The 54,302-nt window shown below is 40.3% G+C and overlaps 1 protein-coding gene across 1 annotated transcript; it reads right to left on the bottom strand.

Moving 5' to 3' along the window:
- Nucleotides 1–218: 218 nt before the first annotated feature.
- LOC121313158 (EMILIN-2-like) lies at nt 219–53,968 on the bottom strand. Its single transcript, XM_041245387.1, has 9 exons — nt 53,652–53,968; nt 52,710–52,787; nt 41,728–41,903; nt 34,387–36,285; nt 4,363–4,671; nt 3,579–3,623; nt 3,440–3,487; nt 2,914–3,048; nt 219–1,191 (listed from the first exon to the last, which is right to left on the bottom strand). Exons 1-9 carry the CDS (start codon nt 53,834–53,836, stop codon nt 854–856), a joined length of 3,213 nt encoding a protein of 1,070 aa, XP_041101321.1. The 5' UTR covers nt 53,837–53,968; the 3' UTR covers nt 219–853.
- Nucleotides 53,969–54,302: the final 334 nt, after the last annotated feature.

The following is a 54,302-nucleotide window of genomic DNA, read 5'->3' as shown; positions in this document are numbered from 1 at the left end:
ATATATATATATATGATATATATATCACATATATATCTATTATATATAATATATCTATATATATATATGCTGTAATACTATATTAGTGACATGATTTTCACTATAATTTATAATGCTTGTAGGGATACAAACCTCCCCCCCCCCCCCCCCCCCCCCCCACAATACATCAACCAAATTTGGAAAACAAAAAGGGGGGGTTTATGTAGTTTTGGAAATACATCAAACAATACTGACATGTATAATTTACAATAAATATCAAATATGGCTGCCCCTTTGGAAATAGCTATTGATTTTTTTATTAAAATCGATTTTATAGTACATTTGTAACAGAGTGAAACATTGGCAGCTTGCATTTATGCATTTCTTTGAAATCAGGATAGTCAATACATTTCTTTGAACATTCCTTGTAAGAAACATACATGTCTTTATTTTGAAGTGATACACATGCTGCTTCAGCTCACAAGAGTTGTCCCTTCCATGGAAAGCCCTTGATTTTAAACAGTCAACACTCTGCAATTTAGAAGCTGCTGCTTTGCATCCAAGTGGTCTCATCCAAATGCAGTATGTATGACATTCAAAACAAGTATACAGCATTTAAGTAGTACAGCAGTTTTTGGAAACTATGTGGTTGCTTACAATCCATTGTCATTAACATGGCAACAAAACTTTTCAGCTAATTTTTAACATGTAAACAATCTGTGTGCTTTGGCAAAACAGGAGCAAGTGGTAAAGAGAAAGACACATACAGATATAGGTTATATAGAAATATATTATGACTCTGAAAAACATTCTTAGCATTTTTTTTTTTTTTTTTAAAACTAAAAGCTTTAGTCCAGAGTTTTCTGCTTAAGGGTTATTTGCTGGAGGGAGGTGGATAGAGAAACACTCCACTGAAAGTGGAGATGATTTCATTTGACTGTGTGTAGGCTAGTTTGCCTGCTGTTACTACAATACTCACTTCATCCCCCTGTTTCAGACTGAGAATCACATTGAACATGCCGGTGCCGCCACAGGTCTGCTGCCCTAGACTGGGCTTGTTGTATTCAAGCAGTTCCTTTCTGTAGCCAGATGTGTCCAGATGAATAACACTCTCGTGTGAAACGGACAGTACAGCTTCTACACGTTCATCCCGCTCTGGTACTAGAACTGCACTGATCAGGTACCGACCCCTATAGGGGGCAGTGAGGATACCTGCAATAAACAAGAGTTTGTATCTTAATTGTAACAATCCTAAGCAAGTACAGTGGTAGCCAAAAGCAGCTATAAAAATGGCAAAATAGGGGCGAAAAATATAAGCTTTTGCTGAAGAGATGGATAAATACAGCATGCCACAGCCCAAATGAAAACAGTTATGGTGATATTATATAAATTAACCATAGAGGTTGAGTCGGTGCATGGAAAAAATACATGAGGAGAATCTGCCAGGAATTCTAACATAAATTGACAACAATCAGCTAAAACGTTGCCTAATAGTAAAAACAAATGTGTATGCACACCAACAGTAAGCCCTGCAAATAAATAAACATCCCACTTCTCATTTGATGTTTCATTTTTTGTGTGTATTTATTCAACCGAGAAGTAATAAATTGATTTCTTAACAATGCATTTCCCAAAGTTGACAAAAGTCGACAGTGTACAGCAATAATTAAAATTCAGGACTACGAGTGATTGCAGTAATCAATTATGTTATGTATTATTTTATATTGTATGAGAATTAATTTGCTGGTGACACACACCATTAAAAAAAGTATTAAATGTATTGTTCCTAGAATTATTTTTGTAGCGTACTGAAGTGGGTGTTGCATGACTTGTGACAAGCAAACTGGTGTATCGCATTTTTTCTTTTTTTTTTGTTACATGATGGTTCAACAATCTGCACATAACAATTTACTTGCACAAAAAAAAGATTCAGCAAAATAATAATTCTCAATTGTGGATATGCAAAGTAAAACAACACAGTGATTATGATCAACTTCAAAAAAAGCAAACCATGGCAGCTAGCTATTATCTGTACATTTTGGATAAACATGTGCTCTGTGTTTAGTATTTCCCTTGAAAAATTGTTCACATACATACATTCTGCACTATAGTAAGTTTGAGCCTAAAAGAAAGTTAGATATGCCTTGCATTTTTTTTGTATTAGAAGGGTTACATTTTTTATTATTATTATTATTATTATTATTATTATTATAAAAACATACACAATTAAACATCCTGGAGTTAAAAGCTACCATGGGTTCAAACAAAGTAAGTTAAGTGCAATCGATCAGAGAATCTTAACGGGAAAAGTCAAGCTCAACAGATAAATATTCAGTTATATAATTTAACATATCAGAAAATAGCAATAACCAGCAGTGTTTCCTTTCTTATTAGAAAACTGATCTTATTAACTGAAGCTCTTTCTTGATTTCAGTGTAATACTTGATTTGATAATGGAATGGCAACTGTAGTGTAAAAGTGTTCCTTCTGATACATTGTTTCAACTGCCTGTGCTTCCATGACCATAGGATGTTTATATCTAAAGCCTCTTGCAGGACATCTTGATAGGTAAACATCACTCCACAAGTTTTCACTCTCTTAGAGAAGTTATATTAGCTCTTTTGAGAACATGTGTGAAACAAACAAGTGTCATCTTTGTCATAGTTTGTTCTAAATCAAGCACACCAATGGTACCTAAAACAACTATACATCTCCAGCATTTTCTCCAACCTTAAACTACTATTTTAACTTTAAATAGGCTGAGAAATAAATCCTGTCCTATTCAAAGTAAGCAGTCAACACAGTCCTATGAGTGATGTACTTCAACCTTCACACTGTTAGCTTAGCAAAGACAACTGGAAACTTCACATACAGCCTTCATTCCACATGTGTTTTTCACTGTTACAATGAACCCCTTTTCTCTTCAGCTGTTACCTGTTTGTGGGTTGTAATGGCCTCCATCATTCACAAGGACCTTGTTGAAGCGGATCACTCCCACGTCCCCAGGGAACGGCTTCCGAGTGAGACCCGCAGAAAAGGAGAAAGGCTCTGCTATGTCAAAGCTGCTGACTGCAAATGGAGAGAGCATGTTCATTCAAGAGACATCCAATACACTGCAGTGCATGTTCTTCAATGAATAGAACATAAATACATATCGAGTAGTTGTAAATGTCTTTTTTTTTTTTTAGCATTGTTTAATTATCTTTCTTAACCCCTGCAGTTCTGTTATGTCAGGACCTTGCCTGATTCTGCTGAAGGCACAGCATTATAATAACTCAGGCTTAACTTTTTTTTCTATCTGGGAGATTCTGCCCCAGGGTCCTTTTTTTATAACCTGCAGCTTTGTTTATTTTTTAATTAAGGTAGGGGTATCTGCTTTAGTAATACATATCAAACTACAGTGCAGTGCTTCAACAGTTTAGTAGGACAGCAGCAGAGGTAAAAACACTTCAGACTTTACCTGGAATTACATTAGGGTTAAAAGATGACGGCTTAAGAGGAGGACGGCCTATGAAAAAATAAAGAATTTATCAAAGTTATTAACCATTATGAATCAAGGGGAAATGCTGAATCAAATGAACTAGAAAATACAAATTTACCTGGAACAATATTAGGCTTATAAGACGTGGGAGTAAGAAGATAACCTATGGGGGAAAAAAGAGAGTTGATTAAACTTATAATAATATGAAGAAAGAAATAAGAAAGCCATACCACTGCTGTGTATTCAAATGTGGTGCAAGCCTAGCAATGTTTTTCAAAAGCAGAGACATGAGGATCTTGCATTATAGCTGAACACCCTTAAGTGTGCTGTAGAATTTCAAATAGGGGGCCTGGTCCCATACCAGCTCTCAAAATGATTTGCTTGTCATGTGAACTGGTACTGAAAGGTCCAAGCCATGCTGGTTTGGTGACTTATTTGCACAGGTTGGACCAATGAGATTGATTTATCTTTAGTAGTTAGTTATATAAAACAGTATATTAAGAACGGTCAAGGAAAACCTTTCTTTCACTAATTGAAATACTGAGGCCAAGTCAAGAAACCAGTGCTTTACAACTTTATACCACATGAGGGAATACACATTTTTAGTGTTCTTATGCTTAGTTGGTTTGAATGTGTGTGGAGCTTTAATATGCAGTAGTGGTCCTATTTTGTGGCAAAAAAAGGCTTTTTTCCTGAGAGGAATAAACCAATTTTAACAATATATAACTGAATAAACTACAATACTCATAACAATAAACACACTTATCCTATCTGCACCTAGAGTAAGTTATTTCATGTGTTTTTATTGTTAAAGTGTGTACTTTTTCTTTGGAGTCTTATTAAATAATGCTAGCACACTTTATCAACATTGAACCAAAATGTAGCTCAATTTTTCCACTTACCTGGTGCTCCTGCAAACCCTTTGAAGTCTGGCATGAATCCACCAGTGCCTTCAGGGAGAACGGCCACTTTCTTTAGAACTGTCCCTGGAGGGCCTGCTTCCCCAGTCTCCATCACCACCTCATGCTGTCTTGGAACTATGGGCACACGTGGCTTTGAGGTGATTGGCACACGTGGCCTTGTGGTCACTAGAACAGGTGGCCTGGAGATGACCGGCACACGTTGTCTGGGAGGGACTGGCTCATGTAGTTTGGGAGGGACAGGATGAACTGGTGCTCTTGGCATTGTTGGGAAGCCTGTATCCCCCTTTTCTGCAGGTGGTGAAAAAAAGAAGAAAAGGTAAGAATGGTGTAGTATAGACATTATTGTTTTACAACAAGTCTTGGATTTTGTTCAGAAAAAAAGCCTTTTTAAATTTAGATTTGGATGTGTCATGCCATTCCAAACAATTTGCTACTCCACTTTCATTTCTTTTTCAGTTAATTTATTTTTGTACAGGCTACTTATTGGGCTTTACAAATTAAAATATAATACATTTCCCAACTTTGTTTTGTGTAATCTTATACATAGACTTAGCTCCAAGGTGTTTAGTGTTGGTGATGGGTTTACATCTAAATCTGCTTTTATAGAAATTAGATGCCCTAGTTCCTGCACTAACCAAGATATAAACAGATAACTAGGAGTGGAACACAAAACTGGCCAAGATGCAGACCACAAAAAAAGCAACTCTAACAGCTCTCGTCATGTAAGCCTGTAGGCCTAGGAAGGACTTCAGACTTTGAATTGTGGGGCTACCCTGTAATGAACCTGGCAGAAATGAAAGACAAATGGCAGCTGCTTTGACACAGAACGCAAACACAGGAAGTTTCCAGTTATCTCCTTCAAACCAAGGAAGAGCTGGGTGGCATGGTTGCCTGCTGGCTGTTAAGCAATAAAGAAAATACATTAAGAACCATGGGTATTAATCCACTGCACTGAGGACTGCCCCATTAATCAAGGATCACAACCACCACACCAGAGACTCTTAAAGCAAAGAGAAAAAAGAACAACACAAAGCATGTAACCACAAGCCTGGTGGGAAACCATCTTAGATTTAAGCTACAGGAAAATATAACACTTACAGAAAGACCTGGATAAGCTCTGATGTAGGACTACCTAGTGTTACCTTTGGTAAGGTCCTAAATTAGTGCTAATCGTGATCTGTGAAACCAGCTTAGGGTATGCTGTATGCTATTAAAGTACCAAACAATAAAAATGTTTACTGCTGTATAGCATGCTTAAAGCATAGCAATGTGTTGTAAAGCAAAGATTTCCATTGTAAAAAAAAAAAAAAGTAGTATGGTAAAGCATGACAAAGAACATGTTGAAGGATGGTTAATTCATAGTGTCAATCTAGTAAACTACCTTACATAGAGCTTTACTGATTTCAGAAGTAATTTAATAAGACACCCTCTTCTCTTGTGGCTCAACTATTTTTCACCAAGTTCGCCACGGTGGCAAAGGCTTTGAAAAATGTACTAGTGTAAGACTGCCAGCATGATTCCTTTCAGCGTGTGCTGGTAGATGAACCAATACAGGCTGTTTAGCTTGATTTCATTTCGCCCAATGAAAGCCCTTTAGCTTGACCACAAACATTGTGTTTGGCAGGAGGACAGAGGTTGTAATTATTAAAAAAAAAACAAAAAAAAACACAACATCCAAATGGAATTTTTTGTTTTGTTTTGTTTTAAAAAAATAAATAAAGAAATAAATAGTACGGACAAATTATTAGAATCATGTAGCCCAAGGAATACCAGTCACCCAATATTACTGTGATAGTCAAAGGGGGGGTGAAGCAGTCGCGGTTTCAAACATACCCTCTGGTCCCGAAAGAACATTTTCACAGACGGCAAGCTAAACATGCAGCTTCGAAAGATCATAGCTAAGTTTTGTCTTTTTTCCCACTGTTTGCTATCTCTTTAAATATGCTGAAATATATTTTGTAAATAGTAATAGTGGATTCCAAAGAGGAACAACTGAATAAAATAATAATTACATTTATTATTTTATAAGAAGGATTCATTTATTGAGTTTTAATGTCAGAATTGGTGCAATATTACTGTCAGTAGTCCTAAGTGAAAGAACACTGTAAAAAAGTTTTTTTTTTTTTTTTAAACACAATCGTGGCTGTACAATCCTACTATATTAGTACATGCCTGTGTAACTAGACCTGCGGTTAGTCAGGGAGGCATTAATATTAACATACACTAATAGCACTGTCTACTGACACAATTTCTCTTTACCATTTTGTAGTGGAAAGAAAAAAAAATAAGCAAAGGATTATGCAGTATATGAATATCTCTGCAAACCTAATCAGAATTTAGGAAATCTGTAATGATGTTTCACATGGGACTAAGTTTGGCATTTATTTATTTATTATTGTTTTACTCCCCAATTTGAAATGTCCAATTATTTTTATTTCAACCCGGCTCACTGCTGCTTACTTGGGAGTGGTGAAGACGAACACACGCTCTCCTCCAAAACGTGCTGTCAGCTGTCTGTTTCTTTTCACTCTGTGGGCCGGCCACCTCAATTGGCCAGTCTACAGGGGTCACTGGTGAGCCGAGGACATCCTGCCCGACCTAGGTCCTCCTACAGGTGGCGCTTGAGCAATTGTGCGCCACCCCCTGGGAACTCCTGTCCACAGTCAGCAGTGGAATAGCCTTGATTCAAACTGGTGACCTCCAGGCTATAGGCCGCATCCTGCACTCCATCCTGCATGCCTTTGCTGGATGTGCCACTCGGGAGCCCCAGTTTGGTATTGATTAAACTGGAATCAGAGTTATAGTGCACTTTAAATATACTGTTTGTGTGTATTGTAAAGGGTAGGGTCTGGCATTGAAATAACTACTTGTTATAAAATAAAGTACACGTGTTTCTGCCTTGCTGAAACAGTATGTTTATAACCTGTTTATAGTATTGTTAAGTTTTTCTAGTGTTGCTAAAAATGTTAACTAACTTTAGCCACAGTGGCTAACTAAATGAGTGTCTTAGTAGAGGGAACGTAGCCTGGATTCACTGGGCAATCCTTTTGGCTTATAAAAACCCATTGATCATATGGATCTGATTTAATGGCTCAGCACGAAGACAGGCCCTCCTGGCAGTCTCTGAGGATTGGGGCCCACTGCAACCTTACACCATGGGACATATGCTCACTTTGAGTCTACAGTATATATCGCTTTTCTTTTAAACGTATCATGCAGATAACTATCATCCCACTCAGATATTTGTGGTTAGCATTGTTTTCAGTTAAACATTTGTAATTTAAAAATTCTTGGCTAAAAGGTTATATAATTGATAGTAACCAATGTTTATTTTAAAAAAGCAAGTCATTACTATGTATTCAGTAGATACAGAGTTAATGACCTTTATAAAACCAGAAATACAAATAAAAACCATTATATGCATTCCCAACTTTAGCAGTAGTTATGGTTAGACAGCTAGTGAATGTGTATGCTAATCATATAATTCTACTTTATACATTTTATGCAGCAGGTCACTTCATAAATCCAAAAGAATAATAAAGATCTTAAATAAAATAAACGATATACAGCTACAAATCCTGACAAGAATGTGCTTAGAAATCTAAGACATGATTGCTTTATTTTAGTGCTGAGACAAACATGGATTTTCATGTTCAGATATTCGCTCATAATTTAAACATCCACTCAGTTTTTCAAAAAGTAATAAAAGCCATTATATTGCTCTGAACATAGGCAGAGACAGCATAGCAGCAGTGGCAGGGGGTGTGGCTGTGGCCTGCGTGTGTGCGTTTATTTTACAGCAAGGCTGTACAATATGTAACACATAAAATAGAAAAATATCCCAGGAGTAAAGAATAAGTTGTGTAGGACTTACTTGACCCCAGTGCATTAACTACAAAACAAAGGATGCCCAATACAATTTCAAGGTAAACGTTGTTTTGTTTATTCCCGAAATAAATAGTACATAAAGTTGACGCAGCATTTTATTTATTTTCTTCATTCCTTGCCATTTCTGTTTCTTCACTGTAAACAGTGGCCAGACGCGTTTTCATAAAGTAATAACATGAGGTTTTCTTGTGCGTTTTTGTAGCTGAACAAGCAAACGAAAACTGAAATTTAATTTTAAACACTTAAAATAAAACAAACGTGGAAATGGTCTTGTAAAGTGAAGAGGAAAAAACTCACCGTTTTGGTTCTCGTTTATTACATTCCACATAACAGAAAGTCACAACAAAAAATATATAATAGCACACAGCTTTTTAGAACCTGCCACACTATCATTGAATCCTGCATTGTATGACCTTATAAATCATAAGGTTACAACCACAACCAAGCTGTTTTGAAAATAAAAGCTAATTCCACCACGGTACCGCTACAGTTAAAAGACTAATTCAACGTGTTACTCTAACTGGTTTGTTCATAAATATGTATGCTTGCACCCTGGCTTTTCACTGCATTCTTATGAATTTTGAAGAAATTAACTAAGAAGTAATAACAGGATAAGGGATATCAACCAACAAGTTAAAAAAAAAAAATTAAAATTAAATCCACTGGGTTCGTTTTATTAAACAGTGACATTAGTTAGCCCTGTGTGTGTGTGTGTGTGTGTGTGTGTGTGTGTGTGTGTGTGTGTGTGTATGTGGTATATATATATATATATATATATATATATATATATATATATATATATATATTGATCTCACATATAACAAGCTCTTTTTCATTCACCATTTTTTAAAACTGTTGCGCAAATTTTGGTTAGACAGTAAATAAGTGCAAGGTATTTTGGTCATTTGTAGTGATTATGGACATCTGATTTTTGTATCTGAATCCATGTAAAAAAATATTAGTTTGAATATTCGGATATTTGTCCCAGCAGTAATTTATTAATTAATTAATACAGGATCTTTTTTTACGTGCCAGCATCTGTAAAGTTAGCATCTGCTTGTTTAGAGACTGGAAACAGTCCTGCAGTTGACAATCACTGGCAATGTCATGTAGGTGGGGGTGTTTTCATTCCCCAGCTGAGCTGAACTAAACTCAATTGTAATGCGAGGCACTCCAGCGAATTGAGTGAACATTGCATGGCTATGGTTTAGCATGACCTAGAATATTAGGATTTAACATATAACATAATGCATATCTTTTATATAACACCATGTAATCAAAGAAGCTACAAAATGATATCGCAAAAGTCTTCCAGAAGCCATAATAGTACTAGTATTTCATGTTAGATTTTGAAATGTCACATTTTTCCATTTTTGTCAGTTTTCCATTTAGTTTATGGCAAACTACAAAGTGGTATGCAATGCAATATGTTAACACAACATTATTCAGCAGGTTTTATTCGACTTTATGAACCAAAATGAGTTAATTACATATGGTGATGCTCAACCTTTGGCCATTGCTGCATAGCAGCACATCTGCTAAGATAGACTGCTTTCAGGGCTTATGGTAGAAGAAGTGAGGGGAGCTTCCTAATTTAACTCTATAATCCTTGACAAAAAAAACAGAGGTATAATTATAACTTCCTCCTTCGACACAACAGTTTCCTTTGGAAATTTACTCCACACTGCACAGAGCGACGTGTGCAAAGTCTTTGAATGTCAATTTTCAACAAAATTATTTTATTGTTATACATTTGCATATACAACTTACTGCAATCTCAATCGTTTCTTTATAAATTCCTTATTTGACCCTTTTTTGCTTAAGAACTTTTTAAGTATTTTGAAGTGCAACATTATTATTATTGTTATTATTATTATTACATTGTTGTTGTTGTTGGCAAGCACTAGATAATCACTACCTTTATTATTATTATTATTATTATTATTATTATTATTATTATTATTATTATTATTATTATTTACACCGTGTAACAATTTTTTAATTTTTTTTTTTTTGTTCCTGGGTAGTAAGTGTTATTTACAGTATAATCGTAAATCTCCAAAAACTACTCACTTCTAAATCTTTTGTAGTCATTTTTGTATTACTTCAGTATAAATACATGTTAATTTGGATTCATATGTTGTTTTTTTTCTGACTTTATGTGAACGAAAAGACACACATTTGCTCGTTTTCCCATTGGAAATAGTGATATTTGGAAATATCACAGTCCCGGTCACAAAAGCAAAGTTTGTGGGGAATAATAGCCATTTTCTATACTTTTGAGGCATAAGCAATTAGGAAATAACACTTACTACCCAGGAACAAAAATTGTGTTACATAGTGTTATATTATTATTATTATTATTATTATTATTATTATTATTATTATTATTATTATTATCTGTGTTATTATGCACAGGTCACCACTTACCTTGTATTATTTACTTTTATTTAGTTTTTACTTTTAAAAACAGTCCGGTGAACTTGACAGAAAATGCTTTATAAACATGGCTCATAATCTTCAAAACTATGTATGAGCTTGGTAATGTTGGGATGTGACACATAGAATACAAATGTGTTGCTGGATTTGTTTTACAATGTATAGAATAGCAGGACCTCAATAATATTTTTGTTTATTTGGTGAATCTCCACTTCATGCATATATAAAGACGTTCCTACCACCTATTTGTGCCACGGAACAATTTATCATAAAAACAAACCAACCAAAAAAAAAAAAACTGCTTAAAATGAGGTCACATGTTCAGTTTTACTGGACCTTTTTTGTGTCATTTTTAAAAGCCAGCATTCATTTAAATGCTGGCTATGTAGACTGTATGTATATTTTTGCTTATTAATAAACGTATTTTTATGTAACTTGCATAAGCGGAAAGAAAATGTCTCAGTGCTGCTCAATGCACCACCTGCAAGCACTGCTGCACCTCGTAAATTAACTTTTCTCTTTTGAGAGGTGACTTCTTTTGAGGCGTGTGTTTGATGTGTGTCAAGGGTGTTAACCTTGCTTCTGATTGGTCAGTTTCATTCCAGTCGCGCAACAAAAAAAAAAAAAAAAAGAAAAAGAAACGGCAGTGACTTTTAAATTATTCACTCGCGTTCAGTGTGGATGCAGCTTCAGGTTAGTTATTCTGCAGTTAAACCCCATTGTCATGTGTGCTTGAGTTCATCCCTTGTTTTCGAACAGATAGCTTTTAATATGTTGAAGCTCGAAGTCTGATATCACATATTACAGAAAATTATCAAATTTTACCAAACTACTTTTGACAATTGTGTGTTGAACTTTTGAGCAGCTGCATGTTATCACTTTGTTGAATGTTGACCTTGTTTCATTGCATTAAAATCCTTTTTGAACTGTTGTGGTGATGCTGAGGACACCTTGGTCGACAATAAGCTTCTCCTAAATGTCTTGGGTTTTAATACATACGCAATCTACTTTAGATTCAATATTAATGGGGTGTATAAATTAGTTATGACTATTAGTGATGCCTCTAGCCATTACGAATCATACGAGTATGATTTATATGACTCGGTCTATAATGACTTTGCTTCGACATGACTTAATATAGTCAGACCTCTTCAGGAACAAAAAATACTTACAGTACTGTAAATGAGGCCTAACAAGTGTGTATGTTTGACCAATTATGCACACTGAGTTCAACATTAACCACGTCACTAAGGGGCTCTCTATACTGACAATGAAATCTATAGAAGATAAAGCCTGGTTTCAATTAAGCCAACACCAGCCTTGTACGCAACAGCCTTAAACCCTATTATATACTTTTTCCAAGCATGTGATGCTTTAACTTTATCCACTCTGTTGAAATAGTAGTGCCCCTCAGCCACCCTTCATGTATGCTTCCTTCCTAGTTTATTAGCCGGAAGATAGTTAAATATTGTATTACCCTTCAAGTCGAATAAATGTGACCTGTAGAAAGAGGTCACTGTCATAAAATTGGGTAGGTTTGTTTTCAATTTACACACAAACACATAGTCACACAGTACGCGTCTTTGTTCGCCAGGAGAATCACATCAGCAGTATTAAGAAAAACTATAAAAGAGTGTACAAAAGTGCTAATTTATTTGAACAAGACATTTTTTCTGAATACAACAGAAAAAAACAGCTGTGAGTTAGTTCAGCATTGGTAGTCCAGCACAGGCTACGAGTACCATATAAAACAGAACTGTGGTATAATATGCTTTTACGATTTGTCTTACTTACCTACCATAGTATATATCAGGGGTCACAAAACTTCCTGACCCTACTAGTCACATACCAACATTTTCAGTGCAGATCGATTGTTTTTACTGACTCAATTTATTCAACAGACGAGCTGTCTTTTACAGCCTCAAAGTCGTATGTGTCTGACCCCGCCACGTTAGTTGGGCAGGCCACAGCAGGGGGCTCCATACCGCCCCTGCCACATGTAAGTTCCAGGTCCTAATGCAGCATGCAGCTGTTGTCACGGACGTTCCCTGGTGGCAGAACAGGAAGGAAAGGGGAACCGTTTCTTAAAGCAGAAAGGGCACCCACAACATGCCCTCCCCGTCTGCCAGGATTTTCTCGAGCTGGTTCGCTCTTCCTGGAGCAACCCAACGTCTGCCCCCTCTGCCTCTAGAACAGCAGAGGCCCTAGAAGCAGGCCTAGGCACGTTTCCCACTATCGGGGACACGGTCACAGTACTGGTGCAGGCATCTACCTTCACCAGAGGGGACAAAGACCCGACCTGCCCGTTCAAGCCGTGCAGAATGACTGACCCAATGCTGAAAAAGGTGTATGCATCAGCGGCACTATCAGCCAGGGTGGCCAATGTAGTGGCTACACTGGTCCTGTATCACACACAGCTGGCTGAGAGGCTGCAGGAGCAGGCAACGGAGGCGGAAACAGGGGAGCTACTGGCGATAATAAGAGTGATGACAGACCTAATGGGGGAGTTAGGTCAGGCATCAGGCAGGTCTCTAGTGGTGCTGGTAACCGCTCACAGAAGCATCTGGCTAACCCAGGCCAAGGTCGTTGATGGAGAAGGTAGTGCTACCAGATGCTCCCATTACACTGGGGCAGACATTCGGAGCGACCATTTGTGTGAGCCTTGAGAGGTCCCTTCGAAATTCTCGCGCCTTCCTGCCTACCGCCAGCGCCCAAGGTGGCCTTCACAGCCTGCAGGGGCAACTGGGCCTGAACGCCGCCCCCCACCCCAGAACAAACAAGCAGGCAGAAAAAAAGCCGATGGCAAGGGACCACTGCCGGCCAGGGGTAACCAGTTCTCTGGCTGGAGACCGGGGCTGCCACCAACCCCCCTGTGGCAGAGCAAAGCTCTGCCCCTTTTTAAATTGGCAGGGATGGGGTTAATTTCCCCTACCTGCCTGGGTTTATTATGTTCAGGTGGCTGGGGTGGATTAGTTGATTAGGTTAATTAACGATCAATCAGCGCCCAGCCACCTGACATAAAAGGAGGCCTCTGCTTCCCATTGAGGAGGAGGGAGCTGAGGAAGCAGGTTTGTGATTTGTGATTTTTGTGATTTGTGAATTCTACATCCAGTGAAGGCATTGCCCAGCCTGGTAACCTTTATTTTTGTAAGTTTGTTTTTTGTATTGTTTTTTTGTGTGTTTAAATCCCTTTATTTTGCCCTTGTGCACTTTTATTTTGTGTTATTTATAATAAAATTAGTATTTTTTTTGAACTGCAGACTGTCTCTGGGCCTCTATCCACTCACCAGCCTGTCACATATGGTGTCAGAAGCGGGATAGCGCCACCTAGAGGCTCAGAGCAGTATTTTATTTTATTTTATTTATTTTTTTAATTTTTAGGAGAATTATTATTATTATTTATTTTTTTGGATTATGGGAAAGAAGAGAAGACAGCGGCAAAGGCAGGAAAAGCAGCAGCCGAAGAAATGTAAGCTGCTGCAGCCACCGCTGGAGGACCCGGCCAGCCTCCTCCCCTAGTGTTCCGGGTGCGGGAAAGAGGACCATCGTTGGCGATCCTGCCCAGACGTGCCACCGGCAAACTGGTGTGCCCAGTGTGAGGAGGATATATAGTTATCAACACGCTGTGGCGTCGAGATGGGGAGAGGTGGGAACAGTGGGAGGAACAACACCACCCGACATCCTTCCCAGAGGTTGACCTCATGGTGGTTAATTACCTGGCAGTAGACATGGGAGATGCCCCAGTCACGCCAATAAAGAGGGTGGAGCTGCTGTCCCGAGAGCCAGAGAGGGAGGAGAAGCCGCCGTCCCGAGAGCCAGAGAGGGAGGAGATGCTGCCGTCCCCAGAGCCAGAGAGGGAGGAGGAGCCATCGTCCCCAAGCCAGAGAGGGAGGAGCTGCCGTCGTCCCCAGAGCCAGAGGGAGGAGATACCGTCGTCCCCAGAGCCAGAGAGGGAGGAGCTGCCATCATCCCAGAGCCAGAGAGGGAGGAGCTGCCGCCGCTCCCAGAGCCCAGAGGGGAGGAGCCGCCGCTCCCAGAGCCCAGAGGGGAGAAGCCGCCGCTCTCAGAGCCCAGAGGGGAGGAGCTATGGCCCAAGGATGCCTGCCTTGCACCGACCAAGGATGCCTGCCTTGCACCGCTCAGGGATGCCACACCCGCTCTGCTCAGGGATGACGCATCCGCATCGCCTGGGGTTGCCTGCTGCTCCGCATCGCTGGGGCTGGGTGTCTCCTTTTTGTTTTCTAGGGTTGCTGAGGGTCCGCTTTTGTTTTCTAGGGTTCCCGAGGGTCCGCTGCCGCCGCCGCCGCCTCCGCCGCTGCCACCAGAGGGAGCCGGGCCGCCGCCGCCGCCTCCGCCGCCGCCGCCGCCTCCGCCACCAGAGGGAGCCGGGCCGCCTCCGCCGCCTCCGCCACCAGAGGGAGCCGGGCCGCCGCCGCCGCCGCCTCCGCCACCAGAGGGAGCCGGGCCGCCGTCGCCGCCTCCGCCACCTCCGGGACCAGCCGGAGTCGGGCCGCCGTCGCCGCCTCCGCCACCAGAGGGAGCCGGCCGTCGCCGCCTCCGCCACCAGAGGGAGCCGGCCGCCGCCTCCGCCACCAGAGGGAGCCGGCCGCCGCCTCCGCCACCAGAGGGAGCCGGGCCGCCGTCCGCCTCCGCCACCAGAGGGAGCCGGGCCGCCGTCGCCGCCTCCGCCACCAGAGGGAGCCGGGCCGCCGTCGCCGCCTCCGCCACCAGAGGGAGCCGGGCCGCCGCCTCCGCCACCAGAGGGAGCCGGGCCGCCTCCGCCACCAGAGGGAGCCGGGCCGCCGTCGCCGCCTCCGCCACCAGAGGGAGCCGGGCCGCCGTCGCCGCCTCCGCCACCAGAGGGAGCCGGGCCGCCGTCGCCGCCTCCGCCACCAGAGGGAGCCGGGCCGTCGTCGTCGTACTACCTTGGAGATCCGAGGCCCCCTCAACCAAAGAAGGCTTGGGGGCTCCGACATCAACCCCACCCACCACCACCCACCATAACAGCCCACCCAAGGGACATAACTGGACTCTTGGGGGGAGGTGGGGGGGAAGGGGGGAGTTGGCCGATTGCGGCCGGTGTACGTTGTACATGGGGGGAGGTGTGTGGCAGAGCAAAGCTCTGCCCTTTTTTAAATTGGCAGGGATGGGGTTAATTTCCCCTACCTGCCTGGGTTTATTATGTTCAGGTGGCTGGTGTTGATTAGGTTAATTAACGATCAATCAGCGCCCAGCCACCTAACATAAAAGGAGGCATCTGCTTCCCATTGAGGAGGAGGGAGCTGAGGAAGCAGGTTGGTGTTTGTGGTTTTTGTGATTTGTGAATTCAACATCCAGTGAAGGCATTGCCCAGCCTGGAAACCTTTATTTTTGTAAGTTTGTTTTTTGTATTGGTTTTTTTTGTGTTTAAATCCCTTTATTTTGCCCTTGTGCACTTTTATTTTGTGTTATTTATAACAAAATTAGTATTTTTTTGAACTGCAGACTGTCTCTGGGCCTCTATCCACTCACCAGCCTGTCACACCCCCTCACAACCGGACTGACCAACGGACACAACCCATGGCAAGGCTGCACCCAGGACTCCTGGGTGCTATCGACAATGAGACAAGGTTACGTGCTACAATTCAAATTTTTCGCACCCTCATGTTGTGAAACATATTTGGGAGAGGTTTTGTACAGTTTTGTAAGTCAACCTCTTCGCTTCGTCCACTCATTGCCCCCTATGGTTCTCTATGGAGAGACGGGTGCCCCCTGGGAGTAGACACGCTAGCTCACCCCTGGCCACAGGGGCTATTGTATGCGTTCCCTCCGCTACCGTTATTACCACTGACACTAGAGAGGATCAGTGTGGAGAGAGCCCAGGTTTTGCTGGTTGCACCCTGATGGCCGAGGCACCCCTGGGTTGCTCTCCTCTCCAACATATTGTTGGGCCAACCGTGGCAGCTCCCACTCCGCAAGGACCTCCTGAGCCAAGAGGAGTGGTTATTATGGCACCCGAACCCAGCCCAGCTCCAACTCTGGGTCTGGCCGTTGAACAGAGCCATCTATCCAGACGAGGTTTGCAGGATGCAGTGGTAGAGACACTACAGTCTGCTAGGGCGCCTAGCACTAGAGCCCAGTATTCATATAAATGGAAGGTTTTCCAAGACTGGTGCATTGCTGAGGGTCACAATCCTGTGACCTGCCATATTGAGACAATCCTAACCTTCTTGCAACACCTGTTTGATGCGGGAAAATCTGCATCTACTCTGAAAGTCTACCTGGCAGCAATATCGGTGTGCCATGATAAAACTGACTCTGTGTCCCCTGGGGCAAACTTCCTGGTAATGCAATTTCTTAAAGCGGCTCAGAGGCTCCGTCCTCCAATGAAAAGCATGGTCCCTAAGTGGGATCTGGAGCTTGGGATCCTTACAGGTCCCCCATTTGAGCCCATGGCCTCAGCAGAGGTGCGCCCTGTTTCCCTCAAAGAGGCGTTTTTATTAGCCATTAAGTCTGAAGAGTAAGTGAGCTTCATGCACTGTCCATCGAAATGGAAATGAGTCGAGGGTAACAGTAAGAACAAACCCAGCCTTTTTGCCAAAGGTGGTCTCATCATTCCACATTAACCAACCAGTGGTTTTGAAAACTTTCAGACCTCCCCCGCACGAGTCAGAGGAGGACCGTAGACTCTGTGGGCTCTGCGCTGTTACCTGGACAGGACAGCGTCCCGGAGACAGTCCAACCAACTGTTTGTCTACCCTGGGTCCCGCTCCAGAGGTCAAGCCCTATCAAATCAACGTCTAGCGCACTGGGTGGCAGATACCATACGCTTGGCATATGAACAGACGGATTCCCCCATGCCAGGGGACATTATGGCCCATTCTACCAGAGGCCAAGACTTTGTGGGCTCTCTTTCATGGCGCCTCCTTGGATGAGCTTTGCAATGCTGCTACATGGACAGGTAGTCAGACATTTGCACGTTTTTACTGCCTTGATGTTGCAAACTGAGCGAGGCCCTCTCTGGGCTCTAGGGTGTTGCAGGTGGCATGCCCTTAGGTGTCATGAGGGCTCTGAAGCTATAGCCGTGAGGCTGTACTGTCGGTAATCTGGAGCCACGACAGCTTTGGTACGGTAATGGTTGTCATTCTACTTGAAAGGGAAAGTTAGGTTATTACCATAACCCTGGTTCCCTGAAAAGAATGACAACCATTATCCTTCGATTTCTAAAGAAAATGGTGATATGCTACTGTGAGGATGTCCCTCTTCAGCATGAGGTGGGAGGGACTTCCTCCTCACAGCAGGGCCCTGATAGGGCAGCTTTTTTATATATGCTCAGTGATGGACGGTCAGAGGGCTCTTCCCATTTGTTAATGGTTGACATTTTTTTTTCAGGGAACCAGCGTTATGGTAATAACCTAACGTTTCCGTGTGTGTGTGAATGCGAGGGGATACCGATGGGCCAATGGGTGATGAGTGGGTGGAGTCTGCATCCACCAAAAGGAGAGGGGTATTGCTGCAGAACGCAGACTCACACAGCGCAGCTCTCACAGGCAGCTCTCATAGGGTAGTGCTGCGTGCGCAATTGTTGTTACCAAGTTATTACCGAGAAATGTTTATATAGCCCATTTCACGTTAATAATTATTTTTTTTTGTGATCAAATAGTACAAAAATATAAACAAAAAAATGAAGAAAGGATCTCCCCATTTTCCTTTTTTATCCTCTCCCTCCCTCCCCTCCCTCTGCTGGGCAGCTACCCCTCTCCCTCCCACAAGACCTAAATTAATTTGTATTTAACAAAGGCTTAATAAGATCTGCTATGCTTTCCCAGGCTTGGATTGTATTCTCTCTGGCACCATGGATCTGAGCGGTAGAAAGTTCTAAGTAATTAATATAGTAAAGGGGTAGGGGCAAGCTTCATTTGAAAGAGGGGTTAAGTATGTCTTCTGAAGAAGATTTAAATGAATCAACTGATGGTTCTTAGAAGCTGAGCCTAAATTATTTCAGATAGTTTCCCAGCTAATCTCTTTATCTAAGGATGCTAAGTCTTTATTGCAGATAGTATAAGCTGCTAAAGTTTGTACGAGACTTTTAAAGGATAAACATGTAACACGGAAACCAACCCTTTTGTTTTTCCGCCGTGTCCAATATATCATGGACTGAATGTACTACTGGTAATGTAGCCCAGTCAAAGAAGAGCCCGGTAAATTGTATAATTGTAAATCCTTGAATGTGTGAAGACAGCCAGCGTCAGAAATATCAGTAATAGTATGTACACCTCTATCTCTCCAAGGTGGGAAAGAAAAGGGAAGACCCCCCGACAGGAGCACATAGTTAAGAAAGATAGGTGTGTGGGAATGCCATTTTAGTTTAAGTTTTATGTGTCTTTCAACAAAAAGCCAAATAGTAATTAACTGTGTGACTAAAGGGCCGAAGCATAACCTAGTGCTTGAGAGGAATGTTTGAGTGAATCAAGTCTTGTAATCTATGTGGAGAAACCAATTTTCCTTCCAGTAATCAGATACAGGTGCACCAGGGTCGAGCCAGACTGTAACTAACCAAAAATATAGTTTAAAGTTCGGCAGTGATAAACCACCTGAAATCTTTTCACACTGTAGAGTACAAAATTTTATATGTGGTAGTTTGCCTTTCCATATAAATTTAGATAGCAAAGTGTGCAATTTGTCCCAGTATCCAGGAGGGGGAGAGAGAAGGCGCATCGAGCTGAAGAAATTGATGTGAGGGGGTATATTCATTTTGATAATAGAGATAGAGGCTTGAAACGAGTTTGGAAGTTGTGCCCATCTATCTAAATCTGACTTCACCTGAGAAAAGATTTTGTTACAATTAGTTGATACAGTAAACTGCTCCTGGAAATGGCGAATTGGCAAGAGCATTTATTTCCTGTTAACACGACGCTGAGGGGTTAGCGTACAGAACTTTAACCACATCAGTAAATGAGCCCAAACCCATATAATCTAAAACCGACCAAAGATAATCCCACTCCATGTGATCGAACACTTTCTCTGTATCCAGTGAGGGCACGGGGAGCAGCTATATCTGTGTCAGCATATAAAATATGAAGTAAACGGCGGATGGATCGGATGCTAGACGGGTCTTGATGAACCCGGTTTGGTGCTGATGAATTAATTTAGTCATGAGGTCTCGAGTCAGTGTGAGAGAACCTCAGCATATAATTTAGTGTCCAAATTAGTCATAGATAAGGGATGATAACTCGTAGAAAGAGTAGGATCTTTATCTTTTTTTAGTAAGGGGGAAATAACACGGTGTTGACATCTCTGCGAAAAGAGCCATTATCCACAGCAGCTTGCATCATGTTAAGCACAAGCAGACCTAGTTGAGTCCAAAGGGTTAAAAACAATTCAGGAGGAATACCATCAACGGCAGAAGATTTGCCCCTGCTCATACACTGAAGCACGTCTTTTAAGTCAGGAGGAAGCACGTCAATACCAGATTTGCCCCTGCGCATACACTGAAGCACGTCTTTTATTTCAGGAGGAATACCGTCAATGCCAGGAGATTTGCCCCTGCTCATATACTGAAGCTCGTCTTTTATTTCAGGAGGAATACCATCAATGCCAGGAGATTTACACAGCTCATACACTGAAGCACGTCTTTTATTTCCGGAGGAATACCGTCAATGCTAGGAGATTTGCCCCTGCGCATAGACTGAAGAGTGTCTTTTAATTCAGCCAAAGAGAGGGGGGCCCCAAGCTATGCAGATTCGGTAGGTAAAAGGCGTGGGATTTGGGGATTTTGGAGGAAACACGTACAGGATTCCTTGTCACAGCAAATATCAGATCTATAAAGGTTAGAGTAAAAGGAATGGAATGCCATGTTTATTTGAGAAGGATGCATTAAACTATCTCCCTGTGTGGATTTAACAGCTAAAATATCTGCAAAACGCTTGTTTTTACATAATCTCAGAGCGAGAAAAGAGGAAGGTCTGCTGCCACTGAATAGTTTTATCTCCCCGTGGATAAGAAACTTATCGTGGATAAGAAACCCGCTGTCCAAGCAGCATATTAAGTTCCTTCTTAATAAGATTAAGATCAAGCTCAGTAGATTCAGATGGGGAGCTTTGGTGAGCATGGGTTCTAAAAAAGCTAGTTCAGTTTCGAGTTCAGAGATCCTACTGAGACGTAATTTATTAAGGTTGAAGGTGAATAGAATAGAATAGAACTATCTCTGATTAATCTTTTATCTGAATCCCACAAAATGCGACGGTCATCGACAGAGCCAAGATTAAACTGAAGGAACTCATCTTGTTTAAGTTGAAACTGTGCGAAAAACTTAATTCTGGAGTAAAGTGGTATTAAAGCGCCATCTAGGGGCCAGCGCTAACGTATCCTATAATACAAATTTGCAATAATTCGCATTATGATCAGACAAGGACATTGGCAGTATCTCAGCATTATATACTTCAAAATAGAGAGAATTTGTTGCAAAAATAAAGTCAATCCTATAGAAAGAATTATATCGATGAAAAAAATGTGTATTCTCTAGCTGATGGGTTAATCGTACGCCAAATATCAACAATACCCAAAAATATAGCACTGGAATATAAAAATCCAGTACTCCCTATCACAAATAGTATCTATCCATGACTCTGGTAGACAGGGCAAGCAAAGCTCCCCTCACAAAACAAACTAGAAATCCCATGCAACAAGCATCCAATACAATTAGAGCAGAATATTCAAATAAACTATACATTACGAGCTCAACAGAGCACAGCCAAGGTATCCTATTTTTCCCTTTTTCTTTCTCCATTCATTTAATAATCAACAATAAAAATAAGAAGTAAATAATAACACAAATAATAATGACTGATGTCCAGAACAGTCCAAATTAGTAGTGACGATCTCATAACAGCAACAGATGCGCCCGATATCATCAGCAGATTCCGGAGTGAAAGGATTCGAGGACCTATGGGATGATCAGCCGAGACCCAGGCATCACGCAGCATAGCCAACCTTTTCATTGCATCAGGCTGCATCTCATCAGCAGGAGAGGGAGAAAAACCCGAGGCCCGAGATGGTTCCGGGAGACAGAGAGAATCCTGGAAGGCTTGGGTGTCATCTGGGGACTGGAACAGGTGAACTGCAAAGTTGTGATTGATTTAAAGAGCCGTCGGATAATGTCGGTAGGCCACGGGAACAGGCAAAAGTGATAGACAGAGAGAAAGCCTTGCGGCGCTGAGCCGTGACGTTACTATAATCTGGGAAGAGCTTGAGTTCCTTAGCTGCGGAACAAGGAGTTCCTGGCTGCTTGAGGGATAGCCTGGCGGTCTGAATATCTTAAAAGATTGAAAATAAGTGTGCAGGGCCTCTTTTTTTTTGGCGTGGTCAGACTAAATACAGCGAGCCCGCATTACTTGAATGTCCATCCTAGTCAGGGTTGACAACCATGGAAGTGATCTGGTCAAAAAGTCAGCACCCTCAGCTCTCCCTCTTTCAAACCGATCAGATCCACCATCTTAGGCTCAAACCAGTCGAACTTGGTCTCATGAATCGCTATAGCCCTCTATATAACCAGCTACTTGGTTGCAAAGAGTAGCAAAATTGGATTTAACCACTTCATCACCATGACGTACGCCAAATGAAAACCCACTTAAGTTTCCCATTCTATTCTATGATCGGTTTCTCAGTCTAGTGTTTCAGGTTTCATTCTGTAAGGTAGTGCTAGTACTGTGGAATATACAATGAAAGTTGGGGGAGTGTCAGGTGACATTTGTATCCAATTGCTTGTCATGTAGCAATGTCCAATCTACCTGTGGGCATTTAGAAGACTGAGATATAGTCATAGTCATTCAACTTTTATAAGTTTATATATAGTGTTTTAAATTATTATTTTTTGTTTTATTATTAGTTTTACTTAGTTTAGTTGTAGTTTATACAGTTTTTAGTGAAAGCTAAACAAACAAAAGAGCATGCAGCTACTTTACAGGTAAGCCAGCTGCAAACGGGAAGGTGTTTGGTTTGAAATGGCAGTACTGTGACGAAATACAATCGAAACACAGCACTGGGTACAGGCAATGAAGCAGTTGTCTGCGGCAGCTAGATCCATCACAATGCATATACAAATAAGTAGCTGTGTACATGCAGTGTGACTATCCCTCCAACACAAGGGAAGCAGAGACCACAACAAAGGTGCAGCGTCTGCTACAAAAATGAAAATAAAAGACACAAGAAAAATGAGCAGTGGTTGCGAAGGTAACCCCATGTTCTGTTGAATTGAACATTTCAATAAATGGCACAGAGCAGGTCACACGTTTTGATGTTGTTTGATGTTTATTTGATAATTACTGTTTACTGATTATTATTGTTATTTGCATTATTATTAGCAGTGTTTTTGTTTTCATTGTTACAAAAAAAAAAAAAAGTTTTTATCTCTGTATTGAACATGGGTATGTAGTACACAGGAGCATAATGGGATCATGAAAAACACACTTTAGGTCATTTATTTGTGTTTTATTCACATCATACAGTTCTGAGAAAAAGTTTGTGAACCCCTTAGGATTTTCACATATTTCAAACTTAAAATGTTATTAGATCTTAATCTAAGTCCTAATAATAGATAAAGACAACCTGATGACACAAAACATGATATTTTTCAACATCTATTATCCACAAAAGATTCAATATCCACGTGTGAAAATGTATGTGAACCTTTAGATTCAGTAAATGGTGGTACCTTGAGCAGCAAACTCGGTGACATTTGAGGGCTTCCTTGCATGGACAGCTCGCTTCAGGACCTGTCACAACATTTCGATGGGGTTTAGGTCAGGACTGACTAGGCCATTCTGAAACGCGTAATTTCTTCTTCTGCAGCCATTCTTTTGTAGATTGTCTTGCTGCATGACCCACTTTCTGTTCAGCTTCAGCTCACGGACGGGTGGCCTGACATTCTCCTCTAGAATCTTCTGATACAATGCAGAATTCATGGTTGTGTCAATGATAGCAAGCAGTTCAGGTCTTGAGGCAACAAAGCAGCCCCAAACCATCATACTCTCACCACCATGCTTGACAGTTGGGATGAGGTTCTTCTGTTCGAAGGTAGTGTTTGGTTTTCGTCAAACATAACATTTCTCATTGAGGCCAAAAAGTTCTACCTTTGACTCGTTTACCCAGAGAACATTGTTCCAGAAGTCTTTTGGATCATCTATGTACTCTTTGGTGAACTTCAGACAGGCAGCAATGTTCTTTTTAGAGAGCAGTGGTTTCCTCCTGGCTATCCTTCCATGAACACCATTCTTCTTCAGTATTTTTCTAATAGTTGAGTCATGAACACTCACATTAGCCAAGGCGAGAGTGGCCTGCAGATCTTTGGATGTTACTCTGGGGTTCTTTGTGACTTCCTTGATGATTTTCCGGTTTATTCTTGGAGAGATTTTGGTAAGCCGACCTCTCCTGGGTAGAGAGACTGTGGTCTTGAACTTTCTACATTTGTAGACATTTCTGTCTGACAGTGGATTGGTGGAGCCCCAAATCCTTAGAAATGGTTTTGTAACCCTCTCTAGACTGATGAGCATCAATAACTGTTTTTCTGAGGTCCTCAGAGATTTATTTTGATCATGGCATGATGTGATTCCACACACCTGTACGGTGAAGACCAAACTCACAAAGTTTCTGATCTTCATAGAGTGGAACTTCCCAAACTCACCCCTGAAGATCTACCCAGTTATTTAAACCCCTGATTCTAATTATAACCTTAATTGCACTGATAAAACCAGGGATTCACTTACTTTTTCACATACCCTGAATCGTAATTACTCATTGTTTGTCTAATTCATACATCATTTTGTTTCAAAAGACATGGAATTGGTTCCTATAAACCCTATTGGATATTTAAGAAAAGACCAAGAAGGCTGTCATGGTAAAAATTTCCAAAATTATCATTGGGGTTCACAAACTTTTTCTCGGCACTACAGGTTTGTAAACATTATTATTATTATTTTCAAAATCTGGTACCTGGGAAGGGGTTTCATTTTTACATCTGGAGTTGAAGAGGTTAAGGACTGAAATTCCTGAGAAATCAGTACACAAAGCAGCCATCGCAGCAGCAGTCTCAGACAACATCGTTTCAATCTGAGATAACACATGTTCCAAATATTGGTGGGTGTGCAACATGCAGGCCTCACTAATGGCGGACAGGTCTGGATCAATCTTATTTTTCCCCCCTTAGAGAGAGAAGATCCTGAGATAAGTCTTTTTTTTGACAAGGTCAACATTCTTGGACAATTCAGTCGTCTATACATCTAAAAAGGAAATAGGATGGGATTCAACTCTTCTCAAAGAGCAAAATATGCAAGGGGAGTCCAGGAGGATTCTCAGATATGACAATGTGTTGGGATTGGCTTCATAATAATGTTTGAGGTTGCTCACAGTGTGTAAGCGATTTGTTGCAGATAAGCCAGAGGTTTGCCACTGCTTTCAGTGAAAGCAAACACTTCCTCACATGGACTTTATTCACGCAGTGGCCATGTTGGATTTGAAAACGAGGCTTTGTGTCATGGCCACTGTAGCCACTGCTATGTAGAGTGCATCGATTTGTGTACCTCCAATAAAGCAGGAAGAAATTGAGAACTGGGCAAATAAAGACGGCCAAATTCCTAAAAGCCCAACAGAAAGGGTACAACAACTGGATCGAGGGTTAAAGTAAAATTGAAGGTGAATTAGCAAGCGTCTTATCTGGCGATCAGAAAGTGAATACTGTACTGTGCTGACTCAAACTCAAAAAAGTGTTTATCTGTCAATTTTATTGTGAGAATGTTTTATTTATGTAATATGTACAGTGTTGATACAGTCATCTGATACAGATATGTTACCTAAAGTAGTTTTTTTTTTTTTTCCTATGTTCATTCTGTTACTAGAAAGACGCTCCGGGTATATTTCTAGAGCAACACGCAAGTTTCTCAAAACTGAATTGTAGAAGTCTAGCACCAAAGCACGCCTATTTTAAAAAGTATTGATGCCCCATCCCTATCACTTCTGATTGGTTAGCTGTGGAAGAAGCTGATCTTTATTGGTTACAAAGAAACCAAGAAATGACTGCCAGACCACTCTTTTAAATTTAAGGTATTATTTAGGTGTTTTTGTAAATTAGCAAATAAGTGGTACTGCTTTCTTAATACATGAAATGTTAGCTTGCGTAGTTCACGGGGCGTGCAGCAGGGGGCTTCCAATTTCCTGTCAATTAGTACATATCTTCTATTTAAGCCCTGATCACTTGCACCTTCACTGTCTAGTGTTTCATTTTTGTAGCAAACGCTCAGATGCCGTCTTTTCGTGCTTCACCGCTAATCTACACTTCGTTGCCTTTCACTGGAGGTCAATTCTCTGCGCAGCGCTCCCAAGATATTATCAAATATTTTCCTACCTGCTCCGGTGCTGCTTCTCATCATTCAGCTTCTCCATTCGGCTGCAGGAGCTCCAGTGTTAGTCTTTCCTGCTCTTTCCAGCCTCCAGCCCAGCAACAGCACCGTCTAAACCGCAGCTTCATTTCTCAACTTGTCCGCGCCTTTATTAGACAGACTGGCCCTCCACTAAAACCTCTAAAGCTCCTTCAACAGGACATCGACATTCCCGTCGTCAGCGTTTGCCTTGCCACGGCTCATCTATTTAAATCCACCACAAAGCTCTGTCAGCTGAATCTTTCTTTACTCTTCGCTTGCAATTAAGCGACTCTCCACCGCTCCCAGAGCCAACACAATTTACCGTTCCTTCATAAGATCCTGCCCCGAATTTCTATTAGCTACATTCAACGTTTTAAAGACCTATCTGTCAAGTTCATACTCCATTTCAAAGTGTGGCGGCTTGTGCTTTCGACTGGTCACAACATGCTCCAACAACACTGCTGTTCTGCAACTTTCCAGCAGCACCTCTCAGTCCAGGGCTACCACGGCAACGCCCTCATTGCGCGACTGCGGGGAGTGGTAAGTCGCCATGGTGACCATGCAGCTTCATCCAGCACTGCGAGCTCTGTGCCTCAGTACTGCAATCTTCTGGCTTGCTGCTGCTGCGCTTTCACAATCTGCAAGGGCTCGTTCAACTCGACGAATTGCAGAAATCTAATCTGGTTTGCTATCACTGTGAAGCTCGTATGCTCCAGCTTTTCTATACATTCCTGCAGTTTGCTGTCACTCCAAGGGATTCGCAGTAGTCCCCCTCCTCCTCAACCTTTTGTAGCAACTGACATTCTCCAATTTCAACTCTTCCCCTCTTCAAGGACCTGGTCATGAAGCAACCTTACTCAGCTGTTTTTGAGATGCTCAGTATCTACCATCATAGTAACGCCCTCCTTCCCTGTATCACGCATCCATTCCTGCAACTTATTCCTGTTCCCAGATTCATGTTTCCTCATCTGGCGCTGCTCCTCCAATCCGACCAGCTTCATCAAAGTCATCATTTCATCAACGCGAGTCACCAGTCAGTCATGGAACCATGTCCTACGATTTATCAACGTTCCAGTCAATGTCCTCCTACCACCAATAGACAATAAACTGCTCCTGACCAATCAATAGGTTTTGCAGACACCTTGGAGCAACACATTCTTCATCCTCTCTGGTTCTGCAGCGGTCTCAGATCTCTGCAATCTTCATCTCTCCCCTCTACTGATCCCGCCCTCTACTGTTAATCGCTCCTCACTACAGCAGATCTCCACTCCCTCTTCAGATCAGCTCACTACTGCAGCTGCAAAAGTCACTCTAGTTTACTGTTTAAATCTGCAACTGCACTTCTCCACAGCCTACAATGCTCCAGCCTTCCTCCAATACGCAGATCGTGGTAGCATTCCCACAATCAAGGCTAACGCTAATCCCCATCTAATCAAAATACGGGGCACTTCCTCAGCAATCCTATTCATATCTCCGCTCAATCTCTCAAATGTTACAGCATTAATACTTGGTTTGAGACGTGGTACGAGACTGGACATCTGTCTTGATTACGAGCTAAGGATTTCCACTATTAAGAGAATAACTGGCGTTGCGAAACCCAAATCTCTGAATGTGAGTTTACCTTTTCCATTTCAAGCAGACATGATAGTAGCAAACAGCTGATCGATCCTGTATTAACTAACACATAAACAGGCGGCATCTCATCTCTGCCCTCATTTCAAGAATATGAGGCGCAAAGTCACCGTGCTTCCCCAGTAGTCGATTCATATGTTCGTTCAGTCCAGCTGCCACCTCAGCCCTCAGTTCCAGCTCTCCTTCTGCCTCTACTTTCGGTATCCAAGTGGTCCCATTTGCTTCCACAACCCCCATCCAGAATCCTCAGCTTCTCCAGATACTATTTGACTGAATCCTACTTTCAGTAACCTCCTTTAATCTGCTCAGCATTACATGTCTGCAGCCCTCCACCTTGTTCAAGAGCTCCTATTCTACAGCCTGCTCAGTGTCTTCAACCCTCCGCACCCAGATTCGAATAATCATAGCCCTTCAATCAAAACCTGGCTCTCATCGTCCGTGCTAGGGAGTCTCTCCATCTTCCTCCAGTCTCTCCATACCAGCATTCTGCCTGACCCTCTGTGGGATTCTTAAGAGTTTTCCCCCTGCCTCACCTTCCTGTCTGTCTACATTAACATACATTCTCCATTTGCTAATTTCCACTCTTCAGAAAAGCCGCTTCTCCCCCTACAATGGAGATCAGCTGCCTCTCGGCCGCCTTCCATGCTTACTCCATCACTTGGCTGCATACCTCAAGACGGATCAATTCAGTGCAGTCGGTCCACTCACCCGTCATGTATCAAGTCCACTATCCCCCTTTTCAAGGTATCTCCCCAGCAGGAACCACCCACCCCCTCCTCAGACCATCTGTTCATTGATTCCTCTCACACCTATTATCACTCGTCTCGCCTTCGAGCAGACCTCCCTCCATTCCTCCACCCCTGCCTCCAAGCATGCCTCCTTCCTCTCCACCCTCGCCTCGTGAGTAGGCCTCCCTACTCGACTCCACCCTCTCCTCCAGAGCAGACCTCCCTCCTCTCCTCCACCCTCGCCTCCAGAGCAGACCTCCCTCCTCTCCTCCAGCTCGCCTCTGAGCAGGCCTACCTCCTCTCCTCCACTCTCGCCTCTGATCAGACCTCCCTCCTCTCCACCCTCATCTCCGAGCAGGCCTCCCTCCTCTCCACCCTCTCCTCCAGAGCAGGCCTCCCTCCTTGCCTCATCGCATGGCTCCCTCCTCTCCACCCTTGCGTCCAGAGCAGGCCTCCCTCCTCGACTCCCCCCCTTCCCCCCAGCCTGATCACGAATGTGGGGGAGCTGGTCCTCCTCTGCAGTGGATTCCTACATTCATTCATCCTTCCCTGATATAGTTGCTGCTCCTTCTAAAAATGCTAGCATGCCCGGAGTGGGGGTTACCTGTCTTCCGGGGCCACTAGAGATTTTCCCCTAATCAGCCTCAAGGGTTTTTTTTCCTCTCCACTGAGCAGCAGGTATACACATAGTCACATCCTACTAAATTACTAACCATCCTCCTGTTTGTCCCGTTTGTCCTTCTAGTCTTTTGTTTATGTTATGCGCTGGTATGTGCTGCTTTTGTTCATCTCACGGTGTGGGAGATTTCGTGAGGAGCCGGGGGTCCATCCTTTGGGGGACAAGTGAATCTCACTTCCCCCCTGAAGGTAAAGGGAGGCTGATGCCTAGCCCTGAGGTTGGGGTTCTCACCATGTGAGTCAGAGCGGACCCCCGGCCACACTCTGTTCTTTCGCAGCTCCTGCGCTTATCTTGCTTCACTCAAGGCTGTTCTATACTCTGTCTCAGTTCGGGACATGGCTACTCATGCTCAAGTCCCATACTAACCTCTATGCCTTGTTCTTATTTCAGGTCCCAGGCAGTGTGAAGTCTCGATCAATTGGGGGTCTAACGAGTGCCCCTTTACATAAGTCTCAGACGCTGGGTACCTCTCCCTCTCTATCTCCTTTCGTGTCCCAGTCTTCCGGAACCATCTTCCTCCCAAGGTCGCTCCCCGAGTCATAACCCTCGTATGTGTTTTCGGTTGTTGGGTCCTTCGCCCCTGGGTTGTGTCGGCATCGCCGCCCTCAGTCAGTGACCACTTTCCGTATCCTGTCTTCGGTTGCTGGGCCCTTCGCCCCTGGGTTGTGTCAGCATCGCCGCCCTCAGTCAGTGACCATCTTCTATCCTAGCTTCCATGTCCAGCTTCGCTGGTCCGCTACTAGAGTGGGCCTCGCCTGCTCTTCTATCCTAGGACCGGTCCTTTCTAGCCGGCACTATGTCCTACTTACCACTCCCTAAAATCTGATGGCAATGTGTTTATGTATTAATTCATTTATGTACTGGTATTTATTTATTTTACGAGTATGAAACCATAATCACCCTGCTTCAGCAGTGTTCCAGTTAGCCATCATGGGATAAGATGTTTGATGAGGAAAAATAGCCATAAAATGTTGCACTGTTTAAAAAAATTAAGTATACAATAGAAATAAAAAAAACTAATTTGTCTTTGCAGAATTTAATGGAGCTTAATGTAAATATTGCATGCATTTTGGTAGAAAAACAGTTAAAAAATGCAGAGAAACTTGCCAGGGTCTACACAAGTCCTTAAAAATATGGGGTTCAGTAGTTACAAAACTGAAAACTTCAAGAAAAATCAGAATTCCACAAAGCAGCAGTAATAGTTGGCAATGATTTTGTATCTGTGATGCAACAAACTAAAATACCAGTACATCAGGAGTTGGATTCAGCTCAAACACAGAAAAAGTGGAAAAAATCAGGCAGAAGCTATTTTTATATTTGAATAACTTTCAAGTAGTGTTTATTATAGTTGTACTCTTTATATGGTACTCAAATGTACTACTAAATGTGTTCCTAGCTGCACTGAAAGGAACATTTCCTTAAAGTATGTTATAAATGTGTTTAGGTGAGGTGGGGTACCAGGGAACCTTTTTGTATCTTGAAGAATTTATTGAACCCGTCAAGCTACAAGGGTACATCAGGCCCTGTTAATCACTAATTGATTGACTGTGTCACTGTTAAATAAAACCAAAATCCTACAAGTTATATTCTACTTTTGTGTGACGGGGAGGGGACAAGTAGATTTTTCTACCTTTTTGTCCCTTGGACAACACACCCTGCAATGTACTTGTTTATCTGTCACAGCCTGCGTTTTTTTGGTGTTTTTTTGGTGTTTTTTTGGCGTTTTTTTTTTTTTTTTTTATCGAAGAGACAAGCTATGGTAATGTAATAGTTAATCATCAAACAGTTTTAGATACTGTGATGCATTTTTCTTAAATCTGTGATCTTTAGTTGCTTTTGTGCATTTCCATTTGCAAGTGAACCGTGACATTAGTGCCTTATCGAGGACTATATTCTGCAACTTTAAATACTGACTTGGGATACTCTTAATTCTGGAAACTGGTGTTGTTTTATAATCTTTCGCTAAATTGCATTGCCTTTTACACAGTTCTGTGGGTAATATTTTTATTTCATTTTGCTGTTGGGTCATTCATGGGGAATTTTACATACTGCTACAATACGTACCAGACATGAAAGTATGCACTGTATTACGGTCCATGTGTCCATGGTTGTCTCTTTTGGCAAGTGATATTTTCAGAATCATATCGTTGAAAATATAATACTGTACCAACAAAACCAACTACACTAAATCTAAATGGAAGCTTACTTATTTTAAAACACAGTCCTTTCAGCTATGTATTTTTGACAGCTATCAATTATATATTTTTTTCTTTTCCTTATATAAACAAGGGTTGGAACAGGCCAAAATGAAATAATCAGATAAGCGTCACACACGTTTAACCATCACTGACATCAAAATGTTATACTATTTACATTATGTTTTATATTATTTTTTAATTTGTGTATTGCTTGTAATTTATTGGTATTTATCATGTGTTATTCATTGTTTCCTAAATACAGCTAAGAGACATGAGAATGGATGTAGTGTTAGGGCTAAGGCATTCTGGTTAATGGAAAAGAATGTCTCCTCACAGGGTTCAATTAGCAACATCTCTGAAACCTAAAAGCTTGGTAAATTGTATAATTTACTATATAAATTATGTATTTAGATTTATTTATAAAACATTACCCATTCATAAATAATTTGTTAAACTGCACAAGAACAACAAGGTTAAGCTTTTCATATTGTTTTCAGATGATACATCAGTAAACTTGATGATTCTTGTTCTTTACCTGAAAATTAGGACCGATGTCTCTTCTTATTTTCTGCACCCACTCTTCTCTCATCTTTGTTCTTTGGGAAAGCGATGAAAATATTTTCTTTTCTCGGGATCACATCGAGAATCAGACACACAACACGGGACACAACAACGCAACGTCATATTTCTCTCAGACTCCACTCCGCTGCAGTTTGACTGGCGGCCGGAAGCTGACATCTGTACATCATGCCTCGTTTTGAGTCTGCCGTGAATAAAGTCTCTTCTGGCTTGGCCTCATACTTTCGTATATTACTCATGGATGATTTACTCAATGCCACTGTCTTCATGAAACAAAGAAGCATTTAATTAAAAACTATGACGAAATGTCCTTGTAGTGAACATGCCAATGTACTTGCCAGACTGGGCGAGCTCACGCACAACTGGGCTTGTATTTATTGTGCGTGAAGAAAATGGCTTTGGGTGGGTGCCTAATTTTTGGGTTAGTTTTGGGCATTTGTGCAAGTATTACATTTGTATATATTCTGGTTACAGTAACCCCTCACATATGCGACTGCGATGGGACTAGAGCAAGGGCAGATATGTAAAAAGTCAGATGAATTAATCATTTTTTAATTACCATTATACACAGCTGTAACAATTATTATATTTACACAATTATTGTTTTGAGATTCCGCTTTTATTAGGGAGCTCCCCTAAATATCTTGTTTAGAAACAGACAGGGTATTAACTCTTTGTGGTCCTATTTCGGACGAGGTCCGACATTACAATTTTCCACTTCGATGTCGGTCCCTGTCCGACATCATCAAAAAGACGTAAAGTACAGGTCTCTAGTCATTTTTTCTCCGGAAAAAGCTGAGAAAACCTTTCAATGGCCAAGTGAGACCAACAGTAGATGAATGAAGCCGGAAAAAAGGGCGTAACTGATAGCCCCGTGCACCCCATAAATCAGGCATACTACATGGGGTAGAGATGAGAAAGTATGTAAAAAAAAAAAAAAAAAAAAAAAAAAAAACACTTTTCCAAAAAAATAATGTTTGGTCATTGCTACCTATATTGTAATCATAGACTGCTAAAAAAATATTTAAAAAAAACAAACACTGCACCTTTGAATTTCAATATGAAATGAAATGGAGGAGGGGGAGCTGAGCTTCTAAGCTTTCCTACGATACCTCCCCTTTCAGTCTAGCTGGTAAAATGGCAAAGCAATAGACTCAAAACAAAACCTAAGCTGTGAACTCTGTCACATGATGAGAGGCTTAAATTCAGGCGATCATAGTTCCGGCAACAAGTATCGTATACACACACAGAATACACCTTTGGAAAGCCCCGAGTCTGTACTTTTAAAGAAGCCATGAACCAGTTAGGTGGCTTTTACAGTGCCTGAGTAATATGTGCGTAACCTTCAGTGCGCTGGCACCCCAAAATGAATGGGGTTGAGTTTTAAGAGTTAAAGCAAAAGTCACCGCTTGCAAACCAACACCTAGATAGACTTATTATCGTCTTTTTTTTTCAAAACTGTTTATTTACTGATGTGTACTGAGTTTCTATAATGCTTGAAGATAGCGGCCGAGAATCACGTATGAGAGAATGACATCTCGCGACACTTAAAATATCCAACACTACTTTTATTTATTTATGTATTTATTTTAACCAGAACTACTCAGAATGCAGCTCATAGTGCTTCCTTAGTGATTGCTGCGTTACAGGCATTTCTAAATTGGGTGAAAAATACAGTAACTTGATGTCTTAAAATAAAGTTGCAGATATACAGGAGAACTTGGAACATGCGCAATTCTGGCGATCACGCACTGAAATTTAAGCCCTGTACCCTGTAGCTGTTTGTTAGTTGGCTATAAACAAGCCTAATCAGAGCCTGGAATGAGCTAGTTGAGGTCCAATAAACCAATACCTATTGCAACTAGTGACCAAGCTGTATGGAGCAGAACATGGCGTTACTGTATGCAGGAAGGATTAATAAACTGGTCGCACCCTGCATATGCAACATCAGTTTTCCACATGGGTGTTGCACATGGCATAGCAGAAAACACCTTCTTCAATATGTATAAGAAAGTTCTTATTTTAAGTTTCTGGCACTTCTTTCTGATGTCTGAATCCGATTAAATAGACTGTCTTCTTTGCACTGAAGAATTACATTTCAAACTAGGCAGATGTAACAGATTAATGCTTAGCAAAGACAAGGAATGTGAATGTTGGTTTCGTGTTTTATCCACTCGATCCAATTGGCCTAATCCTGACCACATAATGTATACCACAGTAGAATATTGGTAGAAGTCTCAAAACTTGTGCGTTTGTCCATAGTTACAAATGAGCTACCTTCTTTCCTACGAACCTTTCCTATGAACAAGAGGCTTCTGCTCACCAACAACTATATATTTACTTAACAAAAGCAAATTTAGAATTTCTTGTAAGCTCTGCTTGGGATTTAAGTAGCAACATCACAAATGAAGACTGGACTTAATGGGTATGTGAAAAGAAAGCTAAATTTTGGTAAACGCAGGACCTACCTGGTACGATCTGAGTCTGCACCAAGTCCTTAATGCTGTTGGTAATGTCAGAGACCTGAGTCTGGAATTTCTGTACAGTATCCTTCAGTCCAAAGATGTCCTTGGAATGAGATTTCATGGTTCCATTGATCTGGTGAACGCAGTTCCACAGGCTGGTAACATGTTTGTTGAGGCCATCTTTGATCCTCTGCAGGCTGCCAGAAACGGTATCCAGTTTGCTGCACACATTCTCAACGTTGGTCACTCTGCCATCCACATTGGAGACCTCCTTCTGGATGCCTTGTGTGCTTTCTTTGCACTGACTGAGATCTTTGCTAACCTGAGTTCTTAGCTGATCCAGCTTTTTCTTCACCTCGCTGACCTCACTATTATTTAAAACATTGTGGGAGACATTGTCCAGTGCCTCCTGCATTTTACTAACCTCTCTCATTAGGATGCGCTCCTTCTGTTCAGAGGTAGAGTTCATGTGCAACAGATCTACTGTGTATTTACTTATGGTGTCCTCTAGGCCTTTTACAGCACCATCCAAACCACTGAGATTATCCTTCAGGGAACTGATTTCTCTCTCAATTGTCACAATGTTTTGGCGGTTGTGATGGACTGTCCTGATCTCTTTCTGAACAGTGCTGTCCAGTGTTCGGAGCTTTGCTGAATTTTCATCTATTTTCAATCGCACATTGATTAAATTGTTATTGAAAGTCTGTAAATTGCTTATGACATTTTCCATACCTTCCGTATTGGATTTACATTCTGTAGAGCAGAGTTTCTCCACTCCTTTTAGCCTGTCCTCTAGGCGTTCAATCTCATTGTTAAACAGATTCTTATTGGATCCTAGTTCCCTCTGTATTGCAGATACCAAGTCAATATCTAATCCATTGGAAGAACCATTGCTTAACTCAACAAGCATGTTGCCATACTGGTCTTTTATAGACTTCAGCCTCTCATCCAGCAATTCCCTCAGACCATCCACCTCTTCTGCAATATGTGTATTGAGTTTCTCTTCTATGTAAAAGCAGTGCACTTCTGAGTTCTTCTCAGTGACATTCATTTTAGCCTCAAGGTCTTCAAGGCGTTCAGCAAAAATATCTTCCAGCTGAAGCGTTGTGAAACGCGCCACTTCATTGTCCAACCTTGCGTTGAGTGCCATGTTGGCTTCAGCAATACGTTGGATCTTTCTATCAAGGTCTTTAGCTTGGGAACCCGAAGTACAGCAATTAGTCTTTCCAGTCCCTTGTGATTCCTCCATCACAGACTTGAGGTCACTGATCTCTTTCCTCAGATCAGCCTCTTTTGTCTCCAAGAGTTCTGTTAATCCAAGGTAGTTGTTTTCTTGTTCTTCGCACTCCTGCTGCACGGACAGTATTTTGTAGTCGCAGGAATTCTTTAAATCAGCCATCTTTATCTCAATCCCTTCAAGCATCTCATCTCTCAGCGTGTCAAACTTGCTATCTATGTATGCCTGATAAATTTCGAACGATGATGCAGTAGCAGGAGGACCACGGAGAGCCTCCATGAGCTGTCTCAACTGTCCATCGTGGCCACTCACCTTCCCATTCAGGTCTTCCAGCATGACACTTTTGCTTGATAAGGTGTCCGAAACATCAATAAGCTTAGACTTGATCGCTTCCATCTCGATCTGCTCTCTGCCATATCCAAAGCCTGGTAAGTGAATGCTTTCAGTCTCCCCTCCAAGAGCACTGTCAGGCACGTTTAGATTGTTCAACAGCGTCACCAGCATTTTGCTGGTGTCCTCCTGGATGTTCACTCTTAGGTTATCATTCATCCCTGTAATGGCAGACTGCAGGTCAAGCACAGTCTGGGAAAGACGCTGAACCTCATCCTCCAGTTGCGCGATTTTCTCTCCTTCATTATCCTTGGGTGTCACTTTTAGTTCTGGTACTGCAAGTAAAAAAAAAAAAGCAATATTAATATTGAAACACTGTACATAAGCTAATCATGAATGTAATGCAAATGGTCAAAATCCAAGGCATTCAACCAATCTTACTTTCTCCAGGATTGTAAAAGCCCCTGAAGAATTTCTTCAAGCCAACACGTGCAAAGAGTGTAAACATTTGGAAAAGCTTTCAAACTGGCATTTTACTTTTATGTTAGCATATGCTCTGTTCTCATGGAAACATCAACAGACACATATAAACATTTAGATGCAATCAATCAGAACATTAAAAAATATTTCTCAGAGGAGGCAACTCCCGTAATGCAACATACTATGACTAGTCTCTAAAGCATTTCAATGTCAATATAGTGTGTGCTGTGAAGTACTGCTGTAAAAACATTTGGGGGTGATTATTTAAGATGCATAGTATACTGTCAGGGTTATCCAACTAGTAGAACTACAGTAACTGCATTAAGTTGACCAATCAGTTAAGCCAGCTATTCAAATGTTAAGGTCACTGTAACAGGGCGAGCAGCCCTGTACAGTATTTATTTTTAGAACAGGGTCTCCCTCTCCGCCCCTGTGTTATTTTGTATTTGTTTGCCAGAAAGCATGAGAGTGACCCAGCTGCGATGTGGGAAAAGGTTTTGTGGTCAGATGAGACCAAGATAGAGCTTTTTGGCCAAAACTCAAAGCGCTATGTGTGGCTCAAACCTAACACTGCCCATGCCTCAAGACATACCATCCCTACAGTGAAGTATGGTGGTGGCAGCATCATGCTGTGGGGATGCTTCTCATCAATAGGGACTGGGAATCTTGTTACAATTGAAGGAAGAATGGATGGAGCAAAATACAGGAAAATACTGCAAGAGAATCTGCTTCAGTCCGCTAAAAAACTGAAGCTTGAGAGGAAATTCACCTTTCAGCAGGACAATGATCCCAAGCACAAGGCCAAAGCAACATTGGAGTGGCTCAAGAACAAAAAGGTGAATGTCCTACAGTGGCCCAGTCAAAGACCTGATCTCAATCCCATTGAGAATCTGTGGCACTATTTCAAAATTGCGGTCCACAAGCGTCGTCCAACCAACCTGAACAACCTGGAGCAAATCTGCCAAGAAGAATGGGCCAAAATCCCTCCGAAACACTGAAAAACTGGTAAATACTTACCCCAAAAGACTTAAAGCTGTTATTGCAGCGAAAGGTGGCTCTACCAAATATTAATGTGTGGGGGTTGAATACTTATGCAAGCAAGATATTTCAGTTTTTTATTTTTCTTAAAAATATTTTCCAACATAAAACCAATGTCACCTTACAATAATTGATTTTGAGTTTAAGTGTTTTAAAATAAAATATCGAACAGAATGAAATTTCAATGTACCATTTGTAATTCAGTAATATGACAGAATTGGTCAGGGGTATGAATACTTTTGCAAGGCACTGTATATATATGATGGCAAAGCGCTGTGTTTTGTTGTTGTTTTATTTTTTGAATCATGTTCTGGCAGAGGCGAGGTTAGTAAACTCGTCCTCTGCCAGGAGTGATTAAAACCTTGTGCAGCAGTTGGCACCCCCCGAATTAAGCAATTCATTTGTTGCTAAATAGGGAGATGGTCACCTTTATATAAACCTGCCATGCTCTGCACTCTGGGTGGGTGTACGGAGGAGAATACGAGAGCGAGAGGAGAGATGAAAGTTAATTTAAAAGATCCATCAAGGCTATTGCCCAGCCTGACCTATTTGTGTTTGTGACTTGTTTTGTTTATTATTTTATTTTTGTGCTCTGTAAGCAAGTGCTTTTTGTTTAAATATTTTATTTATTTGTCTAATAAAAAATGGTGCACCACAAGTCTTTTGCCTGCAGTACTGCCTGTGTGTTTGCAGTTCATGCTTCTGGCCTGACGTCACCACTCAGAGTCATCCTGTCACAGTCACCATGTTTCATTTTAATATAAATGGCTGGATAAACACCAACTAAGACATAGCTTCTTTTATTGTAAATGAATGTGATCCATTTGTGTTTCCTTCCATCTGAGGATGTAGCTATCCTTCTGCCTGGTGTTGATGGCTGAAGTGTAATGCTGGCTCCAGGGATCAGCCTATTTTGCCTTCCTGGCGCATCAGCACACACAACAGCTGCAATGCTGGCTCCAGGGATCAACCACAGTGCAGCCTCTCTAGCGCATCAGCATGACAACCGTTTGGACTGAGCTGAGTAGGGTACTTCTCTGGGGTCTTCAAGTGGGAAGCTTCCATCCTTGGTATTTCGTCGACTAGCCCACGACACTTTAAGAGGGCTCAGCAGTGATACTGGCATCCCAGCATCACCCCCCTCCATCCCCCACTCAGCTAAGTGCAACTTACTTGCCTTCCTTTACATCAACGTTGCTTTCTTTCTACTATGCTTGAGCTCCTCACCCAGAATCTTTTCGGCTCTACCAGAGCAAGTTCGCTCTCTGTTGCTTCAGATAAGTTCTTCATTACATCGCAACACTTGACCACTTGTCTCTGAGAAAGCGGGTTGTAGAGTGTGCCACAAATCCTCGACAACACCTAGCTCCACTGGGTAAACCCGGACTCTCCATCCTTGCTGTTCCACTTCAGCAGCTAGTTGAGTGTACCAAAGTTTCTTCCTTTCATACGCCTCATCCACAGCTTCCTCCCATGGCACTGTTAACTCTACCAGGTAAACAAGGTGTGCTGATCCAGACCACAAGACAATATCAAGTTGAAGGGTGGTGGTGGAAATCGCAGGTGGGAAAATAAGCCATTGTCCAACATCTGACATAATTTTCCAGTCTCTAGCAGCTTCCAGTTGTCCTAGATGAGTTTTGGTTTTAATACCTTTTCTTGGAGGTTACTCCCCTGGACGGAGGAATGTTCGTGTGTCACTTATTGCTGGCATTGATGGCAACCTGTTGGTCATGCTGCGCTTGTCTTCCAATGATAAGGCCAAACATCGCAGCACCTGGTCATGATACCAAGTAAACCATCCTTGGCTAAGATTCACCTTACATCCTGTCAAAATGTGTCTTAATGTAGCTGGCGAAGAACACAAAGGACATCACGGATCCTCTCCTACCCATAGATTAACCCTTTAAGGTCTGAGATCGTGTTAACACAATCATACTGAAGTGGGGTTCTAGGACCGTGATCGTGTAAACACGATAAAAAAAGCACTTTGTGCTACAAGCTTGAAACACACATTAATGGATAGGGGAGGGACTGACGGTCACTTTTTTTTGTGTGTGACGTCACTGAGCAGTATGTAGTGTCTAAAGGGTGGAGACTGTTTACAGCAGCCAGGAAGAGACAAAAGCGAAACAAAACATCACAGAAACTTGTTTAGAGCTAATAAAAAAAGGGAAAACACTGAACTTCTGATGTATTTGACTTATAATTATATTATAACATTTAATCTGTCTCATGTGTTTTATTATATATGTTTTTACAACATTTATAAATATCAAGAAACGAGTGGATATAAGCATATACTATTTCATGAACTAAACAATTAGTTTTTTTTCTTATTACTGATAATAATGAAATGAGTCACTATTATTTTATTTATAAATATTTATTTTGAGAAAATAAATCTAGAGTATAAAGGCCCTGGGGATAAAAGTGTGTTATGTCATTGCAATCACTCAGGTGAAACACTGTCTTGTAATCCGACCAAACATCAATATTTTTCAACAAAACTTTCAGGAAGTATTGTAAAGTCTCTCGGGTCATAGAATAATGCATTTGTACCTCTAAGCAGAATACATAATAAAAATTACTTAAAAAATATTGTGTTGGAAAAAAAAAAGTGAAAAGTTGATATGGTTTCTGAAGTACTTGATAATATTTCCCAGTGTTCTGAAAAAAAGGCACCATTGCAAGATGCTACTGTAAAAATAGAGCCAAAAACACCTGGACCCGGGACAGCATCCCTCTGAAAAATGCTTGGTCCTGAAAGGGTTAAGGTGATGAGGAAACTGATCCTGCTCTGGTCCATAGATCTCGCCAGCCGATCTTGTGTTGTTCCACACTCTCCCATCTCATCCATTCTCCCTACTTGGCATGGGAAACTGTCTTTACACACTTCATCCTCTCCTCCTGCTTTTGCACCTCGTTGACTACCAGCTTCCTCCGTTGAGCTGGGACTGCTTTGTCCCATGTAGGAGGAGCTTTACTAAACCTGGCCTGTCTACCACATGGAATATTGTTGTATTGTTTGCATATTATTGTTTATTTGTAAACAGCCATGTACTCTGTTCTATTTAAGCAATAGTGCCCGTCGATGAAGGCTTTAGCGTTTGCTAGTTGACAGCGACTGAAGTTATGTGTCCCAAGCCAAAGGTGCAGGAGCTAATGAAAGCCAAGGTGACCTACCACATAGTAGAGTTTTCATTGAGAGTGTGCTATAGCTATTAGAAAACAATTTTCTTTAAAGACACACTTTATAACTAGGATTTACCTTGGGTACACTGCTGGACAATTACTGTAAAGCAGGATTTTTTTTGCATGTACTTCCAGGCCCATTTTTGCAGCAGTAAATGTTTGCGCTTCTTTTTCTTTTAAAGCACGGCATATGTATGAATAATATATTTCACGACACATTCAATATTAGCAATATTACTTGTCCATGTCTCAGTTTGTTGTAGTTGAAAGATGTTTTCTGAGCTCCAGTCAAGCTGACAGGCTGTGATTGGCTGACTCAGCTGTTACAGTTACAAGATTGGCTGCTTTCTTCATTGCAAATTATTGATTGGCTTGTTTTTGTGGATAATAAAATTAATTTGGACCAATCATGATTTTGTTTAGTATTTGCTGTCCAATAGATGTGAACTGACCTTTAATTATGGCAACTCAAAATGAAACAGTCAGCACTTGCATGGATTGATTTTGAGTTTGATAGTTGATGCTGTGACGTTGCAGCAGGCATCTACCATCCGATACCATCTGATAGAAGCCCACTAGAGCTAGAAGCTGATTGGCTGATGATACTGAATCGTTTTCTAATTATTGTGACTTCATGAAATATATGCATTTGAATTGTATTTATTGCTGATTTCACAAATCTCTATACTATATGTAATAATTTGCAATTCCATTAAAAATAGAATAGTACATAGCTTCTTTAAGTTTTATAAAGGTTGAAGGTACTCAATCTATTTTAGAATCCTGCATAACTGTTTGCTTTCCTTGATAGACAGCTATATAGATACAGTAGACAGATACAGTAGATAGATTAATAGATAAATATTCCTAAATACATGGTGTTAAGACTGTGTGTCCAACATAAAAACATTAAAATATGGCATAAGAAGGTGTTGTCTAGAGTAGCCTTAATAACGCAACCATCACACCATGGTAATGTGAGGGCTATAATATTTATTCCTTAGATTTTCCATGTAAATATTTCCAGTAAGATAATGCTTTAAAAGGCTGTAGAAATGTCTTACTTGAGCCATGTTGTACTGGTATGGGGGCTGTATTTGGTCCCAGGGAGGTTTGTTTTGGTGGACCTTCTTTGACCTCTTTACAGTCAGCACCTCTAAAGCCTGGACAACATTTCCATTCCAGTTCTGTAACCGTCTTGTAAGCAATCTTGTATGTGGGCCGGAAATGAGTACGATATCTAAAAAGAAAAAGAGACATTTTCCCATGACAGCGGCAAGATATTAACTGACAAAACACATAATGCTAAAAGACATTATCAGCACTACATTTGTCTTTGTCCTGCTGATCAATGGTTGTTATAATATACTGGCTTTAATACCTGGTTACTATTCAGTTGTATAGCTATTTCTATCAGCCAGTAATATGTTAGGTTTTTTTTGCAAAGCTACAAGTTAAGCTCACAAAATTGTCAAAAAATGTTCTTATATAAAAAATTAATTGTAGGTGTCAGCACTTTATAAAGAATATAACATATAACACCAAAGCTATCCTCTGCCCATTGTTGAACTACAGCCTCTCCCATTTCCTGAATGATAGTCTACTGATGTGAGGCCAGTCAAGCGTCTATCCATATCTCCTCTCCACCTTGTCTTTTGCCTTCCTTCCTTTTGTTTTCAGTCTCTTGGTCATCTCTCTGTGATTAATCTTGCCCTCACTAACACGAACACAGGTTTGTTATGTACTTTGTGTAAAGCACGGGACATCATAGTTTATTTCACATATTGTATAAGTAAGTAATTCAACCTTTTTCTAGTTTTATAGATCACCTAAACACATTAAAGAGTAAAAAGTAATAAAACATAACTGTTATGTAACACAATATTAAAGCAAAAAAACAAACAAAAAAAAAACATTTTGTTACTCCTAAAAGCTGAGTTAGCTATTTGAGCATCAAGATTTGAAATGGAAAGTAGCAAACAATATTTATACAAGTTTAAGTCTTTGTTAAGAAACAAAATCTGCTGCTAATCTGCAATGAAAGAAGATCAGAGATGCCCCACACCCCTGCTGTGAAGAGGTGACAACGGGAGGTCTTAATCAGCATTGTAGTGCTTTGACACTCAAAATTGACACACTTAGATTGCAGACTTTTTTACTTTATATGACACATAGGGCAGAACATTAAAACCTCTCTTTGCATAATAATGTACAGCTAGTTGGCTGCATATGTGAACACTGAGCAGATTAATTAAATAATTCTTTAAATCTGTGACTGACCGCTGGTAACGATCAGGTAAGAGGTAAATAGACACCAGGAGTGGTCACTGAAGTATAGCGCTAATTTGTTACAAAATTAGGCCAATGTGTTATTTCTATACATTAAAAAAACAAATAAAACAAACCTAGTATCCTTATAACTATGTCTGTGCTAGTATTCCCCTCGAAAAACATAAAATACATCACAGAGCAAGCGATTCATGAAGCTTTTTTTTTTTTAAACAGTGAAATAAATCATTTGAACACTAATGCAGATCTTAAAATCCCTAGAGGCACTTCCACAATTTAGCCTGTAATTTAAATGTAAAGTGTGTAATAAACAACTGTAGTGAAAGAGGGGTGGTCACCAGGGGGTCTCAGCTATAAAATCCAATATTTAAACAAACTCCAGATGGCATACCTTTCAGTTCATTTTTTAATCCCTTTCATGTGCATCGTATACTTATAATATAGAGGCAATACAATAATGTAACATTTAATGTTAGTAAAAATCAAGGAAATGCATTACCATGGCCCTGGAAATGAATTTGTATAGGAGTGTAATTTGTTGTTTGTCCACTTTTTAGCTCAGCTGTCCCTACTGAACACATTGGGGTATTGTTAATTATATACAGTAATTACTGTCCTTTCCAGCAGTCAATATCCTTTCTGTTTGTGAATACCGCTCACATTCATTTCATTGCATTGACTGTACATAAATACACTTTAAGTGCAGGATGTAATGCTGCTTCAATGCTTTAAAGTCTAAACATAAATATCAACACATCAATTTTACAGGTTCTTATAGAAAAATGGTCTCAATGGGTCATTACAGATGTGTTTCTTAGCGTACCAGAAACAAACACCTTCTCTTTAAAATGGAGCTATAATATTCCCCTGCCAGGCCATTTCCAAATGTGAATATTGATTTTGAACAACTGACAATAATCATAAACCAGTATATAAAGGGGCTTTTACTGGTGTATACTAAGTTGCTAATTGTACTAATGTTCCGACTTTGAACAGCCACAAGTCAAATCATTAGCTAGTATTTATTGACAATTAGTTTGTGCAAGTTTAGTTTACAGCCAGAAAAACCTCCTGCAGCTATAATAGTTTGCAAACACCTGGTTATGTGGTCAACAATGTGTTACTTAGGTCTCCTGAGCAATCAGGGAAGGACCATTCACCTTACAAAACTTCAAAAAGAATAGTCTTTTAGGTCAGGGTCAGCACGTCCATTGAGGTCCATGGGTCTATGGAAACACAGCTCAGCTTGCAATACATATTGGTTACATCCAGCCAAGAAATCAAAATCCCTTAGCTTCTTAGTAGTGCAATCACTGGTCCCTCTTTCTCTGGGCTGACAGTCTGTTGGCTGTATTTTTTTAACTCTTTGTAAGTACAAAGTTATGGACAAAAACATACTCTGCTGCTTCTTTGTGCCTTATCAGTAAAACATAGTGCTCAGACGAACATTGGATTTTCATGTTCGGATATTCGCTCATATAATGTAAATATTCATTGAGATATTTGTTTTACAAAAAGTAATAAAAGCCACTATATTGCTCTGAATTCAGGCAGAGACAACATAGCAGCAGGGGCAAGGGGGTTTGGCCCCTGTGTGTGTGGCTTTATTTTACAATATGTAACACAATAAAATAGAAAAATATCCCAGGAGTAAAGAATAAGTAGTGTAGGACTTACCCCAGTGAATTAACTACAAAACAAAGGATGTCAAATAGCAATTCAAGTTAAACGTTGTTTTGTTTATTCCCGAAATAAATAATACATAAAGTTCACTATGCATTTTATTTATTTACTTTTTTCTCCATTTCTTGCCATTGCTGTTTCTTCATAGTAAACAGTAAAGTAATAACATATTTACTTGTGTCTTTTTGTAGCTGAATAAATAAAACAAAATGTGGAAGTGGCGTTGTAAAGTGAAGGGGAAAAACTCACCGCCTTGGTTCTCGTTTACTATATTCCACATAACAGAAAGACGCAATAAAATATATATATAATACAAACAGTCTATATAAAAATTAATACACAACATTTTCAGGAAGTTGGGTACTGTTTAAGCAAGGCATTTCAGAATGACGTGCTTGCCTTTTTTCTGTCCCATGAGATTCTGGCTTGCTCTAAGCAGCACAATGCATTTTTGTCCCAGATGGCTTTCCACAGAGATCACTGTGCGTGCGTGCGCATAATCTGGTTTGTTTACTTTTTGCTGTCTAAAACTTTTAAATAAATGCTCAAGAGCTGAGCTGCTCCAGTGTTACATTATGTGTTTTTTATATATGTATATGTGTTATATATATATATATATATATATATATATATATATATATATATATATATATGTATGTGTGTGTGTGTGTAACACATACACAGTACCAGTCAAAAGTTTGAGTACACTTGCTGGAAACTAGGTTTTTTTCATAATTGACAATGTTTTACGTCGTATATGTTTCTGTAAATACTTGAAAATGAAAACACATGTTACAATATACAAATCAAAACATAAGGACTATCAAAGCAATGTCAAGAAAATTGAAAATTGTCTCTAAATCTTGGATTCCTCAAAATAGCCACCCTTTGCCTTAATACCAGCCTCACAAACACAAGGCATTCGGTTACCAAGTTTCAGCAGGAAATCATCCGACATGTCTTCCCAGCAATTCTGCAGCAATTCCCAGAGAATAGTGGGTAGCTTTGCTTTGACTCCAGTTCGTCCCATACAAGGAATTGAGGTCTGGAGACTGGGCAGGCCAGGTCATTAGATTGAGTTGTCCTTCACTTTCCTTCTTTGCCAGCTAGTTCTTGCACAACTTTGAGGTGTGTTTCGGGTCATTATCTTGTTGAAGACTGAAGGACTGTCCAACTAGCCATAATCCTGATGGAATGGCATGCCTCTGAAGTATGCTATGATAGCCATGCTGGTTGAGCTTGCCTAGGACTTGGTAAAGATAACCAACTCTGTCACCAGCAAAGCAACCCCAGACCATGACACTGCCTCCTCCATGCTTGACAGTGGGAACCACACATGCAGAACTCATGCGCTCATCCTCTCTGCGTCTTACAAATACTCGGCGGTTGGACCCAAATATTTCAAATTTTGACTCTTCGGTCCATAAGACCGACTTCCACTCCTCAAATGTCCAGTTTCTGTGTTTGGCCCAAACAAGTCTCTTCCTTTTATTCTGCACTCTTAACAATGGTTTCTTTGCAGTAATTCTTCCAGTTAGGCCAGCTTCACGCAGTCTTCTCTGAACAGTTAATGTTGAAACATCTGTACTTATAGTAGCATTTAGCTGAGCTTGTATTTCAGGGGTAGTTAATCGCCAGTTTTGCCGACTTGTGACTCGAATGAACTTGTTCTCTGATTCTGAAGTCACCCGTGGCCTGCCTGACCTTGTTCAGTCCTCAGGAGTGCCAGTTTCTTCAAATCGTTTGATGGTCTTGGCCACAGCAGTTACAGACACTTGCAAAGTTCTTGCGATTTATCTTAAAGGTTGGCCTTCATTTCTTAAAGTAATTACAAACTGTCTTTTTTCTTTGCTTAACTGAGCGTATTTTGCCATTTTCTGCTCCCATACATTCAGGAATGACAAACTTGTGCCTATGCTACCTATATTTATAGTAATCATGGACCTCCACCTGTTAACAATAACTGGTGACAAAAGGTTAATTAGGTAACATGCTAGTTAACTCAGAGAACATCTAACAAAGACACTTTTATACTTAGGCCAGTGTTCTAACACCGTGTTATACACATTTCAGACTTTTAACTGACTTGACAAGTTTATACAGTTAAAAAGCACAGATAATCATGAAAAACCTGGTTTCAAGCAGGTGTACTCAAACTTTTGACTGGCACTGTGTGCATATATATATATATATATGATATTTTTTCCAGCACTACTTTAAAAGTACTGTATGTCTCAGTGCAGCTAAGCTGTTGCCATGAAATTAACCTCCCACAAGTCACAGTAAGTGACTAGGTACTAGAAAACTAGTGCTAGTAAAATAGTGGTAAGAGAATGCATTTCAGTACCTTGGTTAACACACAGTTTTTGTATATGTTTAAACTGTTTTCATTCTGATACCTTTTAATACAAAAATACTAAGACCCAGTTCACACTAATGGGCTGACCCAGAGCCGCCGCATATTTAGGTCTGCAAACCCATTCACATTTGCGGTTTAAGGCACCTTTGCGCATTCACATATGTGACTGAAAAGCAGGCCTAAAATGTGGTAAATTGCTTGTTTGTTTATTGTTTTTGTTTTTTTATGGACTGATAACCTGCAATCATAATGGAAAAGCTACCGGGATATACAGTAATCCTTGATTTGTAGCTGATGTTTCTTATTAATTTTTTTTTTTTTCAATGCAGCACAGTAGCAATTTTCTGGTATATATTAAACATAAACCTGATATATATTATTGACTATTTTGACTTAATGTTATGACGCCTCAACGATCTTAATATTTGTGCATGAGAACAGTATTTTGTGGGTGTAAAAGCAAGCAGCTAAAAGAAATGATCATCATTTTAATGTAAAGACACACACTCCTGTAGCTATGTATGTCACTGCGTGCAAAACGGTGGCTGAATATTCCAAGTCGCTGCATTATTTTTTTTATATTTATTTTAGAGTGACCAATTATTATTTTGCCCCCAATTTGGAAAGGTCCCCACACAGCACAGATGCTCTGAGGGCATGTAAGAGTCCTCTGATCTCACAAGCCTGAAGCCAGAATCACTTTTATGCCAAGCAATCCAGAGCAGAGGTGGGTGGGCTAGATCCCGGAGAACAGACATCAGCACTGTTATTTTATCCACTCTGAATGTGCTCCATGGATGGCCAGTAGGGTTAGCTGTTGCGCGATGAGGAGAAGCAATCCCTGCTGCTTTCTCATCCCCCACAGCGGGAGCGTCAGAGGCAATGTGAAAGTTCAGCCTCTTTGCACAGCCTGGATGTGAACCAGCGCTGTCAAAGCTGTGTGACTCATCCTGCGTTCCCAGGGACAGCGCTTTATCTGGATGAGCCACTCGGGAACCCCTAGTCACTGCATTATTCAGATCCACAATCCTGCAGTTTTTATATTTATCGTTTAGTTACTAAACAATAGGAAGAAAAGGTAATTGTGACAAATTAAGCTTAATTATGAATGCACTGCAGCTCAAATATTATGTGAAAGAAACAACAAAAAGTTGTATGATGCAGAAATAATTAACATTCAATATTGCCATTCAGTTATTAATGGCTAGTAGAACCGATCGTCTCCGTACGGAAAGATAAATCGTGAAACGTAGCACCCCTCATACCCCATAAACCATGACTCGATGTATTGGTTTAACAATACACTAAGCTTTTCCGCCGCGATTCAGACGAATATAAGTATATATATATAATCTCTATATAGTATTATATTATATATATAAGGCCTTATAATTTCGCAAGCGTGAACTTGGCGTCTATAAAATAGTCTAGTGGTTATTTAAAGTTTAAGGTGAACAACAACAACAATACTACTATGACGACTAATAATAATAATAATAATAATAATATCTTTATATAGCGCCTTTCATAGTGGACCACCATCACATAGCACTTTACAGAGGTAGGCTGTGAACTGCGCAGAGTCACTTACAATATGACAATTATTTAACATCTCATCTGCAAGAGGGAGCACAAGGTGGTTAAGTGACTTGCTCAGGGTCACACAGTAAGTTAGTCAGTGGCAGAGGTGGGATTTGAACAGCTGATCTTCTGGTTACAAGCTCTAACCACTGGATCACTCTGCCTCCTGAGCTTGTCACCTGAATGCTGGGTAGTGAGCCGTATCCCACTAACATCATTTAATTTACTTCAAAACAAATTAAATGTTTGTTTTGTAAAACAAACAAAAAAGAAAATGGCCACGTATAGCATTTACATTGACACATAATGTATTGATAAAGAATATTAAACAGCTGTCTACAAAGTGTTTGTTCAGCTTCAGCAGCCTACTTAAAGCAGGGCTCTGTGTTAACGCTAGTGTAATGTTTCTGACACTGTTGTATATCGAATTCTGCATCCTCGTCAGAAAATGCATCCCATACTATTATGCAGGTTCATTTACTGGTGCTACAATGTTTACAGGGAAATATGCACCCCCTACAACAACAAAGAATTAAAAAAAATGTATTGTTCAAAATATTAAAAGAGTATAAAATAAAATTTTGATAATGTTAGTTGTTTATTTGTGTTTTTATGAGCTGAAGCAGCAACATAACATAGTTGCTACACAACTCTTGATTAAGAGAAAAACTTTCAATATGCAAACAAATCAACTAATTAACAAAATCAATAAAATATGCTTTTAAAAATTCAAAAATTCAAAAATAAGGAAAATTGCAGGCAGATTTGCCGAGTGCTGCTTTGTCAGACATTATTGACTGTGACACGGTTCAGTTTCTATTAACAATGTACACAATCTGTTTGTTTTTTTTATTTTGTAATTATATTTATTTCAGTTTTACACAAAAATATTGAGTTACCACAGCTAATGTTAGATTAATTGTCAGATCTTTCAACACTTGTTTAAAATGACATATTAGTTACAGTGGGGTTACCACTGAATTAAAGCAATTTCTAAGGCTCTGAAAACACTGGTTGATGCTCATCTCGGAGGTTTCCGGGTCTACCCATCTTTCATTAGACTTTACCCAAGTCCATATACTGCCACGAACTGGGCGGGAATGGCAGATGTAAGGCAACATTTAATTGGATAATTTGTTACACTTGCTATTTTCTTTAAATTCATTGGAACTCATTTCATTTTCAGTGATCTGATTGGCCAAATTATAATGTGTAATAATTAACAACACATACTAAAGTCAAATTAGAATGTGTACTAAATATTTGAAACATGTACTAAATAACTAAATAAGAAGCCTCTGCATGGCTTCACTCCACAAACCCCCCCCCCCCCCCCCCCCCCCCCCCCCCCCCCAATCACATTACACTCACACAGGAATCAATACACAATAGTACAAATAACTACAATAATTCACCACATTAACTAACTCCTGTAAAATTGTAAAATAATAAAACCTATGTTTAATTAATTAACAAATCTTCCAATGAAAACTTGGAACTGAAGCAACAGAGATTTAGCTTCATTTTTTTTCCATTGTAAGATTATTCACAATGAAACACTGAACATCCAAATATGCTACAATTGAAACTGGCAGTGCAGTATCAAGCTATGCTAACAGTGCCATTGGTTGGTTCCTCTGTCAATCTTACAACATTGACCAACGAGAGCCAGCTAGGAGTTTTTTATTTTTTTTTGTGGAGCCCCGTGAAAATCATTTTATTTTATTTTTTATAATTATTTATCGTTTTATTCGGGGAAGAATTTTGTGTTATTTCTTTTATCCGTTAAAATATTTTATTTAGCAACATCTAGAAATCTGGCTTTCTTAAAACAGCAGGAAGGTGGAACATAAATCCTGCACACTTATTTGGGCAATTAAAATATTCAACAAAAAAAAAAATGTGTGGCAATACAACTATTTCAACTGAATCTCGCTAGTTTAAATGATTTGACAGAGGCCATTCTTAGCAGGATGCAAAAAATAAGTAGGCAGGACAAAAGACTGAGGCAGGGAATACTGAAATAGGTATTGTGCATGACCATATGACCAGGGATGCTTTTTTCTGATGGATGCATTTTCTGACGTTACACCGGCCACATGGCAGTTGCAGTGGGCGAGTTTATCAGTGCTGCAGTGCCCCTCAAAATATAGCCCTATTCACAGCTATTATGGCCGCAGTGCCATTACAGCAACAGCAACTAGAGAGACAGATGCCTGTATTAGGAAGTGTCTGGGTCCAAACATAAACATGATTAGGTGATTTGTGTGGTTAAGTCGCATCAATTCCATAGACAGCACTTAATATTTCAATATTTATGAACGCTTTATGACATCTGTAAAGGAAAAAAATGCTGCCATATCACATGTTTTAAACTAAAGCACGGTCTGATTGATCAGAACACAATAACTGTCTGATTTTCAAAAGGGCCAGAGGGAAAAACAGGTCACAAAACGCCTTTGCGACTCCAGATAAGGCAAGGGTGGATACTATTTTGAATTAGGGATGTGAAACAAAATAGAATCAAACACAAATACACTGTGTAACAATTTTTTTTTTTTTTTTTTTTTTTTTGTTCCTGGGTAGTAAGTGTTATTTCCTAATTGCTTATGCCTCAAAAGTATAGAAAATGGCTATTATTCCCCACAAACTTTGCTTTTGTGACCAGGACAGTGAGATTTTGAAATATCACTATTTCCAATGGGAAAACGGGCAAATGTGCGTCTTTTCGACTATTGAAATGTGACTATTAATTCTCATTTCAGTTAAACAAGTCATAAGCAGGAGTCGCAAAGGGTGTTGCGAGTAGGAGAAATTAACCAGCCCCTGTTGAAAACCGAGATGTATAATTAGGTAGCAAAAAAAAGGGAGGAATTAAAAATGAAATATACTGCAGCTTACCTGATTGCAGTACAAAAACTGCCATTCATTAAACTTAACTTTCAGATTGTGGTAATGAAAAAGAATGGTTTGGAATATCTAAAATATATTATAACGTGTTTACTGTGGTGCATTTAATATTGTAAATAACAGCACCAACTCACTGAAACTTAAACTTGTTTTTTACTGAAACAATAAATGGTTACATGTGCAATAAAAAACACAAGAGCTGGCTGTGTTACATGCTCTCACACAATGACTCCACTAACTAACACTATCATGCCAGCTGCAGCATGCTATTTCCCATATTACAACTGTGCACAACTACAGGTGCGGTCACCAATTTCATACACGACACTTGCAAAACATCTCAAATATAAAATGCTGAGTTCATTGCAGTCATCAGTTGCATGGTTTACATATTCAACAGAATGAGACAACACAAATTTCTGTTTTAGTATCACTTTAGTGTCTTAACGAGTTGTTATATTTTAAGCAGTTGAATATGGTAGCACCCACCTCGCGCCTAAGGTGGCAGACAACAATTGGATTTGGCGACCAATTATTATTTTTTTTTTTTGGTTTAAACCATTGGCTCCTAAAGCAAATGTTAGTCTGGAGCCCTGTCTAGGCTGCTGGTTAACAAAAAAAAACAAAAAAAAAAAACAATTGGGATAAACAAATAGTTATTATTAGGTTCAACTGTGTTTTGTGGCCAATAATTATTTATATATGAATCCTAAGGAAAATTACACATCATCCTACACTTTGGCCTGGACTTAAGTTCAGTGGCCTTGATGTCTTCTACAAATTTATTAAACTAGCCTTGCCCTTTTTGTTGCCAATTTAGAGCCCTGCTAAAGGCTAGCTATTTAGGTTCTAGTTAGTAACTAATGTTTCAAAATGTTTCAAGTAAAATATGTTTCTGTGTATGCTGGTTTTAAGAAAATATATCATGACAATTTCACTTGTGATCCTTTTCAAGGGTAAAATACATCTGCACACATTTAAGCTGTTCACACAGGTCCACTTATCTGACACGGAAAATGATTTACATGTATTTCATGCGTGCCCGCACAAAGTGGGGTGTAACCCCCTCAATTTTTGGTTCTGCCATGAACACCACCACCACCCCCCCTTCCTCCTCAGCCCCCTATCAGAGAAAGTTGCACCACCACTGCCCCCTCACCCAACTTCCATTGTGTAAGAATAAAAATGAGACATCTCCAACCAATATTCTCAAAGGATACTTACTCTGCCTCCATATCATTTCCTATCCCATCCAGCACAGCACATGTCACATTCTTATATACTATATGTGCACACCAGTTCCTGAAAGAGAAAACAATGTGCACTGGTTTATTATACAGTGAGGTCTGTTTCACAATAGCATTATGCATTCACTTAAATCCATGGCAATACACTTCAAACGAAGCTAAATCATCTTAATCTCCTCAGGCCTGCATTAATTGTTGGTAAACTAAATCAGGAATTGCTAAAACGCCTTTATCTGGTCGTTACCGTTTATATCAGGCGCCTTTGTGCTGATTACATTTTCGAAATTGCTTTACTTTAGTTGTAAAATCCAGTACAGGGGGACAGTTTCATCAGACCCACAGCTGTTGTTTTCAGTGAATTCCCGCCACTTTTAATTTTTCATTTTAAAGAAAGACGTTTTATTACGATTTCCATATTGAGATTAAATTGTTTGGGTTCAGTAATTTGGGTACATCTTGTACCAAGTAGCCTAGCAGAAATTAAAATTGTGTATTAACAAACATAAATCCAATTGAATTGAAATTAAGCATCAATTCAATATACAGTACTATACTTACTAATAGCCTGATCATATCCGTGTTCATGCATTACAGGTACTTTATTAAAGCGTGACCAGCAGTTTGAATTATTATTCAAACGGTACAGATAGTACATAAAACAAATTGTTAAAATACGTTGTTCATTACTTCATCATAGACTGTCTTGTTCTAATAGCCTCTTAAATTAAGTTCCCACCAGCACAGCCAGAAAAAAGCAGTTACACTGTGAAATCCCGGTAACAATAATAGATACTGGCGGGTATGAGTAGGGACATTAGATAAAGATGATGGGATTATATCTCGCACATAACACCACTTACTGAATTTCAATGCTCCTTCAACTCGATATAAAAATATGTTGTTTCGGTCGCGTACTTACTTGTTTGTATTACTGGGTCTACTTGCAGAACCAGAATAAGCAGCTCCTGCAGAAAATAGGTTATATCTTGAAGAGGACGGGGTCGCATAAATCAACGACCAGCTAATCAGGATACAAAAGATGAGTAGATTCAGTCCTGTTCCAGTCTGCATTCGTTTCATTTTAGTAGTATTTAACACATACATACATATCAACTGAAAACAAATACAAGTTGTGGATTTGTTATCCCTAGAGTAGTGTATCCCTCAGCTTTAAAGATGAAGTTATGCAGAAGAGAGCGATTCTGTTCCTCAAACAAGGCTATAGACTGAATTACTTTCTGGGAGTTCCAGAGTAATTACTGACTTTTTAGATGTGACGCGAAACTCCAGTCCACAGGGGGTAAGAACCCCCTCCCCTCCACCGCTACTCGATTGATTAAATAAATAAATAATAAAAATAAATAAATAATACACATTTAAAATAAAATCCCTTCTGGTTCCTTTTCGTTCTTAAAAACAAACAAAACATATAAATAATCACTCTGTACCATGTGCAGTATTTGCGACATTTTAAAGAAGCTACAGTATACTGCTGTACAATTACACAACTTTTTTTAAAACTAAATGCTCATCTATTTTTCTGGAATCTTTTTTTGTTTAATTTTTAAGG

This window comes from Polyodon spathula, chromosome 3 (genome assembly GCF_017654505.1).
Source record: "Polyodon spathula isolate WHYD16114869_AA chromosome 3, ASM1765450v1, whole genome shotgun sequence".
NCBI classification, from domain to species: domain Eukaryota; kingdom Metazoa; phylum Chordata; class Actinopteri; order Acipenseriformes; family Polyodontidae; genus Polyodon; species Polyodon spathula.
The sequence above is the reverse complement of the archived record's forward strand: the minus strand, read 5'-3'. Positions and strand labels throughout refer to the sequence as shown.

Bases quoted from the DNA above. Each gene is read 5' to 3' on its own strand.
- LOC121313158 (XM_041245387.1), bottom strand. From the start codon at position 53,836: ATGTATGTGTTAAATACTACTAAAATGAAACGAATGCAGACTGGAACA. The intron at 3,488-3,578 runs GTAAATTTGTAT...ATTTTTTCATAG, and splicing joins TAAGCCTAATATTGTTCCAG to GCCGTCCTCCTCTTAAGCCG. The intron at 1,192-2,913 runs GTAACAGCTGAA...TGTTTATTGCAG, and splicing joins CCATTACAACCCACAAACAG to GTATCCTCACTGCCCCCTAT.